Genomic DNA, 72089 nt, shown 5'->3' on the forward strand with positions numbered 1-72089 from the left:
CACGCACAGCCAGTGGGCCGTGGGCCGCGCTGCTGCTGTGTCGTGGTCTTGGCCCGCATGCACGCGCACAGCTCCGCGCCACAAGGGTCTCGCTGCTGCTGCGTTGCTTTGCTTGCTCGCCTAGTCGTGTGCGCGCCCATGGGCCTTGAGTGCTTCGTGCACTCGGCTCGTGGGCCGCTCCTCGTATTCGCGATTAAATATATTTCCGATATATTATTTATCGTTTCGTATACGACGAATCACCGCTGACGATACGATTTATTCGTCTCGCCTAGCTTACGAATATTCGCGATACGATATACGATTCCGATGCAAGGCCGTATCGTATAATGCGTTTCCAACTTAAATCCCGAAAGGCTATTAAATGAATTTCTGATTCATTTAATCCGGTGATCTGTTACGTGTCATTGGTGTGACCTTGTAGGTTCAGTCAAGAGTAAGCTGTGAGTTCAATATCCATTAGAACTCACTGATCGGAAGCATTGCTCCAGCTAGCTGTTCCGATCACTTGATCTCACTGAATTAATTGTGCGCAATTAATCTGAACCTTGGTATTAGACTTAATGCACCTTGGGTGAAGGACATATTTCCTTCAGCAGTGACCCCACTGCGACAATACATAGTAATGCAAGGGAAAGAGAAAAGGAACGACTCACTCAGCAAGAGTCGGGGCAAGAGCTGGAAGCCGTGCAAGAATGGTGGAAACATCCTGTCGCAAAGAGGCAACCTGGTCGTCAAGAGCAGAGAGACGCTCAAAGACAGCAGTATGAAAAGTTTTGCAAAGCGAAACAAGGGCTCCCAGCTGGTGCTCAAGTGGTACAGAGCCAGTAACAGGAGTAGGTGATGCTGGACCCTAGGGGGTAGCAGCAATGTGAGACGCAGGAGTACTCACTGAGGGTCCGGGGGGTGGACGCGCGGAGTTTTCCGTCCGGCTCCCCGATCGTCAAAAGTTAGGTGAGAATGTCAAACATCCCGAGGTAGTGAGATCTGCCCGAGAACACAGGAGATAGGCATAAGGGGAGTCGGCCAGGCGGTGTCCCCCTCGTTTCACGTTCCAAACATAATGATCTCCTGTCTCTTTGAGCCAACCAAAACGACCCAATGCCTTAACGTCAAGCAAATAGTTTTTCGAAGAAACCGGCTTCTTTCCCTCAGTTGACAACCCAAAATGCTTGGCAATGCAAGTGATAAAACCGCCACAATGAATATCTCCAAAATCTCTGTTACGAGAAGTATGAAAGGCAGAGACCAAGAAAGAACCATAATCAATCGTAGGAAGGTCCGGGTGCCTTTCAATAGTGAAAGCCAATAAGTGTCTGAGGTCAGATGTGGTGACTTGATTAATCTCCTTTTTAGGGTAGAAGACACTCTTAATCACCCGATGGAGTAATCTGAGGGATGGATTGATGATCGAGCCACACTTGCTATGGCCGGGATTCCAATCCTTTTTTCCAGTTATTCGAAACCAAAAGTGAGAGAGATCACAAGGCGTATCATCCTCAGTTATCTTGTCATCCAAGAAGGTGGTGAACCCGTATGAATCAATTATGCATCCTTTCTCCCATCCAAATATATCATTTACCTCATCTACAGTCAATTCACGAGCTACACCACCAAGTTTAAAATACGGCTTTGAGGGATCTCCTTTAAACTCAAAGGAAGCTAGGAATTCATAAGTCCAATCTGCAAAAGTAAGCTCAGTAATACCAAGAAATTTCTCCCAAGACGAACCAGAAAGAAGTTCGACAATACTAGAATGAAGTCCCAACTTGGTAGCCTTATCTATGGAGTAGAAAAGTGTAGAACGAACTGGTCTTTTGTGCAAGGCGGCTAGCAAAGTTTGTTGGCGAAGCTCAGGATTTAGATGTGGTGGTGGTGGTGGTATTATGGGTGTGGGGGATTGTAAGGGTGGTGGTAATATGGGTGGGGTGACTTTTGGTGGTGGGGGTTTTGGGGTGGGTGGCTTTTTGAATGTGGTAGGTTTAGGTGCAGTTGGTTTAGTGGCATTACGCTTAGGATTTGAGCGTCTTGGTGGTGTCATGGTGTATGAAATCTGTGATAAGTGTCACCGCAATCAACAATGCCAATAATCCAAGTAAATCAAAACTCCGGTACTCCAAGCAACAATCAAATCAATGAAACCATAATTCACAATGAAGTAATTTGTCCCTCAATCAATTGCAATTGACAATCAAGTAATTCATGTAATTCAATTTAACCATAAGCATAGAAATTCTTGAATAATGTCAAAGAGTAAAATAGAGGGAGTAATTCGAATCTTACTACCAATTTGGTGATGCATAGAGCATGAAATTCATGTAAATCTCCTCCTTTGACTCTTATGAAGTTCACAATTCAACCAATTCGAACTCCAACCATGAGAAACAAAAACCCCCAAATTGATGAAGTCTAGGGTTTATGGTGTTAAAGTGGGGAAAAAGGTGAAGGATTTTGAGGGTGGGTGGCTGGGTTGGGGCGGCGCCGGCAACGAAGGTGGTCGCTGGCGGTGTTGTGGTGGTGGCAGTTGGTAGATGGGGTGATTGTGAGTGATGGGATGTTGGGTGATGGTGGTGGAGAGTATTGGTGAGTGAGAGTGAGGGAGTGGCGGGGTGTTTGCATGTGGAAAGAGAGTGAAAGAGCGAGGGTGGGCTGTTTGTGGGGATGGGCTGGCATTGGGCGAGGGGTGGGCGAGATCTCTCGCTGGCGTCGAGTGCTCGATCGCTGGGGTCGAGTGCTCGCTCGCTGGCTTCGAGGGATCCCTCGCTGGGCGCAGCGGGATGGCAGGCTGGTGCACGTCGAAGAGAAGCTCGAGCAGTCATGAATGGCGAGGCATGAGGGCTGTTGCGCGAGACCTCTCGCTGGCATCGAGCCAGCGCTCGCTGGGACATTTGCTGCGCGCGAGGATGGGAGCTGCAAGGATGGTGCGCTGGTGCGCGAGTCATGCGCGAGGTCGCTCGCTGGCTGCGAGTGCTCGCTAGCTGGCTTCGAGGGCTCGCTCGCTGGCTTGCGAGTGCTCATGGTGCGCGAAGAATCCAGCGCCCACGCTGGATTGCCAGCGGGCAAGGCAGTGGCTATTGCTTGGAGTGTATACAGGCCAGCGCGCACGCTGGGTAGGCGTTGGGTTTCGCGAGCTTGTTGATCCACTTGCGGCTTGTCGATGCATTAAAATTTCCGGAATTAACTCGATCTTGCACCTACACATCTTTAAAAAAAAATCAAGCACCACTAAAATAAAAAAATTAGGATCGTTAGTGAAAATTAAACACAAAAAAAAAAAAAAAAAAAAATAAATACGATTAACGAAAAACTAATCTAAAAATAAAAAAAAATGAATTTAAGTGAACTCGAAAATAATAATATTTTTGTGCTTTTCTTGTTTATATACTTTTTTTTAATAAATAAACCAAATAAATAATATAAATTAAATTAAAATAAGAAAATCGAAAAGAATCAGAGTTAGAAATCGGGTTGCCTCCCGATAAGCGCTCGTTTTAAGTCATTAGCTTGACTCCAAACCTCAAAAATCAAGCGCCGATGGGTGGATCGGAGAGATAAATCGTCTCCAATTTTCCAATAAACGCTCCTTCAGTGTTTAGCTTTAACCGTTGACCGTTCACTTTGAACTTGGTGCCATTTTCACTAGCAACCTCAATAGCTCCATGTTCCTTGACTTCGGTGATAGTAAAAGGTTCAGACCATCTAGACTTAAGCTTTCTTGGAAAAAGCCGTAATCGTGAATTGTAAAGAAAGACCTTATCACCGATGTTGAACTCTCGTTTTTGGATCATCTTATCATGAAACTTCTTCGTTTGCTCCTTGTAGAGTCTATGATTCTCGTAAGCTTCAAACCGAAGTTCATCTAACTCATTCAATTGAAGAAGTCTCGCTTCACCAGCCGCCTCTAGATCCATATTAATCTCTTTTACAGCCCAATTAGAGAGATATTCCATTTCAACCGGTAAATGACAAGCTTTTCCATACACCAACCGATACGGAGTTGTCCCTAACGGAGTCTTGTAGGCCGTGCGCAACGCACACAATGTGTCATCCAACTTCAACGACCAATCTTTTCGAGACTTGTTGACCACATTTTCGAGAATTCTCTTGATCTGTCGATTAGAAACTTCGACTTGGCCACTCGTTTGAGGATGATAAGCCATGCCAACCTTTTGAGTAACTCCGTGCTTCTTCGGAAGAGCCTTGAAAGTCCGTTCACGACCCTTGGGACTCCGAAGCGAAAGATGATTTTCTTGAAAAGCTTCTTAACGACGTTAGAGTCGTTGGTTGGCGATGCAATAGCTTCCACCCACTTTGTAACATAATCAACGGCAACCAAGATGTACTGATTCCCACATGAAGAAGGGAACGGTCCCATAAAATCGATGCCCCATACATCAAATGGCTCAACCTCAAGAATTCCAGTCTGTGGTAGCTCATGCCTTTTTGAAACGTTGCCCGTCCGTTGACATTCTTCGCATGCATTGCAAAAGAAACGGGCATCCTTGAATATAGAAGGCCAATAGAAACCACTTTGAAGAGTTCGATGGGCGGTCGGAATAGCACCAAGATGACCACTAGAAGGTGAACTGTGGCAATGCTTAAGAACCCCGTGGGTATCCCAGTCAGCTACACACCTACAAAACATACCATCGGCACACTTCTGATACAAATGTGGGTCATCCCGAAAATACCGCTTTGCATCATGGTAGAATCTCTTACATTGTTGATATGTCAACTCCGGAGGATGAGAGCCACCCAACACAATAAATTGCAAAGTCCGCATACCATGGGGATTGAGTAGAAACAGAGAATAGATGATCGTCAGGAAACGAATCATTGGTAGGCCTGTCTGTGCTAGATTGAAATTTCAACCGAGAGAGATGATCTGCAACAACATTCTCAGCACCCTTCTTATCCCGAATCTCCAAATCAAACTCCTGTAGAAGAAGAATCCATCGAATAAGTCTCGGTTTGGCCTCTTTCTTAGCCAACAAATACTTCAGGGCGGCATGATCAGTGTGTACAATGACTTTTGAACCAACAAGATACGTCCGAAATTTGTCAAGAGCATAAACAACCACAAGGAGCTCTTTCTCAGTAGTAGCGTAATTCATTTGAGCTCCATCCAAGGTTTTGCCTGCATAATAGATGGCATGCAACACCTTGTTATTTCTTTGGCCAAGCACTGCTCCAACAGCATAATCACTCGCATTGCACATAATTTCAAACGGCAAATCCCAATCCGGAGGCTGAATGATTGGAGCAGTTATCAATGCTTTCTTAATCCTGTCAAAAGACTCCAAACAAGCATCAGTGAACTCAAATGTGGCATCCTTGAGCAATAATTGAGTAAGGGGTTTCGCAATTTTAGAAGAATCTTTTATGAAACGTCGATAGAAACCCGCATGACCGAGAAAACTCCTCACTCCCTTGACATTCACGGGAGGGGGGAGTTTCTCAATCACCTCAATTTTTGCTCGGTCAACTTGGATGCCACGCTCATAAATAAGATGACCAAGTACCACTCCTTCATTGACCATAAAGTGGCACTTTTCCCAGTTCAATACCAAATTCACTTCAGAACAACGTTTAAGCACTTTACAAAGATTATGCAAACATACATCAAACTCAGAACCATAAACACTAAAATCATCCATAAATACCTCCATGATGTCCTCGATGAAGTCAAAAAAATGGCCATCATACACCTTTGAAATGTAGCAGGGGCGTTGCACAAACCAAACGGCATTATGCGGTATGCAAAAGTTCCATAAGGACAAGGGAACATCGTCTTCTCCTGGTCGTCTGGGTGAATGGGAATCTGAAAGAAACCTGAATATCCATCCAAATAACATAAAAAGTTGTGTTTTGCTAATCTTTCTAGCATCTGGTCAATAAAGGGGAGGGGAAAGTGATCCTTCAAGGTGGGCGTATTCAACATTCTATAATCTATACACATATGCCAACCTGTAATAACACGAGTGGGGATAAGCTCATCCTTATCATTCTTAACGACCGTTGTCCCCCCCCTTCTTGGGAACGACTTGCACCGGGCTCACCCATTTAGAATCTGAAATGGGATAGATGATGCCCGCATCAAGTAGTTTCACTACCTCTTTTCTCACCACATCTTGCATATTAAATTTCAAACGACGTTGTGGCTGTATGCGAGGGCGGTGATCTACTTCCAAATTAATTCTATGCATACAAAAGTCAGGACTAATGCCCTTGAGATCGCCAATGCTATATCCGATTGCCTTTTTGTGCATACGGAGAACGGCCAGAAGCTTCGAAAACTGGCTATCGTCGAGTGCAGCATTAACGATCACAGGAAAATCCTCATTATCATCAAGAAATGCATATTTAAGGTGAGATGGTAATGGTTTTAGTTCTGCCTTCATTACCTGTGGCTCGGAAATAGAGCAAACAGTTTCCAATACCTCAAAACCGTCGACCTTCTCAGCTTTACTTCCATCTAGATCCGAGATCAAGGAATCAATCTCACAATCTCCTTCTCCTTTCTTGGCCTTCAAGGTGAGAGTCGCCAGCAATAGATCATCATACAACATTCTAAGGATGTTGTCTAGAGAAATCTCTTCTACAATATCAATCCTGCAACAAGTATTCTCAAGCATAGGAGACTTCACAACATTGGTTAGATTAAAAGTAACAGTATCATCACCAACACTCAAAGTAAGAGACCCAGACTTGACATCAATAACAGCACCTGCAGTACATAAGAATGGCCTACCCAAAATTATGGGGATTTGACTATCCTCCTCCATATCTAGTACCACAAAGTCAACAGGAATGTAGAATTTCCCCACCCGTACAGGAACATCCTTCAAAATACCCAAGGGATACTTTATAGAACGATCTACCATTTGCAACGTGATTTGTGTGCATTTTAGTTTTCCCATATTCAACCTATAACAGACAGAAAGGGGCATGACAGACACACTTGCACCTAAATCACACAATGCTTTATCAATGAACAATGCACCTACATGACAGGGGATGGAAAAACTACCCGGATCCTTAAGTTTAGGTGGAGACTTAATTTGCAATATGGCACTACACTCTTCAGTTAGAGCGACCCTCTCCACACCACCATAATCCCTTTTCTTAGTGATCATCTCTTTCAAAATTTTTGCATAAATAGGAACTTGAGATATTAAATCAGTAAAAGGGACTGTTACCTCAAGATTCTTGACCATTGCCAAGAACTTACCAAGTTGTTGATCGACCTTAGTTTTCTGCATCCGGTGAGGGAAAGGCAACTTAGGCACAATAGGGAGACTATCAGAAATCTTCTATTTCCCCTTATTTGCGCCAACATCATCAACATTATCAACAACCGGGACTTGAGGCTCTACATCAATTGCTTTCTCTGGTCCATCTGTGTTCTCCTTAGCAAGAGTTGCATCATCCATGGGCATCGGGGGTCCATCATATTTAGTGCCACTTCTAAGAGTGATAGCATTGGCACTTTCTCTATTCTGGGGCGGAGTAGGTTGCCCTGGTAGTGTACCCAATTGCCTTTGAGATAGAGTATCAGCAAGTTGAGCAACTTGATTCTCCAACATTCTATTCTGATTCTTCAACTCTTTGATTCTCTCATCATGGTTCTTTTGAGCTATCTCTGCGGTCTTCTGCATATTTGCAATTAGCTTATACAGATCACCCATGTTAGGCTCTGGAGTAGCACTGCTCTGAGGGGGTTGTTGATATCCTTGATGCGGGGGCCTATTAAACCCCGGGGGAGCATTATGGGAGGCTCCTTGTTGAAATGGAGGCCTAGCAACATGTGGCTGAGGTGGATGGAACTGTGGTTGCGACCATTATTGCAGGGGTTGAGGATTCTGAACATTGTTGCCCCGATTTGAGAAATTTGGATGATTCCTCCAACCCGGATTAAATGAATTGGAATATGTGTCATTGGGTTGTCTTTGTTGAAAAGAATTCACTTGCTCCATTTGCGTAGTATCCTGCGAACTATAAGAGAACTCATGACCAAAGTGACCTTGGATGCCACATACTTCGCAGTAAGAAGTTATCACTGGAGCTACACTAGACATAGCATTGATACTCATTGGGGGAGTACCAGACTGAGGAGCCTTCAAAGAATCGATCTTCAGGTTTAAGGCTGCCACTTGTGAGGACAATAGAGCATAAGCATCGACATCCAATTTTCCCTTCTTAGATGTGGATCTGGTAGTGCTGTAATGGTTGGCAGCTAAATTGGCAAGAAAATCATAACCTGCATCCACTTCTTTGTCAAGAAAAACACCCCCACCAGCAGAATCAACCGTGTTCTTTGTTTCATCTTGCAAACCATGGTAGAAAATCTGAACCAAGAACCATTTTTCAATGTTGTGATGCGGACACGACCGCTGCAAAGCCTTGAATCTATCACAGGATTCTCGAAGTGATTCACCAGGTTCTTGAGTGAATGTAGTCAGCTTATGCCTTATTTCAGCAGTCTTGGTGGGTGGAAAGAATTCTTCTAGAAAGGCCGTGAAATAGCACTTGACTCTGTCTCCTTGACATCAATCAACCATGTCTGAGCCTTTTCACGAAAGCTAAAACCATACAACATAACTTTCAATTGGTCTTGAGTGACCCCTTGATGCTTGGTTGTACCACACAGTTGGTTGAACCTCTGCAAATGGTTGGTGGGTTCCTCAGATGGATGGCCACCATATTGGTTTTGTGAGACCATGGAGATTAGAGCGGGCTTGATCTTAAAGTTGACTGCATCAATAGTTGGCATTGTGAGCCCAGTCGGAACACTATTCGAGGAAGGTACCCCATATGATTTCAGGGATTTAGACATCGTGTGACTCGGTGGAGTCTGTGAGTCTTGGGACCCTGACTGCTTCTTCTTTTTCTGTTGCTTCTTTAGTTGATGAAGGGTCTTTCCAAGATCGGGATCGGGAGGAACCAAGGTACCCGTTCTGGCAGACCTGGGCATAAATAACAATGAAAGAAAACGCAGTGGGATTTGCCTCAATTGGAACTGAGTGTTCCAATGAGACAATGGAAACAGTTCAAATAATCAAACTAAAACTAATAGAATCTAGCCGTCTCCCCGGCAACGACACCAAAAACTTGATGAGTTAAAAAGTGATACCGCAAGTGCACGGTGTCTGTTGTTAGCAGATACTTAGCAAATACGGGTCGATCCCACAGGGAGACAAGTTCTATTAGTTTTTGCCCAATTATACGAACTATTTCAATAACGAAAGTTGATTTTAAGTATTAACTAGTAAAACTAAAGCAATAATAAAAATGCGTAATTTATCAATGAACTAAAGGTCTAGGGCATCTGTTCGGTTCACCATGCTTATACCAATCCAAGAACACAAATCAATTCGACAATGAATAGGCTAAGCCGAGTAATTAAAGTATATGTTAATCCTACGGTCACTAACATAATCAGAATTGCCAATTTCACAAAGCCTCTAAGAATATGATCTTTCAATTCTAATTCCTATTTGCTAGATAATCAATCCACGATATTGGCCAATTACATGAATCAACAATTAAAACAAATCAATTGGAATTACTCAAGCAATAATCTATAAATTAACAAACTTTAATGCATAACAATCATGGTATAAACATGGCTTCCCTTACTTAGCCCTAGAATAAAACTACTCGCTCATAATTGAATTAACAAGCATGAAATATGAAATAACAATGAATTTCATAATGAACAATAACAAGAAACAATAATTCAAAGCAAGAAAAGAAAGAAGAATTATGAAAATACCTCTATATTGATTAATTGAATGGAATGAACTAGGGCTCAATAATGTGAAGAGAGAAAAATAAAACTAAGCGTTCAAAAGAATTCTAAAGAAATAATAACATGAGGGAAATAAATTAATTCCTTTGAGTATTTATATGCTCCCTATTTTCTAAAATAAAATAAATTAATAAATAAGTCGTCGATGATTAGTCGATGGAGCGAAGACGTGGAAGCCAAACCCGAGCACGAGCCGCGCACACGACAAAAGAGATGGCGAGGCATGGGCAGCGAGGGATCTCGCGCACCATCCCTCGCTGGCCCAATGGAATGTAGCAATGTAGAGCAAGGGGCGAGGCAAGGCAGCGAGGGAGCTAGCGAGCCATCCCTCGCTGGCCGAGTGAAGTGGTGCAAGGCAGAGCAACGAGGCAACGAGGCAGCGAGGGAGCTAGCGAGCCATCCCTCGCTGGCCTAGTGAGATGCATAGCAGGCTGCCATGAACGACGAGGCACGACGATAGATGTAGCGAGCCAATGAGATATCTTGCGAGCCAACGAGAGATCTTGCGAGCCAACGAGGGATCTTGCGAGGCTATGCACAAGCGATACATCGAGCTAATCATCCCCGGAAAGCTCAATTCTTCGATCAAACACTTTGTCTCCGACTCAAACCATCCGGTGATCATTCGGTCCACCTCCAAACACTCCGAAAGCACCCAAATGATTGTAAAATCACCTGAAATATCAAAGAAAACACAAACGGAGCGTAATAGAGTACAATAACGACGACTTATGCAATTATGACTCTAAATGCAACTAAAATGAGACAAATGCCTAGAAATGCAACCTAAATGAGCCTAGAATACCCTATATAAATATGATTCATCACTCGCGTACCCCCCTCCCCCCCCGAGCCAGTTACGTTTTTCCTTTTGTATGGAAAAATACCAGCCAAATACTAAAAAACAACAGCCTGATTGAAGAAATCGGTTTGCCTAGTTGACGAAGCTTCCCCTATTTTATACTTAGCATTTTTTTCGCAAAAATAGTTGGCACGGTCTATGGAGAAGCCAATTACAAGCCATGGTTAATATTCCCCGAACCAGGAAACACTCCTCCTCTCATCTATCGGAATCCCACCCCAACTAAGTGCTAATTCCCACTCCACGCAATGCAGACGATCACGATGGTGATCAAAAGCACGACAACCACCCGCCTCATGTTGATCGAGGACCATCACGAGAATTTGGTCACCCGAAGGGACCTGGATCAGATGGCCACCTAACTTAATGAGAAAATTCACAACCTCCAAGGAGTCGGGGAGGGACCTTCGAGGAAGCCACCAACTCGCCCTATCAGTTCGAGAGTAAGTACATGATTCCACACCAACCAGAGGGAACAGTCCCAAGGTGTAAGGGAAAGGTTAGGTGATAGGGGAACAACCTCCTCCTCACCGATTTAGATCAAACCAAGATGCCCCCCGGGTGATTGAGGAGAGACAACTACTCATAGGAAACCTTGATGCTCGAGATCTCTTACATAGGACGAGCCTCGACCAAGCCATATCCGCAATCAGGAGTGATAGAATCGCCTGGGGTCCACCCTTCTAGTGGTGAGTCCACTATGTCTGCACGAGGCCACTCCACTCCACCAAGGAAAATTGATCCAATCGAAGTTACCTCTCATAAGACAGTCACCCGAGAGGTAAGCCGAAGAACACCTCCTAGAGAAGCATGCCTAAGGACATCTCCCAGGCGATACTCATCTTTCCCCATGAGGAGATGTAACTCACCTCCCAGCCGGATCAGAGGTCGCTCCCCACTCCCTCGGGCAAGGGCTTCAACCCCCATTGGGCAGCCAAAGGCTCATTCATCTCCTCATCGGCTAAGGGGACGTTCACCCTCAAGAACAAAAAGGAGCCCACCACGTCGTGAGATAACATACTCGCCTCCCTAAGAGAGCAGAGATATACGCACCTCATCAAGGGGAAGATGGGCTCCCCTCACCCAAGAGATGATAGGCGCGAGCACGCTTCATCACTACACGAGGCATTCACTCCCTTCTCCCAAGAGATAATGAACACTCCCTGCTGGGAGAAAGTGAAGGGTACCACTATCGAGCCTTTTGATGGAACTACTGATCTAGAAGAGCATATGGCTGCCTATGTAGCCCAAGTGAACGACAAAACCGGATGTGGGGCTACTTCGTGCAGGTACTTCCCCACCATCTTGAAAGGGCTCTCCCTTATTTGGTTCAACACGCATTTTCCAAAGGGAGTATCAGGAGCTACAACGAACTCGAGAAAGTGTTCATCAGCCAATTTGTTGCAGGCCGAAGAAACCAAAAGACTAGTGTAAACTTGATAGCTATCAGACAAGGGGAAATCTAGACCCTCTGCAATTACATCAAGATATTGAATGAATAGGTCATAAAGATACATAATCTCAAGGATGAAACCAAGTTTGCATCCCTCTTGGTGGGGCTACAGTCAGATGACTTCAAATTTGAATTGATCAAGTCCAGTGTGTCCAACCTCGAAGAAGCCATGGAGAAGGATCAGATGCACATTCAAGCCACGGATGTTTGTAAATCAATTGGGATGGTGAGCGTGGCGCGAGGAAAAAAAAGAAGCCCAACTAGGTAGAAACCTCAAAGCCTGACAAAAAGAGAAAGAGAAAGAGAAAGAGAATTTTCCGACTCAGATCTGCTCAGAGCTAGAAAATTCCAGCGCTTGGATCAGGAGCGCTGGTTATTTCTAGCCAGGCATTCTTAGCGCCAGATCTTCTTTATGTGACAGCTGGATAATTCTATCTTTTGTGTAACTATATTAGAATCAAACTATAGCGCTGGATTTATTCAGCGCTGGTGGTTTGAGCGCTAGAAATTTGTGACGCTTACCCTACTAGCGCTGGAACTTTCCAGCGTTTGTGTTTTACTTCACTTGTACCAGTCTTGGCGGTTTTTCACCGAATCTTATCATGTTTTCTAACCTTTTGGAGCATGAGTTGAACTACAACTCTTAGTCCTTATCTAATGATGAATCGTAAAGTGATCCGAACACTAGATATTTTATCTTACGTGGATGGTATTCTGGGTAACATTCAGGTATGGCAGTTACTATAAATAGTAGCTTCTAAAAATGGAAATGTGGCTTACGGGATTATCAGTCAGTCAGGATCGTTCGCTGCACGTTTAGGAAAGCATAGTCTAGAGGTGTTTGGTTTCATCATCGAACACACCGTATCGGGCCTAGGGTCAAATGTAGGCGTCTACATTCGCCCGAACATTCTTTTTATCCAGGATGTTTCTCGGACTGAACAAAGGTCCGTCATCTAGATCGCACTCAATGACAACCTTCTTATTCTTTGCACCGGTCGATTTGGTTCCCATTCTTTGCGACATGGGGGATGAAAAACCAGAAGAGAAAAAGGAGAAAGGGGTGGTTACCGAATTCTGGAGAGAGAAGAACTCCGGATTTTTTCAGTTGAGAAGAGAGAGAGAGAGAGAGAGAGAGAGAGAGAGAGAGAGAGAGAGAGAGAGAGAGAGAGAGGAAGCGTGAGAAAAGTGGAAGTGCAGGCATGTATTTATTGAAGTGACTGGCGGTTTGTTTCTCGAGACCATCATTACAATCACACCGACCATTGGGAGAGCATGAGGTTATTTCCTCTCTTTTTTCGAAATAAAAACCCGTTTTTCTTTTGAACTTCCCGAAAGAAATTCAAGATGAGTTTGGGGGGAAAATGTCCTCCTGGTGACGTGTCTTAAGTGTGCCACCATGGGGTATACATGGCAGCCAGCAAGGCATGAATGGTGACTGACCAACTCGCCTACAACGGCTAAGTAAACGACAGCGGTTACGACAATGATTAAATAGGAGGCTTAAGTTAAGGGAGGGAGTATTAAAGGCTTAATTACACCGCCCTTTTGTATGTTACACCCTCATGTAAGGCCATATAAGGTCTCAGATGATCTTCTTGTAAGATTGAACATTGCTTCCTAATAATATACTCTTTTATGCTTAATCATATTACTCTCATCTCGCAATTATCTTGCTCAAACGATTGTTAGCACCTCTCTAAGACAAGTTCGACTCTAAGTAGAATTTGTCCAAAACAAACACGTATAATCGAGGAGACTGAAAAAGTTAACCTTTCTAAAAGCAATGATCCAAAGCTAGTACAGGCTGGCTTAACTTTGTCTCCAGCAGAGCGAGAAGATCTAATCCAATTGCCCACAGAGTATATAGATATCTTCGCATGGTCCTACCACGATATGCCAGGGGTCAATCCAAGTATATATCGAGCAACATACAATTCCCCTTATCCTAGGTTCAAAACTCGTTAAGTAGAGGCTCCGTTTCATAAAACTGGATGTCATCCTTAAGATCATAGAAGAGGTATCAAACCAGTTAGAGGTCGGGTTTATGCGAGAGACAAAGTATCTGGAATGGATTGCTAAAGTCGTCCCAGTTCCAAAGAAAGACGACAAAGTACGAATGTTCATTGACTTCTGAGATCTTAACAGGGCCAGCCCTAAAGATGGTTTTCCCATTCCACACATTGACATATTAGTTGATAACACAACAGATCATGCCTTACTCTTATTTATGGACGGGTATGCAGGCTACAATCAAATTACCATGGCAGAGGAGGATATGGAGAAAAAAAACTCTGCACATCACTCACTTGGGTACATATTGTTATATAGTTATGTCGTTCGGACTGAAGAACGCAGGGGATACTTATCAAAGAACAGCCACAACTATCATGAATGATATGATTCACAAAGAAATTAAAGTCTATGTTGATGATATGATTGTCTAGTCCAAAGATCACTAGGGGAATACAACAATACTTCGAAAATTCTTCGATAAGCTCAGGCAATAACCTACGACTCAACCTGCAGAAATATGCATTCGGGGTAATGTCAAGAAAATTACTAGGGTATGTTATCAGTTCTCGAGGCATAGAGGTTGATCACTCCAAAATAATAGCAATCTTGTCCATGCACCGCTTACCAATGAAAAGGACATGCGAGGCTTCCTTAGAAAATCACAATGCATCAGTCGATTCATTTCTAAACTCACAGTGATTTGTGAGCTGGTATTTTGTAAACTTCGCAAAAATGAGCCTATGGTATGGGACGAAGACTGTTAGCAAGCATTTGACACGATCAAAGGATATCTTTTAAATCCGCCAGTGTTAAAGCCAGCAATACAGAGCATTCCACTCATGCTCTATCTTAAAACAACTGATTTAGAAGTTGGGGCAATGCTTTCCCAAGAAATCAACGACAAGGAAAATCTCGTATACTATTTGAGCAAAACTCTTCTCGAGTACTATGAGGGGGGTCGGAAAAAACGGGTTTAGGGTCGTTTCTTACTTCTTCCCTCGCGGATGTGTGGCAAGCAACATTAAGTAAAATTTGACTAACTGTGGGCAATTTGCCTCCTTTACTAGTTTATGGAGTCACCATTCAGGTTTACAAAACTAACAAAACCCGGTTATTGTGATATGTGAGTACAAGCTTGTGAGACCCATGCTTAAAGTATTTGACCAAAACGGCCTTAGGTTCCCTTGTGATTCCTGGTGTTGGAATCGCTCAACGTACATCCAGCGGGGTAGAGATTGAGGGTTCGGGGGACATTTACTAATACGGGGAGTGCCCAGTTTTAGCCCAATGAAGCGGTCCTTACTAGTTTAATGTAACAAATAAAGATCATGCGTTAGACTACATTACTACTATGGATTGTTTTTAATGCACAAATATTAACTAACAATCATCAAAGGGCGATTTAGATTGATTTAAGGTACCTAACAATAACCCTTCTTGTCCAGAGAATGTCTTATTAGGCGTGATAAGTAATCAAATTAAGTTTGACAGATTTATAATGGTGATTAATGCATTAAAAAAAATTATGGCACTTTACAATATAGTTTTGGCTATATTGCGGTTCTCATAAACTAACCACTTGGCTTTACTCGCTTTCCTTTTATTTAACGAACGTTCCTCCACTTCACTAGACTCTTGGGCATGATCTAGGCTTAATTCGGGCATCTAGGCTTAATTCGGGCGCTTATACGAACAACGTTCCGCTTAACAGGAGTTAAGACGGTGGAACTACAGGAGGTATAGAGAGATTATAAGGACGTATAGGGACCTTTGACTTAGGATTTAAGTTTGTGGGTAGTATGAGAATATGATATTGTGTCTTTTACTCGACTGATTTAACCTCTATCTATAGTGAATTAGTGCCGTTAAGGATAGAAATTATTAGAATTTGAGGTACGCTGAAAAGCAAGTTGGCGAAAGAAATCTTTCGCGCCTAGCAGCTGGGCGTGAGAAATGTCTCACGCTCACCACCAGACGTCAGATCTTCTTGGTATTTTAGTTAGAATTGAATTAGGATAGTGGCGTGAGAAATATGTTGCTCATGAAGTGTGGCGCGAATCATCAGTTGCGCCTTGGCTCTGTGCGCAAGAAACTTCTTGCGCACGATTCTGGTTTCATGCGTTTTTATCTCTTTTCTTGATTTTAATTCGTTTTCATGCCGTATTAAAACTCTCTTAATCCTTATTTTTAAGTAATTCAACTAAAACTCTTATTAAATCCTTTTTGTATTTTTTTAGGATTTTAGGAATTCAATCGGAATGCGACTAGAATTCTTTAATGATTTTCAATCATTTCTAGGATTTTAATCGGAGTTATATTAAAATTCCTATAAGCCTTAGAATTTTAATTAAAATTCCGTTGACACAAATCTATCTTTGCGGCTACTATAAATAGCAATTACTATAAACGGAAAGTTTTAGGCTTGGGAACTGAGTCACTCAGTCTTAGAATATTCGTCGTTTAGGAATGCGTTTTCCAAGTGGTTGTTATGTTTCATCATCGTACTTATCGCTTCTAGCCAGAGGCCAAATGTAGGAGTTTACAAGTATGAGCCCAAGTACACTCAACTTGAAAGACTTAGCATCGCCTTGGTTTGATTCACAAATAAACTCAGACATTACATGTTATCCCATACAGTACATGTGATATGCAAAGCAGACCATCTCAAGTTCTTATTCGAGAAACTGACCCTGAATGATTGACTATCCACGTGGTTTGTTATGCTAGCCGAATTTGACCTGAAGTAACTTCCTCGAAAATCCATCAAATCCGCAGTCTCCGACTTTTTGGCAGATTGTCCTATCGAAGCCGAGGAAGAAAGTTATTACTTGCCAGACGAGCAAATACTAATGACAAGTGACGGCACTTGGTCACTATAGTTTGACGGTGCTTCCAATCAGAACGGATGTGGTGTCGGGGTAATCATAATAGCTCCCAACGGAACTCACACTATAATCTCTGCAAAACTCCAATTCAATGTTAAAAACAACCCAGCTGAGTATAATGGGTCTGGAAGTCGCCATAGCTCTTGGTGTTCAGAAATTTCAAGTGTACGGGGATTCCTCCTTAACCTATCAAATTTGCGGATAATGGAAGGTCAGAAGTGAAATCCTGGCCCTTTACCTATCTTGAAAAGCTATCAGAGCAGGTCGAAGAACTTCATTACACATACCTCCCAAGGGAAGAAAATCAATTCGCCAACGCACTGGCAAAACTGGCTTCAATGATCAATATTCCAAGTGGCTTGAGTGAAATGCCCCTTATCATCAGAACTCGCCAAGTATATGTCTATGCTATTAACGGGGAAGAACTTGAAGAAGAAAGACCTTGGTTCACATACATCCTAAAAATGCTGTAGAAATACAATTTGAAGATCTATACCGGGAATAACATGAAGTTGAAGCGGAAGAAAATGATGAGTTAATAAATAAAACAACTGAAATAAGATGATTTGGAAAACAAGACAATATAAATATGTAATAGAACACAATTTATTTATATATAGTAAACACGCCTGTTCAACTATCATATTAGCAATAATGTTTACAATTAAATAATAATAATAATAATAATAATAATAATAATAATAATATGTAATATGTTTACACGTGATTTATAATAATAAAAAAAAATATAAAATAATAATAATAATGATGACAATATTAAGAATAAAAATAACTACTACCTCCGTTTCAAAAAGATCTTTACAGTTACTATTTGCACGGACTCCAATGCAATATTTAACTACTAATATATCCAATTTCGTATGTGAAAAAATTATAAAAATTTGATATTCTAAAAATACATTTCGAGACCAATCTAACAAGATCTTAAATGTAACGTTTTGATGTATATAATAGTAAGAATTTACGGTCAAATTTTTTATAATTTGGGCACATTTTCCAAAGCGTAAAGAACTTTCTGAAACGGAGGTAGTATATTAATAGTAATGGACAACGTTAATAACTTAAAAAATAAAAAATTAGATTCATATGAAAATTCTAACATAAAAAAACTTGAACTAGAACATATTCTTTCGAACTGAACTAAATTTCTTTGACCTGAACTAAACTTAACTAAATTTATTAGACCTATACTGAAGTGAGTTGAACTTATTAGACATGGACTAAAATTACTGGACATGAACTGTGAACCGAATTGAAGTTATTGAACTAAACTATTCAACTTATTGGACCTGAACTATAGAACTAGACTTATTGAACATGAACTTAACTAAACTGAATTTATTAGACCTAAACTGAACTAAATTGAATTTATTAGACCTGAACTGAACTAATTATTATTTTAAGTCCAGAAAACAGGGCCTAACCCTCTAATCTTTAGAATTGTTAAAACATAACATATCACGACATGTTTACTTTTGGATTGTAGAAATTTAATTCGATTGTGTTTCGTTCAATTTGTGAATGAGCCGGATATTGTAGCTTACTTGGTCGCCAACGGCGTTGTCTTTCGGAAAATACCGAATGGTCGAGTATAATATGGAGAATATTATATTAAGGCTTCGTTCTATTGGACTTATTTTGATTGAACTTATTATCTGAACTTATCTGAACTTAACTGAACTTAACTGAACTTGTCTGAACGTATCAGAACTTATTTGAGTTTATCGGAACTTATTTTATCTGAAAAAACTTATTTGTTCTGAAATAAACTTATTTATGTGTGAAAATGTCTGAAAAAAACCTATTTAGCTGAACTAATATTATCTGAAATTATCTAAACTTATATGAACTTATCTAAATTATATGAACTTATTTTATGTGAAAAAAATTATTTTGTCTGAAATAAACTTATTAATGTGTGAAATGTCTGGAAAAAACTTATTTTTGCCGAACTTTTATTATTTGAACTTATCTGAACTTAACTGAACCTATCTGAACTTAAGTCAAAAATAAGTCGAACAGACAAGAGTCTAAGTTAACTTCATTACATTTTTACATACTAGACCTATAGTGAAACAGTTAACTGGGGAAAAATTATTATTATTATTATTATTATTATTATTATTATTATTATTATTATTATAAATCAAAAGCTAACAAAGTCAATCATTTTACAAATAATAATAATAATTATTATTATTATTATTATTATTTTTATTATTATTATTATTATGATCATCATTTTTATTATCATCACCAGTATTATTATTATTACTATTATTGTTACTATTATTATTACTTATTATTATATCACAATCCTATAATCTCTATTCTATAAGGGTATTCCTAAGGTCATTATGATAAATGAATTTTTGGTGTCCCACTTATAAATAGTCAATAATGCCCCTATTAATTTTAAAATATCATGAGTGTTTAATTGTAAAAGACTCAAAAAAATAAATTATTTAAGAAAGGTGAAAAACGACAAATAATAAAGGTTCCATACATAAAAAATAAAAGAAATAAAAATTGCAAAGATAAAAGAATAGCTTAAATCAGGGAATACAGGATTATGCAAAATCAACTAAAATGTCAACATTTTCTTTGATAAATCTCCATATATTTATGATTCAATTCATCCCCATCTAAAACAGTACAGATATGGCATAATCAAAATGACGTAATTTGTATAATCTTGGTGGTAGTGTTACCTACTTACCTCCATCTATTGTTGAATTTAATCTAGAACATTATTATAATGTTGGTTACATGTAGCAAATCGATTGGGAATAGAATGCATGTCCTAGATAAACATACTGCGAACAAAATAAACAAGTGATACACACAACTTTATAGGTTTCATTTGTTACGTATTTCCACTACAAAAATTTGTATCTTTAACGACAATCTAATTACGACGGGTCAAAAATCCCGTCGCAAAAGCCTTTTGCGACGGGGCTAACAACCAAACAATGACGGGAATAACCGTCGCAAATGTCTTTTACGACGGGTTTACGACGGATTTACGACGGGATTTCTATTAACGACGGCCCCCTTTTATGACGGGTTCGCGACAGGAAATCCCGTCGTTAATCAACGATTATTGGCCTTTCGCGACGGGATTTCCCGTCGTTAATAGTACAATTTCTTGTAGTGTTCGTATTTCATTATTGTTGCACTAATTAGATATTTGTTAAATATAAATGATGTCAATTTTTTCTTAAAAAAGTATGTTGCAAAAAAAAATTATTGCATATTTTTTAGCTTATTAAATATAAGAACGTATATTATTTTGCTTTTTTAATTTACTTTTGCACGCATCGCGTGCATATAAAACTATTTGTTCATAAGATAACATTATTATATATTGTGGAGCACTAAAAGCCGCCCTAATATACTCAAAACCGCCACATTCGTTTACATTAATACCCTTAATTAAGTATCATCACTCGGAAATATTTCAGAAGTTACAAATTTTGGATTATAATTATTACCATCGATACCAAATCTAGCAACGGAACCTACACATTAAAATAAAAATTATTAAAACCAAGCAATTTTAATTATTAATAACTACACTAATCAATTAATCATAAAATTAATTTAATTTTCATGCCACCGACTTATGCATTTTAAGTTCACACTGCGGCGTAGACTTATGCAGTTTAAACTCACATCATGGCGTAGACTTATGCATTTTAAGCTCCTGCCATGGTACGAGCTTAAAATTCATAAGTCTACACCATGGCCGAAGCTCATAATTCATAAGTCTATAATTGTTTTTCCCGGGTAAATTAATTCAAATCCAACAACAAATCAAACCATTAAATAACATAGACTTATGCATATTAAACTCAATATTTATTTTGGTTCCAATCTTTGTCACAATACAAGTAGAAGAATTGTTTTATGATGAGATCTTGCTGTGTTTGAGATTGATATTAGATGATATTAGATGTATGAGCTCTCAACTTATTCACTGTCATATATCTCCCAAAGGGATTGACTTTAACTTCTTTGGGACATTCATTTATGGCATGTCTGCAAAGAAGGATAGGGTGGTTATATGGGAGGATTTAGTAACTCTTGTTGGCGCTATTCATGGTCCTTTGGTGATAATGGGGTTTAACTCTATGATGGCTATGGAGGAAAGAGTTAGGAACCCTGTGAAATATTCTGATATCCAGCCTATTAGGGACTGTATGGGTACCTGTGAACTTGTTGATGTTAAAGCTGTCGGTAGAAAGTTTACCTGGAATAACAAACAAGATGGTGAAAGTAGTGTGTTCTCCAGAATTGATAGGGTGCTAGCTAACTCTCTTTGGGCGGATATTTTTCCTACTACAGAGGCTACTTTCTTCCTTGAAGATACTTTTGATCATTTCCCCATGGTATTGAGTTGTTATAGGACTTCCAACCTCAAGAAGCCCTTTAGGTTCTACACGTGGACCAATGCTGATGGTTTCCTTCCTTTGGTCCAACATGGTGGTCCATTGGTGTCACATGTTCAAGGTCCTACAAAAGCTAAAATGGATCAAAACTGATCTAAAATCTCTTAATAATGTTGAACTTTCTTCAGTAGAGGCTACTAATATTAAATGTCATCAAGATTTCCTGTTGGCACAAAATGAGTTTCATGCAGATCCTACCAATAGTGAACTAGCTACAGTTGAAAAGCTGGTTAGTGGGAAGTACAAAGAGGCTAAAGCTAACTGCATGTCTTTCTTTTCTAAATCAAACTGCTAAAATTCAGTGGTTGGAACTTGGTGATGAAAATTCAAAGCTTTTTCATATGAGTATTAAGAATAGAAGAACGGATTTAGTCCACTCTATTCCAAATGCAGCAGGTGAATGGATTCACAATGCAACGGGTGAATGGATTCACAATGCAGCAGGTGAATGGGTTCAGTCCACTGATTGTGTTCAGGAGGATTTTACCCAATTTTATGCTTCTATTTTCTGTGATATCTTGGAGGGAAGGTCTCATGTTAACACAGTCATAATGAATCAAGGACCTAGGCTTATTGATGCGCACATAGCCTTACTTACTTGTAATTTTCAAGAGGAAGATATTAAAGGGGTTATGAATGCAATTCCAGTCAACAAGCTCCAGGGCTCGATGGCTTTAACAACACGAACTTTAAGGCTTCTTGGCCTATCATCAAAAGTGATGTATTTCTTGTTGTTCATGACTTCTTCCTAACACGGGAGATCTTGAAAGAGATCAATGTTACTTATATTTCTTTGGTTCCTAGCTAATATCACAGTGCCAAACTCTGAGGGGGATTTTAGACCAATCTCTTGTTGTTCAGTCTTATACAAGTGAATCTCTAAGCTTTTGTGCAAAAAACTCAGTCAGATTCTCCCTGATATTATCTCCCCTAATCAGGAGGCTTTTGCTGCTGGGATGTCCATTCTTCATAATGTTTTTCTCTCTCAAGACATTATTGAACATTATAATAGGGGAAACTCAAGAACTAGTTGTATGATGAAACTAGATTTGAAAAAGGCTTATGATACTTTTGAATGGAATTTTATTGAGGAAGTCATGCTTGAACTAGGTTTCCCTACTTTCTTTGTTAATCTAGTGATGACATGTCTCTTTAATACTCAGTACTCAATCTTGATGAATGGAGCTCCTTCTCCTCTAATTCAACCTAAAAGAGGTTTGAGGCAGGGAGACCCCCTCTCCCCTCTTCTCTTTACCTTATGCATTGAATATTTTTCTAGATCAATGAAATTGGTGGCCACTCATCCCCAATATAAGTTCCATTCAAGATGCAGATCCCTTGCTCTTAATCATTTGTGCTTTGATGATGATCTTTTAATGTTTCGCAATGGTGACACTTATTAAATCCAGCTGATGCTTGAAGGTTTCAGACTCTTTTCTGAAACCACTGGTCTTTAGGTGAATCCTTCTAAATCTTCAATCTATTGTTGTAGGGTGGATTCTCACACTAAAGATGAAATGGCTTCTATATTCGGGTTTTACCTTGATACTCTTCCTTTTAAGTATCTTGGTGTGCCTATCAGTTCTAAGAAGATCCAAGCTGGTGATCGTGTTATTTTAGTGGAAGAGATGGTGGCAAGAATAAGGTCTGGAGTTCTAGGCACCTTTCCTTTGCAGGAAGGATGCAACTCATGAATTCAGTGCTAATGAGTATAAGTGTTTACTAGGGTCAAGTCTTCCTCATTCCAGCTTCGGTTATAAGGAAAATTAATGTCGTGTGCAAGTCTTACCTCTGGTTTGGTGTGTATGATGATAGAAGACTTGGTAATGTCATCTGGGATAAATTATGTAATGATAAGGATCATGGTGGGCTTGGGTTCATCTGGAACCAAGCAACTATCGGTAAACTGGCATGGGCAGTTGAACAAAAGCAAGATAACCTATAGGTTAAATGAATTCATGCCCTCTACATCAAAACTAAGAACTGACAGCTTTACACTCCTTCTTTGTTGCCAGTTAGGCTGTTAAATACATATGCAGGGTGAAACAATTGTTTTCTAAGAAGCTTCATTCCACCTCATGGCTTACTAATTCTAGGTGCTCCGTCAAAAAAGTATATCACTCTTTAAAGAATCCACATGCAAAAATTTCCTGGGCTAGATATGTAGGGAACAAGTTTACTCTTCCTAAGTATAGATTTACTATGTGGCTGGCCTTGTTGGACAAGCTTAAAACTAAGAACATGTGTTTCAATATGGTATTGATAATGATAACCCGTGTGCTATCTGCAGTGGAGCTCTTGAAACTAGTTCTCACCTGTTGTTTGACTGTTATTACAGTAAGAAGTGTCTCACTAAGATATTGGCTTATTGGGTATCAGGATCAAGAGAACTTCGGTGCTACTTGTGCTTTACTGGTTTAGAGCTTACTACAGGAATTCCTTCAAACAAAAGGTACGTCTATATTATTATTGTAGCCAGGTGCAGAAATTAAAAAATTCAGCTATTTGAGAACATTCTGTTCCCACCGTGGCTTCTCTCATTCAAGACCTGAAATATGATGTCAATTATAAGAGTCCGGATCCTCTAGAGTTTTAATAAAACTCTACAAGGTAGAGTTGTATCTAACCCACACATTTTATAATCAATGGGCTCATATTAGTGGGAAGTGAAAATCAGTAGGTGGATATTAATGAGAAAAAACAAAGAAGATTTTGGAAAGATAATGTATGAGCCATTGATTTTTCATCTAATGGTCGATATTGCTCAAACTCTACCTTGTAGAGTTATTTTAGAACTATAGAGGATCCAAAACCCAATGATAATGTTGAAGATTCATAGCAAGAAAAATCGGTGAGGCTGATAGGAGTTGCCTAATTTCTTTGTAATTAGCCTAGGTTTGTTTAAGCCTTAGAGTGAGGGTTTTTTTTTTTTACAAATAAGAGAGAGAAATATATATCACCAAACAACTATTACTACCTAGTCAGTATGTGTGGATTTTTTGTGTGGATTTTTTGCCCTACTGACTAGGTAGTAATAGTTGTTTGGTGATATATATTTCTCTCTCTTATTTGTAAAAAAGCCTCACTCTAAGGCTTAGACTTATGCATTTTTAGTTTATGTCATGGTACGAGTTTAAATTCACAAGTCTTTACCATGGTACGAGCTAAAAGTGTATAAGTTTGTACCATGTTACAAGCTTAAAATGCAGGAGTATGTGAATTATTTTTTGGACAAAAAAGGAAAAAATCACCTCTTGTGAAGTCGTCAAGGTTCCGCCAGTAGACTCGGACATGTACCAATTGTGACGCATTTTCTCGCCGACGATGTTAGCCTTGATGCGGAGGCCGGATTGACACCTGGAGGTGGCGGTGGTCAGAGCTGATGGTGGTTAAAAATGTGGTGGGAAGGTTAGATGTGGAAGAAGGTAAACGAGGAAGGTAAATGATGAAAGGAGGGTGGTAAATGTAGGAGGGGACATGGATAAATAAATGGGGTGGTATATACATAGTAAGCCCCATATTATACATTAGTGAAAGTAGATGTCAACTAGCTTAATTGGGATAGTTTTGAGGGGAAATACTCAAGATAATAGAATCTCGTCCACACTATTTACCGCCTTACATTTTGTGACTCTTTTTATAGACATACACACAAAACCATTATATGTTAGTAGGACTATCCTAAAATAATAACACATAAATATTTGATTTAAATAAAAGAAAAAGTTGTTAATGGAATTAATTGGTTATATAGAATAGCATGGCGCACCTAATTAATATGTACTAAATCTTATGTACTCATACAATTCTCTTACATCATTCATCGTATATTACTAAAATTCAATACCCTCATTTGTTAATCCCCCCTCCCCCATATAACTACGTACTATTACATATAGGGGTGTCATATCGGATCAACGGATCGGGTTTGGGTCGGACTCATCAAATTCGGGTTGAAACTGATCGAGTTGGAACCTATCCATTTGGCTAATGGGTTGGATTGGATCAAATTTAAAACTTAACAGATTGGATGGGGTCGGATTTTTTAAGCACGGGTTCATATCGGATCGCGTGGTAAACAAATCGCAATGTAATCGGGTTGGGTCGGATTGGATCGGATTGGACATGATGGATTGTTAACGGATTTAGTCGGACTATAACATGTTCGGGTTCATATCGGTTCGGATTAATCGGGCAGCGGCTAAAACAAGTTGGATTAAAACGGATTTAGCCGGGTTATATGAGATTCAGGTTTCATATCAGTTCGGGTTATTATAGGATCGGGTTACTATTATAACAATGAACTAATAACAAATAAAGTTTATTACGTCGTATTAATGAACTAACTAGTGTATGGCTCGGGCGATGCCACGGTTGCTACATTGAATAACTAAAGTTTTAGATTTTTCTTGAGCTCAATACTTGACCAAAATAATTGTATTCTATAGAATGAAAAATATCCGTTAAGTTCGTCAAACACAGACATGCTAAGTCATTTATCATGGCAAGTAAGTTTTCAATCATATCATCTTACAATTTGTATAATTTGTTTTCTCGTGGAACTAAGTGCGTCAAATTAATAAACACCAAATTAGATATATATACAGCTATGTAAGGCAATCCTATAGTTGATTCTTATGAGACTTAAGAAATTAAGGCAATCCTATAGTTGATTCTTATGAGACTTAAGACATTATGTTTCTTCATAGTTGTCATAATGCTTTAATTTTTTTTCTTTTGAAAATAGTCCATAGACATTAAAAAGTCACATAAGAATTTATTTGTTTTATACTTCATGTGAACATTTATTTATAAATTAATGTGAAGAGATAACCCTAATTGGTGGTTGGTTAAGATGGTAATGAGAACTATCTTCCACACTTGAGGTCTGGTGTTCGAACCTCATCTTATTGATTTTTGGTTGTCTATTACATAATATTTGGTGAATGGATGATGTGGCGTGAGGAGAGTACTACGTGACACATATACATTTTCCACAACGCTTTTTAATATATTAGTATAGATAAAGTAATAGTTAACTAGTATATATAATTTGTAAGAAATTAAAAAGTATAACGTCCACATGTAATTAGTTTAGTAAACTAATAATAAGTTATGGATTGATGATGATAACAAGTTCAAACTAAAACTTCGTAAGATTATAACTATACAAGAATAAATATATAATTCCATAATTGTATAACTATAGGGTTATCAACGATAATTACATAGTAAATAACTGTATAAGGCTATAACTATATAATTTTTTATAAGATTATAAGTTTATAAATATATAATTCTATCACATTTTAAATATAGAGTCAAGTAAGTTGGTACGGATCAAAATTGGTTCGGATTAAACTGGTCAAGGGTTGAAAAGGTATGGATTAAATGTGTCACGAATTGAAAACGGATCAAAATAAACGAAATTTCTTCAAGTTTGAACGGGTTCAGGTTCAAATGGATCGGATCATAAACGGGTTTCAGATCGCTTCGGTTCGGATTAAATGGAGAGATCTTAATCGGATCAATATTAACGGGTTGAGTCAGATCCGAGTTGAATGTAATCGATCGGAATCGAATTTCAAATTTTAGCTCACGGGTTTTAGACGGTTCGGATTGTAAACATTCGGACAAATCCATCGAATTTACTGTGTCAGATTGAGAATTGACACCCCTGATGACTTAACTGGATTGATCAGATATGTGTTCTCAAAATTATAATAAAAGGATCGGAGTATAACAATATTAGAAGTACACTAGAGAATCGTTACTTATGTTTTTGGATATGTATAATATTGTTACAAATACTCCTTGACTCCTTCCCTTTCCGTTTTAGGTATAACATTATCATAAGGAGTACTTTCTGTAATTCTGTTTAAGCTTTCAATAAGTATAGAAGAGGAGTAAATTAAATATAGTAGTGTTTGTTTCGCCGATTTTTGGTATGTGTGTTTGGTTTAGAAAAAATCATTTTCTAAACTCATATCTCAAACCTACAAGGCATGGAGTTTAGAAACCCAATGGGAAGGTGGGTATGATATATAACTTTAGGTATCAAATAAAAGAAAAATATTCATTCCCGGATATAACCAAACACATGGTATTAGGAATTACGTTTCAACTCCATACCACCATGGTTTCATTTGCCATTCCAAACCAATACCACTATGCAAACCAAACGCCCCTTGTTGGAAATAATGCAAAGAAAGAGTATTACCATATTGTGAAAATGTCCCACATTGGTAGAAATGAAAAGGAGGCTTTTCAAGTGGAGTATTTAAAGAAAATGACTTTGTCCCACATGGAAAGAAAACAAGCTTTTCCTTTTGTTTAAATATAGGGAAGTAATGTTTATACTTTGAAGTACTTCCCCAAGTGTTGTGGGCTAGAAGGGGGAATCCCCACGCGCTGCCGCCGCCTGTCCGGCCGGTTCGTGTTCGTGTTCGTGGCACGTGCGCGGTGTGGTGGGGCCTCCTTTTTGGGCCAAGTCGTAGCTGACGGTCCAGTCTTTATGAGGCCGGTCAGTTCCGTTTTAATTACTCAAATCAATTCTGATTTTCAGTTATCAAAAGTTTTATTACATGATCAATTCTGATCAGCGGTTACAGGTGTTTTAATTACCCAATTAAATGTTAATTTTCGGTTACAAAATCTTAGTGGCTTTATAATCTGTTTGGGGATCAGTTTTGAAAGCACACCGAAAATCAAACTCTCTCTACTCCTATTCTGAGCATTATTGTGAGTTCCATGTTTCTCCTTAGTTGAGTGCACATTTTGGAGAGACGCTGTGTAAAATCTTGGGGGGCAACGCCTTTTCCGATTGCACCATAGTCGGGGCGAATTTTGCTTCTAAGACAGTGTTTCGTAACACGTCACAGCTTTATTTACATCAAATATTCGGCCCACATTTTATTAACATTTTCGGATTTTACAGTCTCATTTCCTACACCCCTAAGTGGAGGGATTGGGGTTGGGGGGTTGGGGGGGAGGAGGGGTGTAAGGCTTATAATGGTCCTCTGAATGGGGGTCTTATGCAAGGGCAGCACAGAGGATTTCTTTTTACCTGAAAAAAAATGGCTGAGTATGACAATTGATGACGACATCTTTTTTTCCTAAAGCGCATCTTCATGCTCTCATGTGTATGATCAAACAAGTATATATATGCATGCATCTTTTAAAATCTCAACAGCCTTATAAGTACTTCGTAGTATTTATCAATGGAGCTTTTATTTTGAGGGAATTGTTGGGAAAAAAAAACTTATATATAATAAGGTTATATTTTGTACTTCTTATTAAACTTATTTTTCCAAAGTAAATTAATTATTTGTTATATTTGTATTTTTTTATATAATATATTTTTCCAAATGAAATTAATTATGAATTATTTCTTATTCACTATTGTTTTTCCACACGTATTAAAGCATTGGAGAGTTAATTTTTACAGATGAAAAAAAATCAGTATTGTTTTTACTAAAACTAAGCTTATAATGCTTAAACAAGGCTTATCAAATTAAGTTTATGTAATATTAATACTATAAAAAAAAATTCACTTTATGTACACACGAAGTTTGGCAATGTAACTAATTAAGGAGTAATGAATTGAAAGTGAGAAAAGTTGGAAAGAGTAAAGTAAAATTAAATCTAAAATAGATAAAAATAAAAATCTAACAAGTTTATATTAAAAAAATGATTCTAATTAGAAATCTAATCTAGTAACATGCCCAAGGACTAGCCCGTTGATCTCTTAAGACTTGTTGTTGCACTACCAATACAGATCCCGAGGTATTAAAGTCAAGTGATACCAAAAAATCCCCTATCAATCCTAATTCAGGATTATCACTCCAATCTGATAACCCCTCCAATAAAGTTGGATTAATTCCACTTTTCCTCCCGACGACCCAAAGATCTATTGGAACGCTATCGTTCAACGATTGCACCGCCGAAACAGTTTCGAAACCATTGCTCACAACTACTTCCTTGTACACTACTTTGTCATTCATCTCATTTTTGACCCAAAACCAAGTTACCACCCCATCATCCAACTTCCTTTCTGACTCATTATCCCCTTTGTATTCACTTGCCAAGAACCTAACAACGATCAATGACACATCAGGATGTTCTACCATTCGAGCTGCCAATGAGAGGGCTTCACGAGCATCTGGCCCACCAAGGAATAACATGGCAAATTGACGATGTACACGGTGGCTCGTTCGAGCCGGAAGTGTTCCCCATGCAGCTGCATTTTTGCATGCTAGAATTCCCACGGAACATGGTGCGTGAGATAATGTGTTAGCATTAGCAGATTGAACTCCTTGCCTAAGTATGGCGGTTGAAAAATCATTCCCATCTTCAATACATTTTTTATGGAAGGGTAAAATAATGAATCCTACCTTGTTCAATAAGGCAATTTCACAAATGTCTTGGTACATGGTCCGTTGAGGGGTAACACTTGTAAAAAAGTTCATAGTAATTGAGTCTGTACGAACCTCTTCGTAGAGCTTGATTGCGTTGTGAACAGCTTCGTTGTTGTTGTCGTAATAATCATCACTTTGCTTCGTATGGTCGATGAATACTGGTGCAGCTCTCCCTACGAGTTCGATAAGGTAGAGAGCAAAAACTATAAAACGATCTTTACAAGTTGGATTAGCAAATTCCAACAGGCTAAATAGGCTAGCCACACTTTCTTGGTCGTAAATGCAGGCTAGGATTCGTAGTTCGGAATCTTGTACTGTGTGTTGTATGGTTCTTTTTTTATTGATCATATATGGTCTTGTAGGGTCATAAAGGTAATCAAGTATAGGGGTGGATATGCTAGTCATTATGATTGTCAAAATTACCATCAATGAGAAAGATGGCGTGTTTACGATCTGCAAACAAAGATCTCGAGTAAGTAGCATATATATTTTTTTCCGAAGAGGAGTAAGTAGCATATATTTAAGAATTAAAACACCAACACTGGTAGTAAAATTTGAAATTAATTGAAGTATACAAATTAGATTCTAGTAGAAAATTGTATTCCATTAATATATTTAATTATTAATATGAAATATTCATAAAAACTTGATATCAATTTAGTAAAATCTTATATGACAATATTCTCCGTATGTAATAATCTAAATTTGTTTTTTTTAAAATAAAGTAAGAGGAAAGTATAAAAAGTTAAAGTTTAGCAACATCTAAAGAATATGTGATATAGTGGTACCTTTAAATCAATCCAATGAAGATATAGAAGAAACTCGGTTTGACCTCTAAGGCTAAGCATGAAGCCCATAGCAAGAGAATCTCTATACGACATGTCCATCCATCGGGCCGACATGGAAACTGAAATAAGCTTGGATACATAGCCCATAACAGCCATAGCGAAGAGTGGAGTTAAGCAAGACCAACAACCGGTCATTGCAAACACATTTGTCTTGAGCCCAATAGTAGCATATGCAAAAGGCATAAGAATATCATTCATAAAAACCTCACTCTTATTTACAATAGTTGCCCCGATAGGGGGTCCATTTGGTATAGCTAAACCAAGCCAAAGAGGGCCATTTCCAATTGCAGCCCCAATAAAGTCGGAGAAGAAAGCAACTACAAAAACGGCGAGTAAAGTAGTAGTAATATATTTTTGATCCACGGGTTTACCTTCAGGAGTTTGCCGGTTAATCCATTCCATTACTAGTGGTACACCACCAAATATTAAGGTACCAACCCCAGCTACTGTTAACATGTAATAAATCGTGTTAACTTTTTTCCCTTCTCCTACCTTAAGGGCTTCAAATATAATAATCACCACTATACCAATAAGGTCACTAATGAGAGCCGTTGTTAAAGCAATGCGTCCAATGTCTGAGCTTAAAAGTTGCATGTCTCTTAGAATGGAGTAAATAACTGGAAATGATGTGATAATAACAGCCGATACTATACCTCCTATAGAAACATCCCTTCGGAGTTGTGGGTCCATGTATCCTCGTATACATGCTATTACTACCCCTATGCAAATTAGGGGTACTATCAACCCGGATATTGCAATCACCCAATGTTTCTTTCCGGCCTTAGTAATCACACCTAGGTCCGTTTTCACCGCCGTTACAAACATGAAAAACATGAATCCCATGATCCCGATATTTTGTATTACAAATCGCGAGTTATCTGGAATCACATTCTTCGCAAAGTTCTCATTATGTCCTAGGACCGATGGTCCAAGGATTATGCCTGCCTACACACACAAATAAGTATTATTATTTTCTAGTGTAAAACATTCATAAAGGTAAAAATGTATGATTTTTCCTGGATGTATGGAGACTTATAAAACATGATATTTTGCATACCATGATTCCACGTATCCCCTCATTGATGCTTTTTTACTACTTGTTTCCATTATATTTCAAATTTATTTAGACAATAAAAAATAATCACGCTTAATAAATTTTTAGGATAGTATTCTAAAATATATTTTACACCCCCCACACACACATATATATAGGATACAAGAAGGTTTCATTGATAACAAGTCGATAACCATAAAAAATAAAATTGAGAAAAGACTTACAATAATATCGCAGATGACTTTAGGTTGTTTGAGAGGCTTCAGAGCGAATCTCATAATTTGACTGAAAATAAGAACTATAGACATTTCTAAAAGGAGAGTGGTAAAGGAGAAATCAAGAGGACTGGTGCCTTGAAATATTGAGAAAGCATGAGTACCACGGTTTCTTCGACAAATAATTTCAACAACTCGGCCATGATAATCTATCACGGCAGATCCATTTAACTCAGATAGAGCTTGGTCCATAACAACAACAAACTTAACTTGACGACGACAACAACAAAATGAAGAAGAAATTTTCTTGATCACGACGATCAATTAATTTTTATTATGAAGACGATAATATGATCATAATCATGAATAATATAACCATGTAAGCAAAAATTTGAAACTAAACAAAACAAAAATCAATCAAGTTAAGTTTTATTTTTTTGGGGTAAGAAAGACAGTGAGAGAGGGAAAGTGAGAGAAAGTAAAGCGGAGAAAGTGAGAAGAAAGGAAAGATTGAAGAATGGTTAGGCGTTAAATGTGGCGATTTATTTCCATTTTAGTTTCTATGTTACTCCTACATTCTAGTCCTATCATTCATCCTCACTTTATGTAACCCTTTATGTTATTTTATTTTCTATTTTGTTTACTCTTACTTATTTAATATGTATGTATCCATGCCATTTTTAAAATGAAAAAACATATTCCCTCTATATTTATTTAAGGGATACACTTGCCTTTTTCGGCCGTATTTATTTAAGAGATACACTTGCTATTTTTAGTAACTTATCAACCCCACCATCTAATTAAATAATATATCTACACCCCACCCCCACCCCCTCACTTTCTAAAATGACATGGTTCCCACTTGTTTTTCTTATTAAAATATCTACTCAACCCCACTTGTTTTATTACTTTATTTCATTCAATTCTTTCTCTTAATACCCGTGCCCGACCAAGTGTATCTCTTAAATAAATACGGAGGGGGTATTATATTTGTTTCAGTGCCGGGCTATAATTACGTCACGACAATGAGACCCTGTGCAATATTTTTAAATGGTGCCCTTAATTCATTACTTTAAATTAAATATCCAATTTTTATTATACAAAAAACCTTCACTTACAAAATTTTGTCGAAATGATAAACATAACAAACAAAAAAAAAGCATTAATAAAATCACTTTAAAAGTGTATCATTTAGCCGTTAAAAACGAGATTTTATAATGAATTGAAGGATGAAATGAAGTTGGAGATGAAAAGTTTTTTGAAAGTTGAATGAGAAATATGGGGAAGAACAGATGAATGTGTGTTTCCAAGTGTTTCCCATAATCCCAAGTGCATAGTAATGTAGCCCACTTGGACACCCGATTTTCATTGCACTCGGGTTCTTCTCTCTTTCAAAAAAAAAAAAAAAAAAGTGCATAGTAATGTACGTAAAAAAATGAAATTATAGAGTCAAACTACAACTGTATTAACTCTGAAAATCAATCAAAATGCAATTTTTGTTGTAAGGGGTTTCGAACCGAGCCCTCTACCGTATTAATGCATTACCTTAACCAATGCTCCAGTTTAATATTTTTGTATATTTAGGAAACTAATTAAAGTATATTTAAAAATAAAATTTTGGGGCCCTGTTCCGTCGCTCACCCCGTACCGCCCCAGAATCGTCCTGATTTGTTTTTTTTGTTCTATTCAATTACATCGTCTTCAATACGTATCTTTGAATGTTTATATAATTCATTGTGTATTTTTAAAAGTAATAAAAGATGATACAACAAAAACATATAATGAAACAAATCTAACAAAATCTCAAACACTTATTTCTTTATTTTATACAACTCACGAAATGCGTACAGTAAAACATTTTTTTTTTTTACTTTGACCTACTTAATAATAAGTAAGTAGAAATAAAATACGGAGATTATATTATTTTAAATGTAATTAATAAAGTATCTACGATTGATTTGAACAAGTACTTCGTATTGGAAATCAAGTAAATCTATGAAAATAATACACAAAAAATCATTAAAATTACCAAAAATTGTGTAAAACAAAAGATAAAAAATCAACAGACACAGACTTACCATTTGGAGTAGTTGCAGAAGAAATTCTCCCAAACAAAGGGAAAAAACTGAAATTAAGGATGAAATGGAGGAGAAACTTTTATATCTGAGTGAGAGAGAGAAACAAGAGGGTTGGTGGAGGCGGAGGTCTCTAGGTCTTGGATAAGGGAATAGTGCCCTTGCAGCGAACAATTACGGGGGCGAAGTTGTAATTGCGAAACTAATTGCAACTTGTATGACACGTGCACGCTGCGAATTTAGAAAAAAAAATAAAAAAATCGCAACGCTCTTTCGATTTAAAAAGTTGCGAAAAGCTCATTTAACTTTGACCCGCATTGACTATATAGTTGTTGCAACTCCTATAATTAGCATGAGTTGCAAATTTGCAATTGATGAGTTGCAAATGTCTCTACTAGTGTTAGAATAATTGAAATTGCTACTTTGTACGTGGTCACTTTGCTTTAAAGTTAATTCAAAGAACCTAAGGTCGGGTTGTCCAAAAATTATCTTTGTTAAGAGTGACGTAACCTTTTGTTTTGTTGTATTTAGCATGTTGGGTGATGAAAGCAATAAACATACTTGCACCGCGCGCTAAGGTAGTGTGGCCTGCAAGGCTTAGTAAGCGGCAAGCTCGCCTTGTGCGCTAAGGCCCAATGCCCACATACATAACTTAGGCGCCAAGTTACTTGGGCCATAAGTTGTTCGTTTTCCTAATCCTACAATAATTACACTTCTAGGTATTTGATTATTCCTAGTGTTCTAATAAATTTAATTAACTAGAATCTTAATGGGTTTAGTTATTTTTTTTGCTAAGCAAGTGAGAATAATATCAAGGCTCAAACAATTACAACCTAAACTAACTTCAAGAGAAACAAACCAACTAGGTTGGACCATTTCAACAAGAAGTTAGCAAAACAACAAGCAGCTAGGAAAACAAAGCTTATAAGCTCACAAACGAACTATTGTCTTTCCTGTTTACATACTTAGGCAAGATTGCTTGGATTCTACTCTTCACAGTTTGCTTCAAAGTACCAACTGTAACTTTAACAGCAGGAACCAACTGATCCCATAGACTAGTGTTCCTGCATCTCCAGATTAAGTACACCAGTGCCACAATTGCTGCATAGTACACCTGCTTCCTGAACTTGGTGTGTCTTCCATGCTTGATGCTTCTATATAAATGATGTAAATCAACAGCAGTAGTGTTGATCCCCAACCATGCCTTCATTGCAACCAAACATTGCTTGCTGTAAGAGCATTCAAAGAAAAGATGATGATGATCCTCATCCTGCTGTCCACAAATTAAACAACTTGCAGAACTACTGATACCAATTTTAGCCATTTTAGCTGTAGTTTGCAACCTGGATTGGATTACTAGCCAAGAAATAAACTTGTGCTTTGGGGTATTAAGCCTATTCCACACCAATCTGTCCCAATGGACCTTAGGTCTATTACCTGCCAGCTTGTTATAGACTTGCTGCACAGAATATTTAGTCATTGCACCAATTTCTGCTTCAGTAAACACCATTTTGAGTTTCTCTTTAGTACTGAAAACCTGTATCCAATACCAGCTAGCTGTTATTTGATTGAGTTTCTCTTTAGGGTTTAGTTATTTGATTCCTAATAGGATTACAATTATCTATTTCCACCCTATAAATATGTGGTTCATGATCACAATTTATACAACAAACAAGACATTAAACTCACGAGAGAATTCAATATTTGTCTATCACCTTTGTGAGTTTCCCGAGTGCATAAAACCTTAGAGAATATTCTAGTTGGTTGAATATAAAGCGGATACGGACGTGCTGTGGACTTTCTACGGAGGGGTGACATTTGGAGTCATGTACTTCTTCTTGTTCGATTCGGGAGTAGCTAGGGAAGGTACGCATCACAATGTATGCTAAATTATGCTAATTGAATATGTGGCAATTAATTTGGATTCCTGACTTTATGATTTTTCCGCATGAATTATATTGTTCATAACCTTACAACACAACTTCCTTTAGGCATTCTTGCAAGAAACCAAATCAATAACTTAGCATAGGATACTTAAATCAAAATCGAGTGAAACCCAAAGCAAACAGCAAGAAGTTAAGGGTGGCAGAGGATCGGAAACAAATATATATTCTTCTTGTAGTTTATTACAAGCTTGGAAAAATGACTAAACTCATCCACTTCTTTTTATTTTTATTACTACTTTATCTACTTGTATTTAGTTTTATTAGTTGATCGGTTCTTCTGGTTACTGATTTTTTTATATGCAACATCAAACTGCATCCCTTTTTTTAATATTAATACCAGTATGATACAATATTATCAGATACTCCCCCCGTCCCTTAATACTCGCACCGGTTTGATCGGTGCGGAGTTTAAGACATTTGAATTGACTTATTAATTTAATGGGTGTTAGTTGATAGTGGGGTATTTTATTAATATAGTTAGTGGAAAATGTGTAAGGGGTGGTGAGTGGGGGGTGTGAATATTTTAATGCTTTTTTGTAAGGAGTAGGGGTAAGGAGTAGGGGTGTAGGTGGGTTAGTAGATAAATGTGAGAAATAATATAATATGGGTAAAAATTTCCATTTATAGAAGCGGTGCAAATATTAAGGGATGGTCCGAAAAGGAAAGCGGTGCAAATATTAAATGACAGAGAAAATACCAAAATGTATCCACTCAAATCCCAGAGGAGCAGAGAGACTACCGTCGGGGATAGTTGCATCTACATCTGACCTCTATCTCTGTAGACTATGGGGTCTTCCTAGTGAGGTATGTGAACATTGCTAAAACAACTTATAAAAATTGCAAAGATTTGTGTGTATTTTCCTAGACCTAGAACCTTAATATTCTTCACAACATCCCCTACTGTCACAGTATTGTTGACTCGTAAATCATGAAACCAATCGCTAACAATTTTTGTATATTCAAGACTAGGATCCCTAGCCTTTGCTTCAATAACTTTTTTGGCACCTCTTGGCAATTCCAAAGAAACATAAACGTCATCTATTGTTATTTTCATTTTACCCGTATATATCCAAAAGAAGAGAGGTATGAAAAGGATCAAAATTATGAACTAGCCACCGACAGAGATCCCAAGGCATCATGAACATCATCTTTTTATTTTTCAGCCAAACCCTTAAAGTTCTTATCCCCCACTAGTAGCTTATACAAAATGGCAGGGGACATTCTGGAAAACGTCTTGACCTTCTCACTTTCTCCCCTCGCAATAACTTGCATTTCTTGTTCTTCTCTTACTTGTGCAACTTCTAAAGAATGATCGCTGCAAAATATATGACATAAAAGTTACTACATAAATAAGAAAATGAATAGGAAGCAAAGCAACAACATGAGGGTTTGTGCATCAGTGTGAATCAGAGGCATGCTTTTTCTCTAATCTGTTCTCCTTTTTATCTTTTTTTACTTTGTATACATTGAAATCTGGTTATAGCATATTGTATTTGTGGAGTATTTATGTTCTTGCCAAATTCCACGCATACATGTAAAGGAGGCTTTGTACGAAATCCCACTTATTTAACATGAACCTGTATTACCTACATTGACTTTTGTATTTGCAGATACAACAAGAAATTGCTTATATTAAACCAGGGCTAGGAGACACACATGTGGGAGTTTCAATCAAGATTCGTGGAAGTCAAAACAGGAAAGCGAGTTATTCGTCTCTATTAAGACAATTGAAAATGACATTCAACTTTATAATAGGGCTAGACAAGGGGGAAAGCCGGAAATATACAAAAATAAGGTAACTGATCTAAACAGCACATCATTACACACTTTTCCAAAGTTTCTCTACCTAAACTTATCAACAATAACCAATAGCAATAACCAATACCTCTGCAGTAGTTCAGGTTCAACAAGTTGAGTTTGAGATTAACTCTAGATCGTGTCTGCCTACTTGCAATATCTGATTTAGTACATCATAAAGTGAAGTTATTGAATAAGAAAAGAAGTACTCCCTTTGTCCCTTATACTCGACCTATTTTGACTTTTCGCACTATTCACATAATTCACTTTGACCCTATTTTATTTCTAGTATATGAAAACAAATGTTAGTATATAATATATTATTGGATTCATCTTAATATATATTTTCAAAATATTAATATTTTATAAGTTTTTATAATATGTAGTTAAAGAAATTGGTGGTCAAAGTTGTGCATTGGCAAGTGTGTCCGGTCAAAATAGGTCGAGTATTAAGGGACAGAGGGAGTATACTGAAGAATTTGGTTACTTATTAAATAAAATCAAGTTCTTTACCTTGTGATGGCTCAAGTTGGCTTAGCCTCCTCTTCTTTTTTGCTTCGTTTTTCGACATCCTTCTGATATTTGTTCACAATTTCAAATTTCTTACCTATCCAGGTTTAACATTAGGGTTCATGTTAAATAACGCAAATGTACATCAAAAATACCATAAACTATAAAATAACAACAAACTAGTTCAACACAAGAAGTTCTTGTTTCTCCAAAAAGGGTAACATACTAATACGAATTGAAATTATATATCAAAGCAAAAGACCAAATTGTCCATTGAATCTCCAGATCAAACAGAAAAATTGAATATTTGTAAAGATTGTACGGAGCTATTAGGTTTTTCCGTTCTACAGAAAAATCCAGCCACTGTAAGTGGTGAAAAGATTGTGAGGGTAAAAGCATCAGCTAAGGTCAAACGTTGGGAACTCCTGAAGGAAATTGATAACAATCTTCCATTGAGTGTGAGGTAAGTTACTAGTTATTGATACTAACCCTTTTATGTCTAGAAATTTTCGCTGTGAATGTGGAACTAATTGATGAACTGTATTGGGCTATTAACACAAATCACATAGGTTATGCTTTTTATAGATCTAGGTGTACTTACTTGGTTTATGTAGTCATTGGCATCTATAACAACAATAAGAGCAGCTAATACATAACTGGCAATCTACTACAATGCAGGTTCTTGTTTCCCACCACTCTCGTTTTGCCTTTATGATGAATATGACAACATCATTCCACTCAAGGTTATCCAAGATGTGGAATGCCAACTATAGATTGTGCATAATTGTGATTCAACGATGTTGAATTTAGCAGTATGTATGATAATACAACTGATTAATACAGGAAACAGTGATAATCAAGGCCAGTATATCCAATAATAGTAGTCTCATGAGTGGAGCTAGATTACTAAATGAGATGTAGCTTATAAATAGATACTAGTAATGTAATACATTAGTGATCTAGGCCCATGAGGCCAAGAGTGCATCTGATTTCATTAAATAGATGTCCAAGTGTTACTGCGAAAAACATTAATTTCAGCTGTTTAAGAATACTGCCTATTTCAGTGAGTTTTTTGGTTCTTTGCTCATATTAAGAGTTGTAGCTTGTTAGTGGCAGATAATTTGATGGATTAGGATTCATACACATATTCATAATTTTCTCTCTCCTAAATTCTAATGACAGAGAATAAATTTAAGCTCACGTGGGGCAGCACAATCATGCATGAAGGAAGGTGTGTCATGAGCATAAGTAGCAGTAGATGAACAAGAATGCTTGGAGTACTAAGAGTAAGATGATTCATGACAAGTTTATGCGAAATTAAAGTGATTCCTACAGCAAAGTTCATCATTGTTTAAGGCTGCAAATCCACTCTTACAGCCCACATACAGCCTATTACCATGTGGGCCTCTAAAATTCAAAGTCTCAGGGCAGTCCTGTAACAAGTTGGTCTTACACCCCTTGCCTTCATGAGGGGTAATGGTCATCGGAAGGTTGAACCCATCAACAAGGCTGACTCCATAGGCGGAGTGATCCTTGTTGCCGTGGTGGATGCTAAACTAGGTTATGGTGGTAAGGATTTCTCTGCCTAGCCCATCGCATTCCAGGAGGCCACCGCAGTCTCTGAATGCACAACTGAAGCTCCCATTACGGAATGTATATATTATAAAATTTAATTAAGAAGTATAATCTAATAAAGATGTATAACTTTGATCATATTATAAGTTTATAACGGTTAAAACATGATAAATCAATAATAATGGCCTCGGGAAAAAAGGCCAAATCAAGCATGAAAAAATAGGAGCCTCAGTAGTCAATAAGGACTATGGACTTATAGAGAGACTACTTCATCTACTGTAACTAAGTAGAGCCTTTCTTGCCAACATGAACCAAACAAACACCACAAACAATCAAGGGCGATGATAAAGGTCGCAAGTTGCGACAACATTTAGTTGTCACAATCTTACGTGTCGCAGTTTAATTGGTACATATAGGCGCCACGTAGGCTATGTGTCATCAGGATATTTTTACTATCAATTCAATAATTTTACTATGAAAATATGTAAAATAGATTAATCGATATAAAAAAGGAAACAAATTAGAATATTAAATTTTTCTTATCTTTATTGAAACATGTATAATAGATTATATAAGTTAAATATTTTAGTTTCCAATTTAAATCATGACACATAAGCATGCCATGTCATCATTGTGACACGGCTTAAAGGTCGCGTGTTGCGACCTTTATCATTTTCGAACAATCAATCTCAATCCCTGGCACAAACCTATAATTCTAAACAAACATCTCATCAAGGGAAATAAAACATTAATTTCCGGTTAAGATTCGTTTTCTCAATAATGCTCCACACCCTAAAGAAACTAGCATCCAGATGAGCTCTAGTAGGATTCTCAACAATTAAATCATACCCAATGTCATAATCCTTAGCAGTTTTTGCAACAGAACAAATCTTCTACCCAGATAACTCTACCAATCATTTCTCCTTCAATAAAAATTACAAAATCAAATTACTTCTCCAAATTGCCGAATTCACTAAGAATGTATACAAATAGTCAATTAGAAAAGTAAAAACAGGAAGTAGTAAGGAACCTGGTTTCTATTCAAAATCTACTCTTACTCACACAAAAGTGAAGAGAGAGAAAAATACCGATTTGCAAAGAAGCTGAAGCTCATCATTCGATAAATGTTGCTCTTCTTTATCCTTAGCGATCCATTGGTACGTTTTCAAAATCAATTTCTCTATAAACACTTGATCCAAATTAGCAATTGAAGGAGAATAAAAAAGGCAGTGGTATGAACAGGCTTCAATGGAGGAACGAGCTCGAAATAAACTTGGAAGAAGTTTCAATGGAGGAAGAAGCTCAGAAGAAGCTTCAATGGAGGAGAGAGAATGTCGTGAAATGAGGGGGAAAAAGTGGAAGGGTGAGGAACGGGAAGGGGGAAGCAAGTTGGTTGTACAAATTCTTATTTACGAGGGATATTTACGAGGGATCGGAGTAAAAGTTAACTAAAAATGTTTAAAAGTTAAGCTTATATATGTAAAAGTTATCTATTTTTTAGTGATAAATTTTTTTATTTTAATAAAACTTATTTCTTCAAAATCACTAATAAGGTATAAAATTAATCATATTACCCCTTAAAATGTTTATCTATCAACGTTTATAAAAGTTAATCAAAACTAGATTAAAGTTACAAAAAAATGGGTAAAAGTTATCTTGGTGTACAATAAATTTATTGTACACCCTGTGCGCACAAGACCTAACCGTCAGATGTATTTGTATCAACGGTTCAGATTTGTTCTCATATAACAATTTATTCTCACATAAAGAGGTGTTCTCACCGGAACCCGACCCTATAAAATATTTATATAATAAATTATTGTCACGGTTAATCATGGAGCATGTGAATGAGTCTAGAAGGTTAAGTAATGTCTTAAATAAATTTTAATCTTAAATGGGATACGTTAATGGTTAAATAAGGTCTTGTACATATTGGATATAATCTTACCTAAGGTCTAAGATATGGAGGGTTAATTCTAAATTGTATGACCAAAAACTAAAATTTAGTGTAATCAAAGGCATAATTGAAAACGACCATAACAATAGTTTATTTTCAAGGAAGGTTTATATTTTAATTTCATCGAGTTATACTTACATTGAATTCTTAAAGTCACACATTTTTATTTTCTAAAAATTGTAAATTTAGTGTAATCAAAGGCATAAGTGAAAGTGACCTTAAAAAGAGTTATTTTTCAAGGAATGTTTATATTTTAATTTCACCCAGTTATACTTAGAATTTCTTAAAGTCACATATTTTTCTTTTCTTAAAATTGTGGATTGTGGGATGAAAATGGTATTGAATAACTATTAGGATCTTTAATGACCATAACTAATGGAACAATCGTATTTAAAGTATTTTAATTGTGAATACATTCCATTCAATGGTAATTGCTTTTGTAAAGAAAAAGGGAACATTTCCAATAAGTTTCATTAAAGGGTTCAATGATTTTGAATTAGCAACTAAAACTTAGTGCTTTGGAAAATAGTTAATCTAAAAAGAAATTAATAATTATCACTCATTAATTAAAAAATATTTTTGAATATAAAAGGTTATTCAAATGTTATATGAAACACATTTCAGGCATCCTAAGCTCACTAAATGGGGTTGACTAGTTTGAAACAAAGGTTTCTTTGTTTGAAATAATGTACAAGTGATTTTTACATAACAAGGAATATTGGAATTTGACAACAAAGTTATAGTCTTAAGTATGGAAGTCTCTTTCTTAGGTTGTCTAATACCAAAATGAGGTAATTGTCAAAGAATATTAATCAAGGTGTCAGTCGAGTGAAGTGTCTATGTGGTTAAATGATTTGAGGAAGTACTTAATCGGATTAAAGAATAATTTTTTTTTTGAGAAAGAAATTGAGTTGAATTATATTGAGAAATAACCAATACATGATTGAGGAAAGGAAATGACGTTTGAGAATGAATTTGTATACATTAATTTCGAAGTAGGGAAAGTAGTTGTGTACGTGTTGCATGATGCTCGCATGCGTTAGTGGTGAACAACTTATAATTTGAAGGCAAGTATTACACTTGTCGTTGTTGTTTCGCAAGCGGGTTAAATACTCGTAGTTGACGCATTGTAAGCGAGTTAAATACTTGTGGATGTCATATTGCAGGCGAGTTAAATGCTCGTAGCTTTTAAAGGACATCCTGGTTAGTCTTGCAAGCATAATGTAAATAGGAGGGTGACGATCCCCACAGTTTAGAGACAGTCGGTCGTGGTGACCCTCCTCTATACGTGTTCACTTTCCCCAACTTCAAAGTTGTTATGTTGTGATTTAATTTTAATAGTTACATATTATAACAGAATTGGTCTAGCGAGGTTGTTTCAAGAATGACCTGCAGGTCTAATAATTGTTGAATCATATTTTGAGCAAATAGCATGGAATGTAAAGTATACTTAAGAAACAAGTGTGATTAGTTATGAGTTAACGTTAGGGGAGACATCGTCTCTCATCTCTTTCTGAAAATTTTGGTATAGTGTTTTACATGTACCATAAGTGGCATAGTAAGGTCATGGATTTGAATTTAAGTGTTGTTTTTTTAATATTATTTTCCTTTCTAATATTTATAAAAACAATGTTATTTGATGACAAAAAGTTTTTAAAGTGATTCAGGAGTGATTTTCATTGAGTGGATCCACTACTACAAATCATCACTTGTGGAACGAATTATGCCACGGGAATTTCAAACTCGTGGCAATTTTACATCTTGCCACGGGAAAATAACATTCAGTCATTCACTAATAAACTAAGAATGACAACAACATTTATGCCACGGGAAAAATACATTCGTGGCAAACATACGCTTGTGCCACGAATTTTGCCACAAAATTATTATCGTGGCTAATAAAAATTAGGATAAATTATTTTTTACCACTTAAAAAAATCGAAAAATTATTTTTTACCACCTAAAAACTAAAACTTGTATTTTACCACCTAAACAATTTTAAAAAATTGTTTTTTACCACCTGAAAAATTAAAGTAGATGAAAATGTTATGTGGGGGGCACAATAACGGTAATATTTCATATATGTTCTTTTCTTCCACTATTTCATGTATTTAATACTCTTCTCTTCCCCCGCTTTCTTATTTTCCATGAATTCACATAATTTTCACCATTATTAATTCATAAAATTAACAAAATTTAATGAAAATAAAGAGAGAGGGGTGAAAGAGTTAAAGAAATTCATAAAGGGAGTGTAAAAAATTGGAGAGAAATTGAATTAGGTAGCCACACATAAAGGTTGCATCTACTTTTTTGTTTTTATGTGGTAAAAAACAAGTTTTAATTCTTTTTTAGGTGGTAAAATACGAGTTTTAGTTTTTTAGGTGGTAAAAAACAATTTTTCGATTTTTATAGGTGGTAAAAAACAATTTGTCCTAAAAATTAAAATATTTTTTTATCTAAAAAAAAACACACATTAATTTTCATAAGCGGGAATTATTTGGTGAGCGCACTCTACTATTCATCTCTGTTCTCAACTGCAAATTCCCTAAAACCGTGAGAAAGCCTTATAAGGCGACACCGATACACCGCAAAGAAACCTTCAAGGCTTATCGCTGCTGCTCAAGAACAACGGCGAAATCAACACCGATTCTCCGCCTAGGTATTTTCCCTAAATTAGCTTCAACTTCTCGCCTGTTTCTCTCACCTCCTCCACCCTCCCGATGCTTCTCTTCCGTGCTTAATTCTCAATGAATTACTACGCTCTTTTCTTCTATCAGACATTAATCCTGATCTAAATCATGTGGTATTTCAATTACGCGGTTGTTTTTTTATATACAAAGTATTGAATTCAATCTTACCGTATTTCAATTTTTCTATTGATTGTCTATTTTTCATATTTTACCTATTTTGTTGTACTGATTTGGTTGTTATTAATTGATCAAATTTTGAATTGCTGATGATAATCTAAATTTCTGATGATGAAAAATTACTAAATTTGCTGATTATAGGAATTGGGTTATTATTCCAAATTACTGGATTTGGTTATTATGTAGGATAAGTAGCTGTTAAAATTACATGATTAGGTGATCTGCTGCTTTGAAATTTTGAAGTTTAAGAGCTAATATAAATAAGGAAAGGTTTGGGTAATGATATTCTTGCTTTGACTTGGTGATGTTATTTGGGGTTTATGTTTGGAGTTGCAAGGCTAGAGTTCTTGTAGACGTATGTTTAACTGGTGGGGATTATTTTTGGAGCTGTTGGGCTGGTGCAATGCTGTAGGTATACTGCTGGTTCTGGTATCTGTAGGTTTTAGTTTGCAACTTGCAATTTGGGTTTTGGCTGTTATCGTTTGAATGTGTGATTGGAGACTGTAGTAGCAGGCTCTCCTTGATGTTATTTTGCAGCTTCCTGCTGTTAGTTTAGAAGGGTGCGATTTCTTTTGTGTGTGGTGGGTTAGTTTGTTCTAGGTGTTTGTCTTATTAGGAGTTTTCTTTAGGTAGTTTGGTGCAATTCGTAGTAGTCTGTTTGTTTTAGTTTGATAGGTTGTATATAACCTTTTCTTTTAGGTTCATTTGCTGTCTTTCCACAAGTAGGGGTTGTGGACTGTTAAGAGTGCTTGATCCTTAGTATCCGTATGACCCATGGGGGCTTACTCCAAGTGCATTGGTTGCATCAATGTGTGACAGTTGGATATGTGGTAGTTACATGCTCATCTGTTTAACAACTATTTAGGTATTAAATATTTTTCTGGTGATCAATTTCATTGATTTCTATGGAGTATGTTCTAGGCATCTCATGTTCAATGTTCATCTTTTGTTGCATTATTTTAGGAACTGATTATAGGTATGGTTGTGTATGTTCATCCTATGTTGTTCTATAATAAAGACTGTTTTAAAAGAGAGGAGTAAGACCTAGGTACTTGGAGACTAATTAGCATACACTAGAGGAAAAAACATCAAAGGTGGCTAGTTAAAGGTGGCCCTTATTTAACAAGGGCATCCTTTGACTGAAAAAAATTAAAACAAGAATAAATAAATAAAACTTTTCCCTCCTAAATCCTTGGAAGCGCATCTTTTGGGGTTTTAATTTGAAACCTAGCTCGCTGCTTCCCCTTTGTCGCTGCTTCCCCTTTGTTCTTGCTACTCCCGCGCACTACTCATCTTCTCCATCTTCTCCATCTTCGCTGCTCTAGTACTCGCACCAATCTCGCATTTATCTCCACTCCACCGGCGACGACCTCGACAAGAAGAACCACCATTGCGCAATTCTCTCCACTCGACCGACAATGACTTCAATTGAGTTCGATTTGAGCTTTTTCAAATTTCTCTCCTCAAGTTCCGAATTTTTGGTTTGTTCGAAATTTGTGATTTTTGTTTGTTTGATAGTTTATGTTTGATAATTTTCTAAGGTTTAAAGAGGATAATCTTTTTATGGATGCATTTCTCAATTTGGGTTTGATTGGTGTTCAATGTAATTGGCAATCGATATTTTTCATTAGTTTGTACTCTGGAGTGTCTTCTCAGCTTATTTAGTTCCTTTTGCCTAATTATTTATTTTAAATGAATTAATATTATCTCATGTTTATCAACTGATGATGTGATATTGCTACTTGGCTTTGTCCCAGGCTTATATTAATATCGAATTATATGCTCGAGTTTCTGTTGCTGTGCTCTGTTACAAGCTAGCCGAGGTAGTTAAGATGGCTGCGTCCGGAAGAGAAACTAATGAGAGTCGTTCTGCCATTGAATCTGGAAAGATGTTTCTTTTGGAGCTTCTTGACTCTGCGATAATGTTCTTTTATTGGTACTGGTTTTTTATAATTTATAATTTTTTATTTCCCTGAATTGGTAATTGGTATTGACATATATTTTCTCGACATATGTTATGATGTTTAGGAAGTTATGCTGGGATATAACTAAGGATATGGAAACTCTGCTAGCTATCATCCATTTTTTTACAAGCATATACGCGGACGAACTTCATATTTGCACAGTCCCTCGTTTTTTGTTTTTAGTGTATGCAATGTGCAATGTGCAATGTGCAATGTGATTTGTGAGCTTGTAAATGTTATCTTGGAGTTTCTGTTGATTCTATGGTTAGGATTTCACTTTTGTTGGTTGGAAAATTGAGGTTTGTAAAAGAAGTAATGAACAATGTAGGGTAGTGGTTTGACAGGAGATTTGGTTTGGTTCAGATATTGTTGGATGAGTTTTTAGGTAGCTACTTGGGGTCTGTACAAAATATCTGTATCATTTCCTCAAACAACTAATTACTTAAGAAGCAAGACTTGGGTGAGATCAACTGCTGAATATTTGTTTTCTATATAAAGAAGCAAAAGAAAAGTTTAATATCGATCATGGCAGGGGAAAGTAAAAATAAAACCAAAAACAATATAGATGAAAAATAAGTACTTGTACTGATGTACATGGGATAGTGTTGGTCCTGCTACCATTATTTTCTGAATTTCCTTCTACAACACATACAACCATGGCAATTAGTAGGAGAAGAGCAAAAAATAGAGTGCAGCAGCATCAGTTTAAAAATTTAAAAACAACCACAAACTGATTTAATAAAAGTAGACATCAGAACTGATTAGTAATGACTAACATTACACAGATTAGGCCATCACAAATTTGATTTGTTTATTGTGTTCTCAACGCTTTGTATGTCTTAAGGAAGACCTACTCTGATCTTTATGTGTATAATGTATGTGTAACACATGCTTCTGGAAACACCCTGATTTCATACATAGTCTTAAATGTTTGACAGTTCGTGATCAAATACTTTGCTGACATCAGGTTCTGATCATGGCAGAATTGGGGAACATGAGCACAAGATAAAGTGGTGGACATGACCAATTTTTATATGGATTGGGGAATAATGCTGCAAAGTCTTAGGTGTAAGTGTAATTCTCAGTCCTATGGTTTTGTTGTAGTTAGCAACTATGTTGATATTGCTAAAGTTTTGGAGCTATAAATTATTTTGCAGCATGATCAAGATTATCATCCAGGAAAGAGGAAGCGAGGCAAAGATTATGAGGGAATGATAAGGTGCACACTTTCCATACAACAAATAAGAACTGGCCTCTTGACAAAAATGCTTACTGGCTACAACTACTGGTACGTTCATCAGTTTATTGAATTGAAAACCGTAGTTTATAGTGCTTCACAGTGGATACCAAGAGACTTGCACCGAGTTAGTGGTCCATCAGAGCTTATAAATAGAAGTGTTCCAGCAGTCTATACATGCTACAAGAATTGCTCCTTGTGATCTTTAATATGTTCAGGTGCTCATGTAAAAGAGTGATGAAAGAAATTCAAGCTTGTCTTTTTTTTTTTTTCGATTGAGGGAGGCAGATCAAAGGTAACAAAGATTGATTTGAATGACAAAGAAAAAGAAAAAAGAGTTTTAGAGTAATTGATAAGGACAGAGTTAAAATTTAGGAATGAGTTAAGGAAGTAAAAATCCATATAGAAACTTACTTCCAGTGTATATAAAAAAAACTCACTTATCAACAAACCTATAGAATCAAATCATCAAGTTTATGCTAGTCTCACATACCAAATGTAATATTTTGAGACAATACATGTATAAAATCTAACAATAAGCCAATCACGAGATAAAGAGTTTTGTAGATGATGTACAGTCAAATTTTGATAATTAAACCTATAACATTTATCAATTAACATACCAGAACAATCAAACAAAATCAGTGAACTAAAGCAAAAGAATTGAAGTTAAAATAAGTATTTTCTTATAAGCTGGAACAGGTACACACACACACAATGTGAGGAGTCTAGCCGTCTAGGTTGATCGAGGTATCTTGAGCTTTCCCCCTGGATAGGATTTTTATAGGGTGTTTTTTTCCCTTATTTATGTACTTTTTAGTAATCAGTTATCACCTGACTATCCTTACAGCAATTTACATCCGTAAAGAATTGCTGTAATTGACCAGTGTTCAACGAAATTTAAAATCACTGAATTTCTTTTGCTTACAGTGTGGTAGTTCTTGATTCTTCTCTCTTCCTCGGTGACCCTATTTCCTTCCGGGAGAAGGATTCATTGCATCTGGAATCGTGGATACCTCTTAAAGACATGAATGTTGCTAGAACTAATCATCTCTTTGGAAATAATTTTTTATTTATAACACAGCGGTGATTGATTGTGTTGCTTATTCTTTAGCTGACTAGGTGACATGCAGGTGCATCCTTCTTCTGTTCTGTATCTGTCTCTGCACTGTTGTGAATAACTGGCTCGCTGCCCATCTATGTTACCCTTACACACTAGTTAGTCTGAAAGCATGTGTCCGGCATTCTAGAATGTACCTTTATCTATCTGTATGACTTGGTAATGGTTATTGATAGCTCTTCATAGTTGTATTTCCACTAACTAAACTTTCTGTAGGTGAGGTACAGGGATCATACCAAATTAAAGTTACTACAACTGCTTTGGCTCTTTTGCTGTCTACCAGGCATGTTGAATTGGCAAAAAACTTTGTTCAAGGTCATTTGATTCAGGTTTGAATTCTTATCCTAAACGTATTCGCAGAGTTACTGTATGTAACTCTCAAGAGCTGACTGTCTATCATGTGAAGAGCGTTGTAGGAATAACAACGCGTTCAAAAGCTAAATCAGCTCCCGATCAGTGGACCGTGATGGCTGTAGTTGGGTGATGGGTGTGATCGACAATCCCTTCTATGAATTTGCATTAGTTCTGATGTATCCGGCAATGAGAAGAATACTGTCAACATTGTGTGCATTTAAGGTGTTATAGTCATTCTTGGTCAACCAAAGCGTTCATTTTTCTTGTGTGTGGCTTGTTGTGTGTAAGAGAGTAACAAGTAAGCATAATGTAGAAAGTCTATAATGAGTCAAATTAGCATCTTTCTTATACTATCAATGCCCAGAACCAATAAAAAAGAGGAAGATTTAGTCATTTTGTGTGTGTTCCTGTAAGTGAGTTGCTTCCTTTATGCATAATATTTCTAACAACTACAACAAAATCTACCCAGCTTAGACTTGCTTCTGGTAAGTGTAACAGGAGTATTCAGAGAAAGTATTAATGGAACTACAATTAGTAAATATATCATTGGGTGGAGGAAATATGAAGTAAGAATAATTTTTGCAAACACTGATCATTTTTATTTCGTTGTTGTGATTTTTTCAAGCGGCATATTTACCTTGAATCTTACTCAAAGTTGTTTTGTTTAGGTGTGTTGTTCTTGTGAGTGCTGATAGTACTGACAGTGTTCAGTTCTGGGATATTAAGCATGGAACACTGTTGCAGGCTCATTCCCTTCACAAAGGCGATTCGTACGCTTTAGCTGCTGCCCCTTCCCACGATAGGGTGTTTTCTGCCGGTTCTGATGGCAAGGTATACAAACTCTTAACTGCCATGTTGATCAATTAAATAAAAGTCATTCTACTGATGTTATGTGGGTTAGAACTTGATCATAATGTCATTTACCAACCTCCTGGAGTGTTCACAGAAACTAGCTCTACTTTTGTGGTTGCGTTGCTTTTGATCTAACCAGCAGCAGATCAGCAGCAGCAGATCAAAAGCTGATCAGATCAGCAGCAGATCAGCAGCTGATTTGAGCAGTCTCTGATCAGCTACTGATCTGCTGCTGATCAGATCAGCAGTAGTAGATCAGAAACTGATCTGATCAAAACATCGAATGCTAGTTATGATGATTTATGTGATTGTAGAATTAACAAGTAATGTGGTCTTGACTTGTTCTCTGTACTTGAATGAAGAAATAAATGCTCCATTGGCATTAAGAAAATGTTTTATTGGCATGTTATACCGTTACTGTTATTGGCTTTGCCTAAATCTAAGGATAAGTTAGCATATTCCTTGAGAAGATAGTATATTTGTATGAGAGGCCAAATGTTTTGATCGAAGGAAAGAAAAAAGTAGAAGGGACTAGGAAGAGGGAGATAAGATGTGATCCTTACCTGTCATATTTTGACTAAAACAGGAGTTTTCGCTCCCAACTCTCAACTAATGAACCAAAATAAGAATTCTTAACCCTTTACATGTTTAAAATACTTAGTATTAGGTTATCAATCCTCATTCTCATCTACTTTGGTCAATTTATGCACATTTAAGGCTCGTTCGATCCTTACATGTCATATTTTGAAAAAAATAGTCGTTTTCGCTCCCAACTCTTAACTCATGAACCAAAATAGGAATTATTAACCCTTTACATGTTTAATATACTTAGTATTAGGTTTTCAATCCTTATTCTCATCTACTTTGGTCAATTTATGCACATTTAAGGCTCTTTCGATCCTTACATGTCATATTTTGACTATGAAAGCTGTTTTCGCTCCCATAAATGACCTATATCGACCAAAATGACCCATAGGCGTGCATAACGAACTTAAAATGAGTCTTATAATCATATAACTAATCATATGAATCATGAAAAAGGGTTAGAATGTGGAAGTAGGTTCGTTTGTTGGTAGTTGGGATAAAAAATGCCAATTTTGGCCATAAATGACCTATATCGACCTAAATGACCCATAGGCGTGCATAACGAACTTGAAGTGATTTGGTTTTGAGGTGTAGAGCATACTGAACTCTTCAATGCCAAGATTCTTATCTCATTTACTGTGTCCTGGTTGAGAATCTTCCACTTTTCTCCTTTTATTCCTAGCTTCGCTAGCAACAGGCGCCTCCAACTGATTTTTTTTTGCTTGCCGTTCTTTCTTCGATCTTTCCTCAGAGACAACTGCTTCAGATGGTACCATTTAGTCCAAAGTTATGTTATATCTTGTTTGTTCACATGTTCAGTATGATTTCACCGGCCCTTTCACCAACCTGGTTGTACAACCAATCACCAACTACCTAATTGGTATAGTTGCACTTGCCAGGTTAAGTCATAAAACCTTGAGGTCAAACAATATCAATCTACTAACTAAAGTGCAAACTTCCAGATATTTTCTGAACAGAAGTTCATAAAATAATTACCCGATACATGCTTCCAAGTGTTCCAACTTCCAAGTGCTAGACAGGGAAGGAATATATTGACCATCTCAAGGTATTTACAGAAGTATCAATTGAAAGCTAACATACTAAGAAAATTAACCAATATTTCTCTATTTGGCAAGAATGATATTCAACTCCATGCACAGGAGACAGAACCAGACTACACCACATTCCGCTCACGCTTCACAGAATCCACTAATATCCCTTCTTACAAGATAATGATAATGGACTCCAAAAATTATAATATATCTAGAGAGAGTCAAAAAACTAAAATAGACAAATGAATCTTACTGGTGTCTCATGCTATTTTAATCTATCTTTTCGCAAGTTGATTGCATTATGTTGTTATATTTTCACATGCAGAATTTATTCATAATTGTGAGCTCTAGTGTTTTTTTTTATCATATTAGCCTTATTAGTTTCTTTGCATAATTTGCTTTTCCCTTGTTTGTCCAGCAACTGTTCCCAAATCTTCAAGTGTAGCCATGCCTCCCTCGTAGCAGTATTAAGCACCTATTCCATAGTTCAGAAAATGATTTAGTGTTTGCTGGTACCATTAAAGACGTTAACCGAAGGTGGGATCCAGATGAATGTTATAATTCCCAGCATAAGAGCTCTTCCAAATTGAAATAGATGATGAAATTATTTTAATCTTAATTGTATTCAAAATTTTATTCTTAATTTTAATCTTATTCGTCGTCTCTGATGGGTATAACAATGTTTATGGTTTTTGTTTGTATTTGTAGGTAAAGTGAAGTATGTATACTAAGGAAAATAGCCAAATTATATGGAGCAGCAAAATATTGTGGATGTCTTTGATATTATGGAAGTTAACTACTGTATTTTGATTTTAGAGATTTTAGAGATACAAAATAACATTGACTTATTTTCTGTAAACAAATTGGTGTTTTGTTTTATGCAAATACTTTTGTGGTAACAATTATGAAATCAATGAAAGTTTTTGCTTAAGACTATTATTGTTAGTTTTGAATTTTCTTGATTTATTGGAACATATACACAGTACAGATTATAAATAATTAATGTATGTGGCTAATTGAGTTTTTAGCCACAAATGTTGTATTCTTGCCACGGTTTTTTTCGTGGCTATAGGATATTACTTCCCACATGATATTACTCCTCGCCACGAGTTTTCACATTTTGCCACAACTTTTTCCGTGGAAAAATACTATAATTTGCCACGGGTTTTCCCGTGGCCAAAAAAATTAATTTTGCCACAACCATGTTTTTCCTATGGCAAAATTCTTGCCACGGCCACTTGTTCCACGGGAGTATCAGACTAAAATTTCCGTGGCTACATAGCATAGCCACAGAAATTTTCTACTTGCGCCACGGTGATTACCGTGGCACAAGTGATGATTTGTAGTAGTGATCTGTTTTAACAAGATAGTAAGTTTGTTTTATAATTTTGGATTTACATAAGTTAAGCAACAAACCTTAAACAAAATCAAAACAATAATTTTATCCACTTATGAAAAGTATTTCAGGTTGGACCGTGTGTACTCACATATGAACCTTTCCTGGTGGGAGCAAAGTTAAATTGTTTTGCAGGTAGCGAATATCGAGTAGAATTACTGGTTGAAAGTGCCTAGAGTTCTCTAAAGGTCTTATATGTTTCAAAATGAATATAATTAAAGTCATTCGCGGATTCATTAATGGGATGTATTATTTCTTCTAAAAGCTTCCAGATTATAATTTATGTTTTCTAAATCCTTGTTTAGGTGGTAATAAATTTAAGTTTGTTTTATTTGAGACTAAGTATGCTTAGTAAATAACTCATAAAGGGCGAGGTATTACATTTGTGTTCTTCGCAATCGGTTTCTCACACAGGATAAAGACTAGGTTTTTTTTTATCTCTCTTACTTGGTCTTTTCTTTTTCTTTTTCTTTAATGTTTTGTGTTTTGTGAACGGAAACCTAGTAATAACTCTGTTACCACAATGTTGAAGTAACTAAGAAGGGTAAGAAAAGAAGTCAGATGAAAATTATTTCATTTAATTGAATTGAGCTGAAGTACACAAAATGCCACTTAAATAGTAAAACTGCTTAACCAAAAATACTAAAAAAAAGTATGGAAGCATAATCCCTCTTCCTACTACTACCTCCGTTTCACAATACTTGTATCATCTTTTGTTACATATTCCAACATGCATCTTTGTACATTAATATCTCGAATTGTGTAAAAGTAATTTTTTTAAAAAGTTGATATTTAGAATCTTCACATTGAAATGAATTTAACATGATCTCACTTGATTGTGGTGTTTCTTACATAATAGTGAAAGAAAATTTATCAAAATTTGTTAATAAATAGTGCCTGAATGATCAACGATGTAAGTATTACAAAACGGAGGTAGTGTAATGCATAAGACTAATAAACCAGTAACAACCACTAACTTAATTTATTAGCATCCTATGTTACGGTTAACTATCACATTTTTCTAAATAATAGTAACTAACTTTGAATAAGTCATTAAACAAAATGGAAAGCTAAAATGATGCTACTATATATGACTGAAATGATACTGGCCAAATTTATAAACTTAGAAAGTGAGAAATTAAAGTTGTAATTATTCTGGCCTGATTTAGAAAGTAAAAAAATAAAGGAGCTGCAATTCAATGGGAGAAAGGAAAGGGAAAGAGAAAATTTAGTACATTATCACCAATATTTTGATACTGGATTTCATGAGCATGCTCATCCTCCTACTAATTTCAAGTTGTCCAAAAATCATAATTATAATAGAAGTTCTCAATTTTTAGTTAGATAATTCATAAATTTATTTAAGGGAATTTAAAAAGATAATTGAAGATAAACAAAAGTTACAGTGAAATCTGAAATATAAATGCTTGAGAAATGGGAAAGTTATGTGATCCTAAGAAAGCATGGGGCTTAAGGATCAAGAATGTTGTTTTGTGGAATACGGCTAAACGTTGCTCCAAAGAAATATACGCCCTTTAGGTTAAGTTGGTGCATGAAGTACATATAAAGAATATTGATTGGTGAAGTTAGAATACACATTGTTATTTGTAGTTGGAAATGCATTATAAAGGTGAAACAATAGTTGAATCAGAGTATTATGCAGAATTTGAATACTTCTCACAAACACTCCATCTCTGAGGCTTATATAGTTATTTAATATCCCACTCATATTGTTAACTAGTCTTATAGAACTTGGGATATAGGTGTTTTTCAAAGAAAATGTTAATTATGTGGTTGCTTATTCTAGACAAACTGCAAACAAGATCGCGATCATACAACATTTGTGTTGCCTTTGATTCTGGTACTTGTGTTATTTGTGGTCAAAGTTCCAGGACTCTAAATCATCCTTTTGGTAGTTGTGAATACAAAAAATGTTAGCATTAGGCTATGAACTAGTTGGGAGTGTTTCATTCCCAGAGAACTGACAAGATGATCACTTGGGTCAGGTGAGGACTCAAAGGCTCAAGATGGAGGAAAAAATAAATAATTGCCATAGTGCAAACTTCTGATTACTGGAGTTGGAAGGCAAGAAATCAAGGATTTATGCATATCTCAAGTTCAAGCATAGAAATGACTATCCAAATAGTACAATTTTCAATAAAGACTAGAGTTACGTTAATTTGTAAATGATGTAAATGTTTATTTCATAGGCTAGTTTGTTAGCTTTTGTGTGTTCCCGAAGTTTTTATGAAGAGTGCCACCCAAAGGTTTATTTACAGTATCTTCCTTATGGGGTGATTGGTTTTATTTCGGGTTTGGCAAAAGAGTTCGCATTTTTTTAAAATAACATAAAAAAACTAAAAAAAACTAAGTTGTAAATGAAAAGAAGATAATACAAACTTAATTGGGAGAGTTATGTTACTAAAGGGAATTAATAAGGCGATACTAGTTGAGTAGGATAAACTCTTAAATATATATTTGAAACTGCTAGAGAAGAAGAAAATAAAAGTGATTGGGAAGGTGAGAAGCCATGATAAAATTGAAGAATCCAATAATTTTTCTTTTACTTTTTAGGAGGCGTTGTAAGGATGGGATACGTGGCAATATGGTTGATGTTTTTAAATACTAGGTATAGATTAAGGGTTCTTGTATGAATAAAATTTAAAAATATTTAGCTTTGTATGGTTCACCTGACTTTGGCAAAATTTAACTTATCTGAACTTATATGAACTTATCTAAAATTACATGAACTTATTTTCACTGATAATTTTGGTGAAAAAAACTTATATATGTTGAACTTATTTGAAGTTATTTCATCTGGCCTTAGGATTTTTGTTTCAACGTAATTTGATTTACTTCACCAAATATAAGTTTATAGAAGTTTAGAAATACAATTTCAGCAAAAGTAAGTTATTCAAAATAATTCACAATTTATTGCACAGAATAAGTAATCAATTTTCTATGGAAATTTTAATTAGATTCGAAATCCAAACTACAAACAAGTGCAATGATTAGCCTCTTGATCTCTTAATATTTGTTGTTGCACAACCAACACAGATCCTGTGGTGTTAAAATCCGTTGATATCAAAAAGTCGCCTAATACTCCTAATTCGGGATTATCACTCCATTCTGATAAACCGTCTAACAAAATCGGATTAATTCCATGTTTCCTCCCTACAATCCAGAGATCTATAGGAAAACTATGGTTCAATGATTGTATAGACGAAAGCGTTTCAAAACCATTGTTCACAACAACCTCCTTGTACGTTAATTTTTCGTTCCTTTCATTTTTTACCCAAAATGAAATAACCACCCCATCATCCATCCTCCTCTCTAACACATCATCCCCTTTAAACTCGTATGTCAAAAATCGAACCACGATCAATGACACATCAGAATGTTCCATCATACGGTCAGCTAGGGAGAGGGCCTCACGGGCATCAGAGCCACCAAGGAAGAGTATTGCGAACTGGCGTTGGATATTGTTGCTTGCTCTATTTTGAAATGATCCCCATGTAGCAACACTCTTGCATGCTAGAATTCCCACAGAGCAAGGTGCATGAGCTAAAGTGTTATCATTTGCAGATTGCACTCCTGGCCTATGTATGGAAGTTGAAAAATCATTCTCATCTTCAATGCATTTCTTATGGAAGGGTAAAATAATAAATCCTACTTTGTTTGACAAGGCAATCTCACATATGTCTTGGTACATGGTATGATGAGGAGTAACGCTTGTAAAAAATTCCATTGTAATGCGGCCTGTATGAGCCTTTTCATAGAGCTTGATTGCATTGTGAACGACCTCATTGTTATTATCCCAATACTCATCATGCGACTTTGTGTGATCAATGAAAAGGGGAGCGCCTCGACCCAGGAGCTCGATAAGGTATAGCGTGAAAACTTTTAATGGGTTTCTAGTTGTTGAATTAGCAAAGTCCAGCAATCTAAACAGGCTGGCCACACTCTCTTGATCGTATATGCATGCTAGGATTCGAAGTTCAGATTCTTGCATTGTGTGTTGTATAGTTCTTTTTCTGTTGATCATGTATGGTCTTGTTGGATCATAAAGGAAGTTGATTAATGGACTAACTATGAATGTCACTGCAATTGACAAAGTCACCAGCATTGAGAAAGCTGGCGTCTGTATAATCTGCATTTACATATTCAAATATCACATGAAGAAGATTGATAGATAACAACTTGAAATTAGATTAAATAAAACATAACAACTACGTACATAAATCGAACATTAGTTTTTTTTTTTAATTTGAAATGAGTTGTCGCTAATGAGATTTATTTAACAACATAAGTTAAGTATAAGGTTAAAGTATTAAGGGTGGATGTAATACCTAGAAAGGAAATGACGTAGATTGAATTCGTTCCTAGGTATTACATCCACTCCCTAGTACTTTAACCACCTAAATTTCACACTCACTTCCATATTACACGCCTTATTATTTTTATTTGGGCTCATATTGGCACTACCTCTTAAAGTTGCATGATATCACTAAGTTTTTATTATTATTTCCTACGTTTTTCTAAATTACTTTACTTAGTTATTTCTATAAAAATATATACAAAAAATACCCCTACTCACACCCTTCAAGGAAAAATGACCCACGTTACTTACTAATTAACTATAAAAACATAGTATTTATCAACTAATACACAATAAAATATCAAGTCAATATTTTTTTTCTAAAATTCTATGCATATCAAATTGGTGAGAGTAACTTGAGATTGAAATTAAATGAGTAGCTGTTATCTACTATAGGAATCATTTGAAAATCCCTCTAATGACCAATTATTTATAAACCATAAAGAATTCTCCTTAAAAAATAGTGATTTAATTTAAATTCACTTTAGTAAACACAATTTATTATTATAAAGTCTCCCAAAGAATCATATGATCTTTATTTTTTATATTAAATAGTACCTTTAAATCCATCCAATGAAGACACATTAAAAATTCCAATTGGCCTCTGAGACTGAGCATTAATCCCAAAGTAAGTGAATCCCTATAAGACATGTCCAAAAATCGAGCCGCCATAACAATCGCAACCATCTTCGTTACAATGGCAACAAATGCCAAAGTAAATATGGGAGTTATGTAAGTCCAAAACTTGGTCATTGCAAACACATCTATTTTAACGCCAATGGTAGCATATGCAAATGGCATAAATATTTCGTTCATAATAAACTCACTCTTATCCACAATAGTTGCCCCTATTGGGGGTCCATCAGGTATCGCTAACCCAAACCAAAGAGGCCCATTTCCAATCGCAGCACCAATAAAATCACTAGTGAATCCAATCACAAAAAATCCAAGCAAAGTAGCAATAATATAATTTTGCTCTATTGGTTTACCTTCAGGAGTTTTCTTTTTAATCCATTGCATTACATGTGGTACGCCATAAATTACTAAGAAAGTAACCCCGGGAATTGTTAACAAGTAACATACCAACCTCTTAATTTTGTTGTGTTTTTGCCAATATGCTTCAAATGCAACAATCGCAATTACCCCGACAAAGTCACTTATGATCCCTACTGATAAGGCAAGACGTCCAATTTCCGAGCTTAAGAGTTGCATTTCTTTTAGAATAGTGTAAATAACTGGAAAAGATGTGACGATCATAGCTGAAGTAATATTTACTATCGCAAAAAATTGTACGAAATCTGAGTCCATATCTTTTCGGATGCATATTGCTACTAACCACAAGATATTGTAGGGAATTATTATCCCAGCTGATGCAATTATGCAGTGCTTTTTTCTGGCTTTGAAGATTACATTTAGGTCCATTTTCACACCCGTTACAAACATGAATAACATAAATCCTATAATACCTATATTTTGTATAACAAATTGCGAGCTCGCCGGAGTTACATACTTTGCAAAGGTGTTGTTTTGACCTAGACCTGAAGGTCCAATGATTATGCCCGCCTATACACATAGACACAAGCATAGTTTATTATATTTATTAATGTGATGCAGAATGATTTAATCTCAAGAGAAAAGTACCATGATTAAGCAAAAAAGTTGCAATGCATACATAATATATTATAAGTATATTTTTTTCTTACTATTTATCTTCATTAATTTGTTAAGTATGTTCACCATCAAAAAATCATCTTTTAAAGTATTGAAGATAACAACTAAAAGTAGATCCTTTAATTTATCAAAAATTCATAATCATAAAAAAGAAGACTTACAAGAATTCCGGAGATAACTTTAGGCTGTTTGAGAGGCTTCAAGAGAAAGTGCAAGAGGTGGCTTAAAATAAGAACTATAGACATTTCTAAGAGGAGAATAGTGAAGGAGAAATCATGAGGATTAGAACCACCTTCAAATATTAAGAAGGGAGGGTCTTTACGACGTTGTCGACAAATATCACCCACCTTCGTCCCAATGGACTCATTCAGCTCGAATGAATTATAATCCATAACCACAAATTAACTTAATTCGTGAAGATGACAATTAGGGGAAAAATATTTGATTTCAATTGTCTTTTACTCACAACTACAACTCTTATACGTATCATAAACACTAATCTTGATGACGACCATTAGTATAATAATTTTGAATTATAATAGATATATGAACACGTAAAATCATAAGAATATGGCGATAGAAGAAAAAAAATTGAGTTCATACAAAATACAAATTGAAAACTTACTCCCCTCTTTTTAAAAAAAATCTGCCTACAAAAACAAGAAAAAAGAGGGGAAGTAAGAAAGAAAATAATTGATATTAAAAACAATCATTTTACATTAAGTTAAATAATCATAAACCTCAATCACAGCAATCACATATCAAAGATAGCATATTATGTGCGAGATATACATACCTTTTTACAGTTGTACTTCCTTAATTAATTAGTTTTATTTATTATCTCTATGTTGTTGCTAATTATATATATTATGCATCACTAGCCTAATTTAGGAGTGTTTGGTTGTTTACTTTTAGGATTTTAAAACAAGGCTATAATGGACCTCATTTTATTCAAGTATTGTTTTTAAAAAGGGATACAATTGAGCAAAATAAAAGAGTGGACACAACTAAAATAAAAGTGAAATAAGTTAATGACGTCGATTTTTAACATCCAAAACATTAGCATCCCGAACATACGCCCTAGAGACCTTGCGCACAATAACTAAATAAAAAGAATGAAAATCCACCAGTAGCTAGAGAACCGAAACCGGATTAGGAAGACGACACTAAAGAAGACAGACCAAATGTACAATTGGTGTACAGCAGAAGAGCAGAGTAACATTTCCTAATAGAAACTTGAAGATCCATAACACAAACTTTAAATTCAACTGACAGAGAATAATTAATAATACATGCTTATGCCCCTCCACCAAGTGATAGATAAAGACACCAGATCTTGATGCACCCAACCCACCCCTGCCTAATTGGAGTTAGAAATTCAAGCGTCGTCCAGAATAAGACATACATTAACTTGCATAAGCTTCAGAAAACATTGACCACCAGAGAAGACCAAAGATGGAGCCAACCAAACTCTAGAAAGAGAACAGAGAGGAAGAAAATTCAGAGTAGCTAACTCATCCTCTTTCAAACGCACAGTCCAACCTTGAAGCAACGATGGAAAAACATTAAGGTGAAGAGGCATATAAAAAACTGCAAGTTTTTCTGAATCACCCAGATTGACCATAGGGCCAAGAAACAACCTAACAAATTCAAATTTGCAACAGACATAGAGAATGTACTTATCAAATCTATATACTATAATATGAAAGTAATAGAAGAAGATAAAGAACAAAGAGTGGTCACAAGGGTTCCTGCCCACCAAACAACAACAATAGTATAGTCTCAGGGACATTTGAGAAACAAACTCTAGAGTCGCAAGACAATGGGAACAAGATTAATAAAAGGGCATACCATGCGAGTCGAGAAGGTCAGCCACTTGAAAGGTTTTCTAGTTTATCTTCTAGAGGAATGCTTAAAAACAAGGAAGGAAACGAAGACCCTATAAATGCTTCCACCAAGTCGGTGAAGGCCCCTGCCTACGGAAGGAGACAACATACGCTTGATTTAGAAGAGCAGCGTATGTTGAAGGAAACATCTAGTAAATAAAATCATTCATAGAGCAGAAGGTTGCTTTAGTGCAAGAATTGCAGAAGCCATGACATTGTCAAAAAGACGATGAACAATGTAAACATCTCATGAGTAATAATGCATATCAAGTAAAATAGAAACATGAGTCGAAGACCCGATTCAAGCAATGCTAGTTTAAGGAAACAAGCTCCCTAGAAACCCAAGGATTTTAGAAATACAGATCTTTTAACCAAGACCAATATTACAGGTAGAACCTTCTACAACCCTAGGAGGAATAAGAAGGAGTAGAAATAGACGACAACCCTTGAGCATGATGCTCAACCTTCTGAAGATGAGAGATGGTTGATCCCTCAAGGGGATTTATTGTGTATCACTCAAGTTTAACTAACATATCTATTTTTCCTACAAGTTAGAGTATATTAATATACTATCACATACTACGCATTTATAAAATGTATATTTACATCAGTTTTGGGGGGGTTTACTTGATACGATAGTACTATATTTCTAACCTATCCTAATCGTTAAAATTGATACAAGAAAACTCATTTTAAACTCAAGCAAGCTAAGATGAACACAAACTTTAGACCATTATTATACAATCACTTTGATCAATTTCGAGATTAACTTCGATATATTAACTGTAGGAACTCAAGTAGTCGTACTCCTTATCCTTCCTTAATGTCAACTAACATCCAACTAGACCAATATTAGTCTAACTAAGCCAATTACTATAACCATTTCGCAACATACAATATTAAACGAGAAGAATTATAAACTAAAAAGATCACATTAATCCCTTGTCAATTTAAACACAAAGATGTATCAATTAACTATCCCAAAATACACCCTAGTTTAAATAAGAACCATCTTGCCATAAATTAAACTAGTGCTACTAGCAATGACAGAACTACCTTATGACCAAGGGTGGCACGTGCCCCCCTCTCCTCTCGAGAAAAAAAAGTTATTTATTGTATTTTTAAGAACTCAACTATATGTATTGGTTAATTTAAATTAATGTGTAAGTGGTATCAAAAGATGTATGTTGTTGCAATGGCAATTTTAATACTTTATTGTATATATGACACCCTAATAATTCCTTTCTTTTCTAAAACTATTTTCTCGAGTAAAATAAAAGGAATTACTTAAGTATATATATATTACCGCCACCGTGATAACGGTTAATGCTCTATACCAGAATAACGCAGCGGAACTATTAACTAACTTTCAAACCAAATTAAATAGTTAATGGCCTCCTTACAATTTGGAACCATTAAGGCCTTATAAAAATCCAACTTTAAATAAATCCATTAACTATAATATATTTTCTAGACATTATTAAAAATAGATTTTATAGAACTATGAAAGTAAAAATACACTTAACATTCTCAGTCTTGAAATGCTGATATTACTTTACCTGCAAGCTCCCTCTACTAATCCTACTTTAAAAATCTACTCACCAACAAAGCAAGTGCAATGGTAGATCTTCGTAGGGTCATTACGGAATTGACATGACCAAAAATAATATGAAGCATGTAATCAGCAAAGCCGAGTACATATGCGCTAAAAGCAATCTAAAACTAAGCATGCTTCACTCTCAAGCAATTAAATAAGATCACATGCACAATCCACGTCCTTAAAATCAATTCAATATGAATAGAATAATAAAATAACAAGATTCAACCCTTGACACCAACTCCTAACTCTTCTACTTCAGTTTAATTAGAAATAATGGATTAAGCTTGAACCACATTTATAACTTGTTTCCACTAGGGACTAGCATGGGGGTTGCCAAGTTATTATTAAGATATCTATGTCACGTATCCGTGACGGAATTCTAGCGCATTAGTAACTAAATAATTAAATGGCGCAGCGTATTGTAGCACAACGACTTCCAAAGGACGACGCCTAAGGACCTCACCAATATGGTCACTCTAGGTATATACGTTCCAAGACCTTTGAATCATATCCTCTTACACTTTACTTTATCAATATTTAATTCAAAGGCTGGCTCAACTACTCAATTAAATAAAACAAACAACACTTAATCAATTAAAAAAATTCTTTTTAATATCCTTTAAAGACTTGTAACCAAAGAAACACTTTGATTTTTATTAATTAATTAATCCTCATTAATTGTCTCAACATGATTAGATTAACATGAGAGTTGTGACATAAATGCACAATTAAACCTTACCTAACCTCCTTGACATGATTTTAATTAAGAGTATAAGACTGGTTTACTTTCCTTGACATGCACGTAGCTAAAAGTACGCAACATGATTACTAATATGTTTGTAACTAGAAGTACAAACATAATTAACAACATGACTGTAATTAAGAGTACAAACATGATTACTATACTTGACATGATTGTAATTAAAAGTACAACATGTATTATCTTGCTACCATGCATGTGATTTATAATACATACATAAAATAACTTGACTAATCAGTTTTGCTATTAAATTCAACAACCATAATCAATTAATCAAGTAAAAATGAGTCATAAACTCAATACACACTTATCGTGTACAACAATATGTATTATAACTCGCCCTACACATGTGCGTACCTTGAATATGTAATATGAGGGACCACAATTGCAATTCAACTAGCAATTAGAAATCTCTTCCAATAATAAATCAATAAACCTTAATTAATCACCTATTTCATAAATTTCCAGCAATGTAATTATAATTTATAAATTAATAAACAATCTCAATAAGAATCCTTTTATGATAATTAATCAATCCCAATAATTTACTTGAAACCCTAACATAAAAAAATAATAAAATCCACTTTAAAACCCTAAAAATCAATGTATTATGCTTTCTATACAATGTGAAACTTATATTCAATACTACAATTAAATATTATAATCATAATAATTAAATAATATGATGTCTAATTATAGTTAACAGAACTAATATTTTTTTTGTTTTTTTTTATAAAATTAATAACAAAATTAAAATAGAAAAGAGAGAGGAAGGGAAACATGAGTCGGTCGGCTGACGGAGAACGGGGGGCGGCGAGGCGGGATGGCAGGGAAGGAGAGGTGACAACGTCGTGGTCGAGTTGCTGCTGCATCACGGCGCTGCTGTTATCGAGAGAAGCCGGGAGCGGGCAGGAGAGAGGGTCGAAGGAAGAGAGTAGTGGGAGAAGGAAGAGATGAAAAAAATAAGGTTTTAGGAAATATGGGAAATTTTTAGCTAGGGTAATGATATTATTTAGAGGCTTCATTAAATGAAGGAAAATACTATTATGTATTTGATTTAAAATTAAAAGGCAGCTTCTAATTCTATATGAACTTGTGTTTTAAATTCTTTTCTCTTCCGGAAATAGAAATAGCTTCCCGAATTTATTTATAAAATAAATTTCTCCCCAAAATAGAAATAATAATAATTTGTAAATATTTAACATAAAATACATTTAAAAAAATAAATTAAATGCAACTTTAATTTAAAATTTCCTTTAAAATACTTTCTAAATATAAAAAATATATTTATAATTCAAAATACAACGGGGTATTACAATATCCCTTTGAAGTTTAGCAGGTCAAGGGTTCGAGACTCTTTTGATAAAGTGTGCTTCACATTTTCTTCCATTGTAATTAGACCTGTCAAACGGGTCGGTCGGGTCGGGTTGTAAAAAATTATTTTCGGGTTCGGGTTAAATCGGGTCGGTCACTTTCGGGTTCGGGTTTACAAATGCTTGTTCAAGACCCAGACCTTTCGGGTTCGGGTCGACCCAACGGGTTCGGGTCGACCCAACGGGTTCGGGTTCAGGTTTACAAATTCTTAGTTACTTTTATGATAATTCAACATTTTGATTTGATAAATATACTATAAAATAACACATTAATATATTTTTTTGGTTAAATATAGGACTTTATTACCAAAAGGTAGAAAATACAAGAAGAATACAAACTCAAAAACAACAGACACGAGTTAAGGGAGGACAACCCACAACCCTACCTAAAACGAAAAAAAAACACAACCATTAGTGAGAACCCAACCTGCATACAAAAGCAACAACTTCACAAAAACAGATTGCACCCACCAAAGAAGCACAATAACAGAAACTCAAATAGAAGCAAAGAGCAAATAACTTGAACACAAAACGAGCCTGCACCCAAAACATCAAGCATGAGGTCTACAACCAGACCGCATAGAGAAGGAGTAGAAGCCTGCAGACAGTAACAAATGCAGCAGCTACCAGAGTACCCAGCCTACACCTAGACGAAGAACCCGCACACACCCATCACAAGCAAAATCTCCATGCTAGCGAACAAACCTAAAGGAGCAAACAAAGAAGAAATAACGGAAATAGGCAACAACCATACAACAAACTTTAAGTTACGAAACCTTGTAAGTTCTTAAATCGAAAGCATCTAGAATAAGTGATAAAATGGACTTGCAAAATAATATCATCAGGCGTCTTCTGAATATTTAGAAATATCTTGCAGTTTCGTTCCTTCCAAATGAGATAAATAAAAATAACAAGCACCAATCTAAATAAATGATCCTTGTTTGAATTGCAGTTGTTAAGAGAAATATCATACTCCAATTCTTGATTCCAAGGACTTGGAGATCTCTGAATACCAACCCACTATAAAGCACTACTCCAAACTTCACTAGAGAACTCACAGTCAATGAATAAGTGTGAAATGCTTTCACTACCTTTTGTGCAAAGGCAACAAACAGGATCTCTAAGATGTATGTCTTAGTGACTAAATTGAAGAAGGTTAAAGTTGGTCTGAAAGAGCTCAATAAGAAGGGTTTTACTGACATTCAGGCTGCTGAAATTAAAGCTCATCAGGCAATGTTAGATGCTCAGCAAGCCATGCATTCTAATCCTGCAAATCAGCAACTAGCTGATCTGGAGTTAGATGCCATCAAGGAATATAAATTACATCATCAAGTGTATATGGACTTTTTGAAACAAAAAGCCAAGCTGGATTGGATCAAATTTGGTGATGAGAACACTTCTGTTTTTCATCAGAGTATCAAGGCCAGAAATGTTCAGAATCATGTTTACAGCATATATGATATGCATGGAAAATGGCAAGATACTCCAGAAGCAGTTTCTGATGCTTTTCTTGATTATTATAAGCAGCTACTGGGTACAACTCAAGCTGGAAGAAGATCTGTAATCAAAGAAGTGGTGTTGGCTGGCCCAGTGCTTACTGATCATCACAGAGCTATTCTCAATGCACATTACTCTAGAGAGGAAGTGAAGAATGCTCTATTCTCCATTCCTGGAACTAAAGCTCCTGGACCAGATGGTTTTGGCTCTTTCTTTTATAAGGATTCTTGGCATATAGTGGGAGATGAGGTAATTGATGCAGTTTTTGATGTGTTGAATAATGGTAAGCTTTTAAAGAAGATTAATCATACAGTCATCACTTTAATTCCTAAAACAAAATGCCCCAAAAATGTTAGTGAGTTTAGAACTATCTCATGTTGTAATACACTTTATAAATGTGTTACTAAGGTGATGTGTGGTAGATTGAGACAGGTGTTGCCAGACTTGATTCTTGAGAATCAAGGGGGGTTTGTGCATGGAAGATATATTGCTCATAACATCATGGTAGTGCAGGATTTAGTAAGGCATTATGGAAGGAAATCTGTTCAGCGTAGTTGCCTGTTAAAAGTTGATTTGCAAAAGGCTTATGATACTGTAGATTGGTGTTTCTTGAAGGAAATGTTGGAGAGTTTGGGATTCCCTATTGCTTTTAGGGAGTTAGTGATGACCTGTGTTACAACCCCTATGTTCTCTCTTATGATAAATGGTTCTATGCATGGGTTTTTCAAGTCTAAAAGGGGTTTGAGACAGGGTGATCCTATGTCACCTTTGCTGTTTGTTATATGCATGGAGTATTTGTCCAGAATATTGCATAAGTTGATTGAATTGCCTCAATTTCAGTTTCATCCAAGGTGTAAAGATGTGAAGCTCACCCATCTTTGCTTTGCTGATGATCTTATCTTGTGTTGTAAAGGGGAATATCCCTCCATATATTCCTTGCTCCAAGATTTTGCTTTATTTTCCATGTCTACTGGTTTGATGGCTAACAAGAGTAAGTCTGCTATTTATTGCCATGGCATGTCTGAGAGTGATGTGAAAATAGTAGTGGATGCATCTGGTTTTACTAGGAGTACTTTGCCATTCAAGTACCTAGGAGTGCCAATCTGTTCTAATAGGATCTCAGCAAGTCAGTGTGATGTTTTGGTGGACAAAATGACAGCAAGGATTAAAATATGGAGCACTAGGAATTTGTCCTACACTGCTAGAATGCAACTGGTAAATTCTGTTCTTTTAAGCCTGCATATGTACTGGGCTCAGATTTTCATCCTTCCTAAGGGTGTTCTGCATGATATTCCTAAGATTTGTAGAGCTTTCTTATGGAGTGGGCAGGCATATAGTTCTAAACCAAGCTCTGTTGCCTGGGATAGAGTTTGTTCACCTAAACAGGTTGGTGGTTTGGGTTTTAGGGATGTGGTCACTTGGAATATTGCTAGTTTGGGAAAATATGTGTGGGCTATCACCACTAAGCAGGAAAACATCTGGATTAAGTGGATTCACTCAGTTTACATCAAAGATGGGGACTGGTGGGAGTACCAACCAAATGCCTCTGCAAGTTGGTACTGGAAAAGGATATGTGAAACAAGAGATCATCTGAAGCAAGTTTTCTCCTATACTGAATTTAGGAATATGGCTAAATATTCTGTCAAGCAGGTTTATAACAAGTTGGTTGGAGATAAACCTCATGTTCAACGGGATAAAGTGGTTTGGAACACACTGAATATGCCAAAGCATAGGTTTATATGCTGGCTTGCAATGCAGAATAGGTTACAGACTACAGCCAAGTTAGCAAAAATAGGGGTGAGCACCTCTGCTGATTGTTTAATTTGTAAGCAAGCTGCTGAAGTTCATGAGCATCTGTTTTTCAGTTGTCAGTACAGCAAAATGTGTTTTCAAGACCTGGCAGCATGGCTTAACATTAGAAATGTTAATACTGGTCTGCACAATGTCATCAACACCATCAAGAGAGGGAAGCATTCCAAATTCAGAAACCAAGTATGCTATGCAGGGGTGACAGCTTTGGTTTACTTGATTTGGAAAAGTAGGAATTAGAGTTTTTGGGAAGGGTCAGTTCCAACAGTTGATTCTGTTATGAGTAATCTGAAACGAATTGTAAAAGATAGAATTAAATCTGTCATGTGTAAGAGAGTAAGTAGAAGAGATAATACTTGGTTTCAGAGTCTGTAAGTAGGTTTTGGTTTCTATAGCCTGCTGGCTGTTAGGTGTTGGTTCCTTTCTGCTGATGGCAGTTAGTTGTAGTGTGTGTTCACCTCTGTGGGAGGAGATTAAGCTGTACTGTTTTTGGTTGGTAATAATTATAATAGCTTGCTTACCAAAAAAACAAACAGGATCGCAAACGACACCTGTCTTCAACAAATTATCATAAGTAGACAACCTCCCAAAGACACAACCAAAGAATAAAGTTACACTTAGGAGGAGCATAGTTATTACCAACCATCTTCCTCCAAAGCACCTTATCTATGGGACCTCTCAAACAATTATACACTTTAACAATAGAAATAATTGGTTGATTCAGATAATTATAACCAGAAGAAAAGGCATCCAAATTTTTTTGAGCATCAAAGATCTTTTTAACTACCCATGATGCATATTTAGGGGTACTCATAGTAGTAAGGGAATTGTGCTTGACACAATATTGACGCACCCATCAAACCCAAACCTTATCTCTTTTTTTCATCGAGGTTCCAGAGGAGCTTACATAATGCAACTTGATTCCAAAGCTTAACATGAAGGAAATGTGTCCTTCACCTAAGGTGCATTGGTCCAATACAAAGGTTCAGATTAATTACAGAATAACTATTTCAGTGAGATCAGGTGATCGGAACAGCTGGCTAGAGCAATATTTTCTATGAGTGAGTTTTTATCCTTATTAGGATCACAACTTACTCTTAACTGAACCTACAAGGTCACATCAATGAAAAAAACATATCGCCGGATTAAATAAATCAGAAATTCATTTAATGGTCATTCGGGAAATTAGTTCGAAAAACGTAAATATACGATAAGACGTTGGATCATAATTGTATATCGTATTGGGTATATTTTTAAGCTGGGATAAATGAATAATCGTGTCGTACGACATTTGATCTTCAAGTACTATACGATAACTAATAGTGGTAAGACATTAGACACAAGACGGAAAGGGAACAAGCGAGTTGCTGGCCCATGAGCCCATCGCGCAAGCGCCACAAATATAAAAACAATAACTGGTGTTTTGTATCCCAAAACCAAAGTGCACGTACTACATTTAAATATATGTACGTTCCAATTTCAACGTATGTATGCATTTTAATATAAAATATTGTTCTATAACATCTAAACCAACTCGATCAAGCGCGCTCAGGCCAATAATAAATACTTGCTGGTAAAAAACTTAGCCCATTGCTCACGAACTACATCAATTTCCTCACTAGCATAAGGCTCATTCCTCAGAGTATAGACCTTTACAAAAACATAAATTTCAATTAAGCATTAGATTAAATGCAAATTAAATGTAACATTTTAACATTCAAGCAACTAATGACAATGTCCTAATAGTCTAGAATACGAATCAAGACTAAGGAAAATTAATTAATTACCTCATCTAGTCTTACGTTATGCATATTAAACATGTAATAAGTTTAAAAATGAGTCCTTAGGTCCTTTAGTTCAAAGTTGGGAGCGAAAATGCCTCATTTTAGCCTAAATATGACCTGTAACGATTTATCAAGTGCATAAGTAGATTGGAATAAGTCTTAGAAACTTAAAACTAAGCATACTAATTATGTAATAAGTTTAATATGAGTCCTTAGGTTCTTTAGTTCTAAGTTTGGAGCGAAAATGTCATTTTAGCCTAAATATGACCTATAACGACCCAATGAGCCTTAATTGTGCACAAATAGATTGGAATGAGTCCTAGAAAGTCAAAACTAAGCATATTAATCATGTCAAAGGTTTAAAATGATTCCTTAGGTTCTTTAGTTCAAGTTGGGAGCGAAAATGTCATTTTAGCCTAAATATGACCTATAACGATCCAATGAGCCTTAAATGTGCATAAATAGATTGGAATGATTCTTAGAAAGTTAAAATCATGCATATTAAAAATGTAATAAGTTTAAAATGAGTCCTTATGTTTTTTGGGAGTGAAAATCATTTTAGCCTAAATATGACTTGTAAAGACTAAGCAAGCCTTAAATGTGCATAAGTAGATTGGAATAAGTCTTAGAAACTTAAAACAAAGCATATTAATCATGTAATTAGTTTAAAATGAGTCCTTAGGTTCTTTAGTTCAAAGTTGGGAGCGAAAATGTCATTTTAGCCTAAATATGATATATAACGACCCAATGAGCCTTAAATGTGCATAAATAGATTGAAATGAGTCCTAGAAAGTTAAAACTAAGCATATTAATCATTTAAAAGGTTTAAAATTAGTCCTTAGGTTATTTAGTTCAAACTTGGGAGCGAAATGTCATTTTAGCCTAAATATGACCTATATTTATCCAATGAGCCTTAAATATGCATAATAGATTGGAGTATTCTTAGAATGTTAAAATTATGCATATTAAACATGTAATAAGTTTATAATGAGTCCTTATGTTCTTCAGTTCAATGTTGGGAGTGAAAATGCCTCATTTTAGCATAAATATGACCTATAACGACTAAACAAGCCTTAAATGTGCATAAATAGATTGGAATGAGTCCTAGAAAGTTAAAATTATGCATATTAAACATGTAATAAGTTTAAAATGAGTCCTTAGGTTATTTAGTTCAAAGTTATAATCGGGCATAGAAATGAAAGAACTCAGTGTATCAGAACAAAAGTGCAAGCAACATGTTAATTTCAGTGTGAATGCAGTTCTCATACTTCTTAATATAGGTACACAGACAGAACTTTTGAGTTATTAAAGGTAAAAGTTGGAAATTTTTGACACTTGAAATCAGAAATTGTGAGTTATATATATTATGAAGGAGACAGAGTAATAAACATAATTATGGTTTTGGTCTCTCACAAGTCACAACATTACAAGCCCAGGTCGAAGAACAATTGAGCAAATGAAAGCAAGACATGCAAAATCAGCAGCAAGTTTCATTTAATTTCGAAACCTAGTTACGACACACGGGGAAACAGAAAGAAGATATGATAAAAGTCACAGCAATGATACAATTGAAGTTTCCCCAGGCGCATTTCTATCTTTTTTTTTTCTTCTTAGGGATTAGCTAGCTCAAGGACGAGGAAGTATTAGTCCATATACCATATGGGGCTAAAATAGCCCATATAGCCAAAAAAAGAACAATTATTTTATGACTGGGTAATGGCTGATGACTGACCTGAGGTGGCGTTGCTTAGATGGCAAATGGAATACGTATTCCATACGTATATTAACAAGAATATAATAGGAATACATCATTTTTTCCCTCCTTTTTTCCCACCTCTCTCCTTTTCTTCTTCAGTGGCTCGGTTCCAATCTCCCTCCATTGTTATTCTTCACCGGTTCTTTAAGTTCCGACAAGATTGAATTGGGGAAAAACTAATTCCTTAATCATCCTTCACATAAACCCTAGTTCTAGTTGTCGGAATTGAGAGGAATTATAGATTTAATTGGGGAA

At 36.2% G+C, this 72089-nt stretch overlaps 4 protein-coding genes, 1 long non-coding RNA gene and 1 pseudogene across 10 annotated transcripts; 1 reads left to right on the forward strand and 5 right to left on the reverse strand.

Moving 5' to 3' along the window:
- Window positions 1-3524: 3524 nt before the first annotated feature.
- LOC110785921 (uncharacterized) lies at window positions 3525-3950 on the reverse strand. Its single transcript, XM_021990436.1, has one exon. The coding sequence runs from the start codon at window positions 3948-3950 to the stop codon at window positions 3525-3527; it is 426 nt and encodes a 141-aa protein (XP_021846128.1).
- A 25073-nt stretch (window positions 3951-29023) lies between these two features.
- Window positions 29024-32520, reverse strand: LOC110785920 (cation/H(+) antiporter 24). The gene is made up of 3 exons (XM_021990435.2): window positions 32043-32520; window positions 30705-31709; window positions 29024-30369 (listed from the first exon to the last, which is right to left on the reverse strand). The coding sequence occupies exons 1-3, from the start codon at window positions 32283-32285 to the stop codon at window positions 29212-29214; spliced, it is 2406 nt and encodes an 801-aa protein (XP_021846127.1). The 5' UTR covers window positions 32286-32520; the 3' UTR covers window positions 29024-29211.
- A 2510-nt stretch (window positions 32521-35030) lies between these two features.
- On the reverse strand, window positions 35031-35618 carry LOC110785918 (uncharacterized). Its single transcript, XM_021990434.1, has one exon. The coding sequence runs from the start codon at window positions 35616-35618 to the stop codon at window positions 35031-35033; it is 588 nt and encodes a 195-aa protein (XP_021846126.1).
- Window positions 35619-38464: 2846 nt separating this feature from the next.
- On the reverse strand, window positions 38465-40007 carry LOC110785917 (osmotin-like protein; annotated as a pseudogene).
- Window positions 40008-44388: 4381 nt separating this feature from the next.
- On the forward strand, window positions 44389-52860 carry LOC110785902 (uncharacterized). 6 transcript variants are annotated; one of them, XR_008922890.1, is made up of 8 exons: window positions 44391-44552; window positions 46518-46696; window positions 47708-47792; window positions 47882-48012; window positions 49298-49410; window positions 49488-50266; window positions 52343-52461; window positions 52633-52860. It is a non-coding gene; the product is annotated as an uncharacterized lncRNA (long non-coding RNA). The 6 variants fall into 6 exon arrangements; XR_002532724.2 differs by having other exon boundaries at window positions 44389-44552; window positions 47882-50001; window positions 50104-50266; XR_002532725.2 differs by having other exon boundaries at window positions 44389-44552; window positions 47882-49657; window positions 50104-50266.
- Window positions 52861-56266: 3406 nt separating this feature from the next.
- Window positions 56267-60045, reverse strand: LOC110785916 (cation/H(+) antiporter 25-like). The gene is made up of 3 exons (XM_021990433.2): window positions 59531-60045; window positions 58257-59261; window positions 56267-57470 (listed from the first exon to the last, which is right to left on the reverse strand). Exons 1-3 carry the CDS (start codon window positions 59759-59761, stop codon window positions 56313-56315), a joined length of 2394 nt encoding a protein of 797 aa, XP_021846125.2. The 5' UTR covers window positions 59762-60045; the 3' UTR covers window positions 56267-56312.
- Between the last annotated feature and the right edge of the window lie 12044 nt (window positions 60046-72089).

This window comes from Spinacia oleracea, chromosome 6 (assembly GCF_020520425.1).
Source record: "Spinacia oleracea cultivar Varoflay chromosome 6, BTI_SOV_V1, whole genome shotgun sequence".
Taxonomy (NCBI): Eukaryota; Viridiplantae; Streptophyta; class Magnoliopsida; order Caryophyllales; family Amaranthaceae; genus Spinacia; species Spinacia oleracea.

Bases quoted from the DNA above. Each gene is read 5' to 3' on its own strand.
- LOC110785916 (XM_021990433.2), bottom strand. From the start codon at position 59,761: ATGGATTATAATTCATTCGAGCTGAATGAGTCCATTGGGACGAAGGTG. The intron at 59,262-59,530 runs GTAAGTCTTCTT...CTATGTGTATAG, and splicing joins AAGTTATCTCCGGAATTCTT to GCGGGCATAATCATTGGACC. The intron at 57,471-58,256 runs GTACTATTTAAT...ATGTAAATGCAG, and splicing joins TTCATTGGATGGATTTAAAG to ATTATACAGACGCCAGCTTT.
- LOC110785921 (XM_021990436.1), bottom strand. From the start codon at position 3,950: ATGGAATATCTCTCTAATTGGGCTGTAAAAGAGATTAATATGGATCTA.
- LOC110785918 (XM_021990434.1), bottom strand. From the start codon at position 35,618: ATGGTGTTTACTGAAGCAGAAATTGGTGCAATGACTAAATATTCTGTG.
- LOC110785920 (XM_021990435.2), bottom strand. From the start codon at position 32,285: ATGGACCAAGCTCTATCTGAGTTAAATGGATCTGCCGTGATAGATTAT. The intron at 31,710-32,042 runs GTAAGTCTTTTC...TTGTGTGTGTAG, and splicing joins AAGTCATCTGCGATATTATT to GCAGGCATAATCCTTGGACC. The intron at 30,370-30,704 runs GTACCACTATAT...CTTTGTTTGCAG, and splicing joins TTCATTGGATTGATTTAAAG to ATCGTAAACACGCCATCTTT.